A 70,386-nucleotide genomic window follows, 5' to 3' on the forward strand; every position below is an offset into this window, starting at 1 on the left:
TTTTTTTTTTTTTTTTAATAAATAGGACAGGGGGAATGAATGAGAGAAAGAGGGGGAGAGAAAGAAAGAAAACCAAAGGGGAGAAGAGACGGTGAGAAGGGGGGGGAAGAGAGAGAAAAAAAAAAGAACTCCTGGGTCACCTGTATGGAGAAAAAAAAAAAAAAACAACAAAAAAAACAAACAGAGGAGACAGCAAACAACAAAGAGCAACATAATAATAGAGAAAACAAAGCACCATCACAATAAACTAGCTAGTCATAGATATCAATATTTACTAAATAATAAACGATATTGTGCAGCACGCAAGATAGACAGCGCACAGTGTGCTTTGAGGCAGCAGCCAAGAAAGCTTTAGTCCGCGTCTGTGAATACCCATGTGTGCATACCTGTGTGGATCAGCATGCTTGCATTCCAAAGGTTTCTCCATGTAATGATCTGCTAGGGAGTGTGGGGGGGCCACAGCCCCGTCCTCCAGGGTGTGAAGCGGGTATGGAGGAGATCAAAACTCCAGACATCCAGAGGCCCCCAGAACACAAGAGACCAAGGAAGACCAACAGAGGGGCAGCCGCGCCACTGTTCCAGTAAGAGCCGAGGAGAGTCCCAGATGAGGGCTCGCCCAGCAGCCGCGGAGCAGAAGTCAGGGGGAGTTGCAGTGACGCGCCCGTGAGCTCCGCCGGCCCCCAGCTGTGCCTGAGTGACCGAGCCCCAGGCCGAGAGGCCGGGGGCACCCCACCTCCAAAGGGGGCCCGAGCTAGCCCCAGGCCCCAGGCCCCGACAAGCGGCCGCCAAGGAGTGAGCCGGTGTGTACCCGGACGCCCACCCCCAGACACAAAGAACCACCAACACACCGACACCTGAGGGGGTCCGCCACCGGCAGGGGAAGTGGTGGTGGGTGGAGATAGGCCTCCAAACCTTGGAGGGCCTGAGGTGTCCCCAGAGAGGTGGCGTCTGACACCCAACCTGACATATAGACACAGACATACAGGCACACACAGACACAAACATCCATTCCCACCCTCATGCTCTCATATGCACTCACTCCACACTCAACCAACGTGGAGACAGACATAAAGAGACGCTGTACACACAATCACACTCCCCAAGCGTACTCTACAAACCGGGTCTAGGTACCCTTGCCCCTGGAGGGGGGAATTGCACCCAGACCCAGGTGGTGTTACCCTTTTCCCTGCGGTGGGGAGAGGCAGACCACCCCGACTCCGCAGCAGCAGGGAGGCCCCACACCCCAGACCGCAGTCGGACGGCCAACTCCTCCTACTAGCCCTCCCGCTCCAGCAGGCCGCAGAGAATGGGGGTGGGAGAAGACTCCAAACCTCCCTTTTTAATGATTTCTTTATCAGTAGTTTGCACTCGCTTCCCCTAAAAGAATCTGTTAAAATGTTTCTGTATAAAGGACCTTAAGAGAGACCCTAACTGACAGTGAGGAAGTTAATGTGTTTATTGTGGTGGAGCAAGACAGTTGGCCACCAGTGCAGACAATACACTATATAAAGAAAAGAGAAAAGCTGCTGTCACAAATGCTCCCTATTTTAAGTCAACAGCCTGCAGCCAAAACGTTTAATATATTATGGCTAATGCTAATACTGCAAACCCCTCAGAAAGCAAATTATTGTCTAAGGAAAACTTGGCGTTTTTCCATCACTCCATGAAGTGATGTTGAGACGTTCTATGCTGCTGAAGTAGAGATGTATTTGCAGGTATCACAGTAGGTCCAGCGTTCAAAACTCTGGTCAGATGACACTGAGGCTTTCTTATGTAGATATAAATGGAGGTGTGCCTTGAAATGGACACAAAAAAATTTGGAAACCACTGATTGTAACTAGCCTGTACAGCCTCACGCAGCCATTACCATAGCTGATTTAATGAGTGCCATCTTTTTGCACAAAGCTGCTGCTTGCCTTACATGCAGTTCATGACTCTGTGCAAGCTGGTCCTTGTTTAGTAACAGAAAGCAGACGAGAGCCTCAAAGGAACGGCTGCCATTAGGAGACCCATAATGCCAGAAGACCTCTGAAGACTTTATAACAAATGAATAGCATCTCTTTAGCCTCTGGATGGTCCCCCTGAGGTCCAGGGAGCTCTGACTGACTGACCTCAGCCCTGCCAACTGACACTTGGCTTCATTGTGTTCAATATATGGCATCAACATTAGCAGTTAGGCTGCTGAGTTCTGTTTGCTTGCATTATTCTGTATTGTTTTCCATGTCTGTGCTCAGTGTGAATAAACCAAATTTCTCCTGCTGCAATGATTCAAACTTCTATATCATACTTTGTCTAGTTTATAGGAATTTCTTGCTTCAAAACGTAAGACCCCATAAAACAACATTCACCAAAAAAACAACCCTGTTATATACTGTACTAATAATCAGAGCAACATACATCAGCTTAAAGATTCACTGTTATTTCCCAAACCACAAAATCACTTCAGGTTTCTCAATTATAATTCTGAGCACGCAACAGATGTAAAGCACGAGGAATGCAATCGGATTCTTCTGTGCTCCAGCGATTATTCCCTCTTTGATCAATAGGTTCATAAAGTGCAATATAATATTTGGGCCCATGTTCAGTTGGCAACATTCAGCATGGTGTAATCAATGTGGTTGTGACTGACAAACGAACAGTCTGTGATCATTTGGCCAGAAAATAACAAAATAATAGAAAGATTATCAAAATGTGACCATTGTTACATCCTCCCTAACAAAAAAATAGCTTCAAGGGCCAAATTGCCATTAATGTCAATATACGGGCTACAAGTAGGGGTGACGTGGGCCGCAAGTGGCCCCCGGGCCACGAGTTTGAGACCCCTGATGTAGATGGAAGTGCGTCATCTGTGATATGTCACAGTAACACCAATCCTACATCTATATCTAGTGCATAAGTCCACCTACTTTTTTCATCAGCAGTCTCTTGTCTAAACTCCAAAGCTTTTTGGCTACAGAGGTGCCAAAGACATGACATATCTTTAAAAAGATATGTTTTAACTGGCTTTTAAAAGAGACCACAGAGTCCATCGATCTCCAAAGGAAGGAACTGTCTGTTTTCTCCTTGCCAAGAAATTTCTTAATCAGTATTTGAACAAAACATCAGAACAACATCTAAAGGAAATAAGTGCAAAGTTGGTTGTGATCTGCCAAGACACAAATTGTCAGATTCCCTCAGAATTTCAGGATTCACATGAAATTTAACAATTATCTTATAATCTACAGTTTTTGTACTCATTTACAAGTGACCGATGTGTAAGTCATCTCTTTCCTATTGAGCGTTGTGTGTTCAGTCAACCTGTGCTTTTGTCTTTTTGTCATTTCCAAAACGACACATAAACCAGACACACAAAGTTTTCAGCAGTGTGTACTGAAAATACATATTTGCCAAGTGTGCATTAGTGTGCAATACATACCACAGGTTTCATGATCCACAAGTGGCTGTCCTGGGGTGCGGTGCCTGCCTTGCAGTGGTCAACTGATCTTCACGCACACGCACATGTGCCTCATCACCATACTTAAGGCCTGGTTGGAGTGGTGTTCCTCGCTGGAGCGTTGTACTCACTAGGGTTAGTGTAGCCCGGCTTAGTCTCTTGTTGAGCTCCCTGTGTTCCTGAGTGTTTCTCTGACGTCTTTCTCCATCTCCCTTTTATAGACCTTCCTGGACCCGGACCTGTCTTCCCTGGACCCTTCCCAGTTGAGCGTGAGTGAAAGTGAGCACATTGTTGGAGTGGATGGTGTGGAATCTGGATTTGGACTGTACATAGTGGTCGTTATAAATAAACCCACTTGTTTGATTGCACAGTTCAGAGTCCAGTGCCAGCAAATGTGACAACAGGAACTTACTCAGAGCACATTTTCAAATGAATTCAATTCAGTTTTATTTATATAGCTCAAAATCACAACAGCAGCCATCTCAATGCACTTGCTGTAAGTTAAAGACCCTTAAGGATTCAGGAGAAAACCCCAACAGTCAAGCGGCCCCATATGAGCAAGCCCACGGAGAGGAAAAAGTCCCTTAATCAAAATTTATAGGAAGAAATCTCCAGCAGAACCAGGCCCAGGGAGGGGCAGCCATCTGCTCGGGTGGGAAGGGAAAGAGGAAAGCACGAGAGCGTGGGGAGACGAGACAAAATACAAACTAAGTATATAAGGGTATGTAAATACTTGGGGAGAATTACATGGAACTTACTGAAAAATACAAACGCAAGATCAAACAGCAATGCAAAATCTAAAATCATTTCAAGTTTGAGTAGATGACTAGATGAAGAGTCCCGTCCCAAAGTAAAGCCTTTCACGATCTAGCATCATGGTAGAAATGTTTATATAAAAATGGTTGGTTCAAACCTATCCATTTCAAAAAGAAAAGATCAGCGATCTACATAATTTTGGCACTTGACCACATTACTCGGTGTTTCTCTGGGATAATTGGCACTGTTATGCTATTTTTAAGTCATATTACAAGGCTTTCCTAAGACGTATGTTGAAAAACTTTCATTCACGGGCAAATAGCCTATACGAATTTGCATTTTGCTGACCCTGGAAAACCCCATTTTCTTCAAAAGTATCCTACAGGCACTGAAAATAATTGTCTTAATTTCTCCTAATTTACTCTCGGTCCCACTGGAAATGAACATTTACAGGTCATTTTCAACCTGCCTCTGAGCATTCTGGCACACAGTCACGGCACAGTTGCTGGTCTTCATGAGTTCAGGGGGATTCTTAGAAAGAAAAGAAGACATTCATTATGATAATCTCCGTCATTGCTCATGTCGATCTCTGAGTTTCACAGCTGCAGGATGATGATGTGTGGCTGGTCATTATATCTGAAGCAGAAGCACAGACTGAGGCATGAAAAAAGGTGCACCTGAGAATAATTCATCAAACTCGGGACCTGCTTTGCACTCTTTGAAAAGTCTTTGCACATTTCAGCTGGAAAATCTTTTCAAATATACTTTTCATTCCTTCATAACCCCCCCTTCTTCAACTCACACTAGGAGTCCTTGAAAGCTTTAATTCTTTCCTGAATATCTGGAGCTAATTTAAGACAGAAATGAAGGAATACGATTAGAAACACCATAAAATTTGCCACACATCTTGGCAAAACGATAGACCGGCAGTGACATTTCCCTTTGCCATGATTAATGAGTCATTTGCACAGCTTTTCTGATACGCATTCCAGGTGACCCCCATGCTGACATGAAAAAGATAACTTCTGGAAAGTCTCCCAGTTTTTTTTTCTCTGTGCTTCTTCATGTCTTTTTTTTCTGTATTCACAGGCTTTAAGATATGTTTGACGATAAAACATCCACTCACGCATCTGCGTGCCATCTTGACCTGAACCTCATGTTTTTGTAGTTTGGCGTTAGCCTAAATGAAATATTTGAGGTGTATCAGTTTTAAGCAAACATGAATCCCTTCCAGCATATGGTCTCACTAACCAGAACATGACTTTGCGTATGCATCCACTTACATGAGTATTATTCTTTCTACATTTGACTTTACTGTGTGTCTCCTGAGCAGAGCCGATGCATTATCCAGGCACATTTTAGGGTGTTTGCCAACAGCAGGCCTGAATTAGTGCACTCTTGGCCCTAATTCCTCTTGTTCATAAATCAGATTTTCTAATTAGAGCCCTCGACTGCTTTTTGGGGAATTAGAAACTTGAGGTTGGGCAAATAATTTTTTACAATGCCACGTAGGCTTTTTCACACTGTTGTCTAATATTTTAATTGACTGAAGATCCAGTGGACTAAAGTGGCCTTACTCGCGTTAAATAGTCAGTTTTACAGGTTTACAGCATCACCGTATGACTTCATGCCCTTGCTTCTCCACTCAAGAGGCTCAACCAATGTGCACTGAGCTCAGTCTTTAGGGACTGACAGCGCCAGACAGATGTGGCCAAAATCCAAATGCATACTAACCACAGGCGGCAAGACTTTAATTCTCCTACGAGCCAAGGTTAAAGGCATACTTGATGTTTTCAAATTCAGCAGATTATTCGTCTCTGCCAGGAACTTGTCACATTAGAGGGGAAGGTTGCCGTTTTGTTTCCCTAAAATGGCTTTCAAACGTGATTAGAATTCCCTATTGAAACCAGAAGGCAGAACCAACTAGAAACATACAGGGGTGCTGTAGAGAAGCAGAAATGGTTTTCTCCACGTTGCTGGAAGTGAAACATTCACCTGACGTATACTGAGCCCCATATTGAACGAATTTGCAAAAACGTGAGTCATTGTCATTATCTGGCCAGCTACCCACTGGACAATTCCTGGCCACTTTATAACAAAGTCAAGCTTGCTTTGAGCTTGAGTTAAACAAAGGACCCAACACAGCCAGACCACCCAAAACAGTCATGAGTAACAGTATAGTTGGCCAAAGCAGCCAGTTTATGTTCTGCGCCTTCGCTGTTGTGTAGAGACTCTTGATTGATGCCACATTTTTAATTTACCTGGGTTTGTCTTTGTAATCAAAATTACAGTGTGAGGGATAAATGCCAGAACTCTAAAACAAGCCTCCAACTCTGGGGTGCTTTACCATACCCCCTCTCATAAACACACACATGGTTCTACTTAATCTCTCTCTTCATTCTGGGACCTGAAAAGCCTCTTGATTAGAGTAAATGGAATATGTTTGATGGTGTGCCTTTTGAAGAGCAATCCGAATGAAATGTTAAATAATTTATCACACAGTTGTATTCGAACTGGCTTCAAAACATTTTTCGCTCATTGAAAATCCAACATTTTTAATCACACAAATAACTCGATTCCATCCACTGCTTGATCAGATAAAAATAAACTGAATCCATTCAGAGCAATGCTTCCCAGCGAAGCTAAAATGCAAAATGTTACTGGCTCACAGTATATTTTTGAATAGCTTAAGTTCCAATAAGGAGCTCATTCTGAGAGCCGCTGGCTAAATTTTAATGCAGTATAAACAAGTGTGGTAGTTTTGCCTTGGCATTATATCTCACCATTATCAGGTCTCCAAACAGGCTTTCAGCTCTTTCATAATAAAAGTCTTTGCGTGCATGGACTAAATTGTTCCCTCTGGAATGATTTTAATTGTGAAATACTAATAAAATATGATAATAACACTCCTAATAATTATACTCTTCCTGTTTTTTATTGTGTGCTTTAGACAAATTTTCCTGGTAGATTCCATAACTTGTGGCAAACAAAAAAACTGCTTACTGTCTTATTAATAATATTAAAGAAGAAGCTTCCATTTATTTTTATCTCAAACATATTTTGGTGTATGATTTCTATATTTTTACTGGACAAATCCTGTGAACATTTATCACATTTGGTATAAAATGTGTGAATTGTGTAAACTGACCCTAAATGTCGAGATCATAAAGTGATCATTATTCTTCTTCAGTGTGTTGAGATTTTAGTAAACATTAGGTTCTGGCCAAAGAAATGTCCTCAAAGAGCCGTTCACACATAGGCGTGCCGAGCTAACAAGGTCACACTGAGGTCACGGGTTTTACTCCTTACAGATCTCCAGAATACTCCCGTGTATGTTACCTTCTTACCTTTCCTATTTATCAGCGTGCGTGTTTCCCCTCAAGCAAGGTCAAAGGTGAACATATAGCAGCAGGTGACCAAAACATCCTTGTAAGGCAAGGAGCTCAACAGCAGTGTTGCAATAACAGTGGATTATCAGAGTAAGCTTGTGTTGTGCACAAAACCTTCCGGAAATGTCTCTACAAGTTTGAGAACACAAATTATACCGTTAGCTACAAGGCATCCAACTAACTGATCTCCAGCTAGAGCATTTATCCTATGGTATGGTTAAAGAATTGAAAAAAAACATGGAAGGAAAATATGCTTTCACATCTGGGTCAATATTTGACTATTTAGCTGTGTCCCAAAACCTAGGCTACATCCTCCGGAGGCCGCATTTGAAGGCCGATTACGTCACAGCCAGGCGACGAAGGCTGTCCCAATTTGTCGACTCCTTCAAATGCGGCCGCCAAATGCATTTCCCCGAATTTGAAGGATGGGTCGGGTGTGGTCTTCGTGGCCCACCATATCCCAGAATTCATAGCGTGGCCCAGCCAATTCCAGTTTCCAACAATGGCGACTGCTGCTAAGTTTTAATATTACTCTTATTAATCTTTCTGGGTCACAAAATAAACTTTTAACATATTTTCAGGCGAGAAAGTAGCCGTGTAAACTTCAAATATCTGCTTGGTTTATCAAGACATTGCATATTTGCCAAAGTGCTCCGACGTTTTTGGAGATGTCTGTTACCCACCCGCTCGGGGGGGTTCAATGGTCACTCGAACCGGCGAGAGCAGCAGACTCCCGGCTTCATCGTTTTCAGACACCCACTGTCTTTCGCTACTCAGGGTAAACATGATATATAAGTCACTCAAATAACTTAAAATGTAATTTTTGGCTTTTTTCTGTTTTATTTGTCATTGCTGCGATTCCAAACGGGCCGATAGTCGATTCCAGGCCGTCCCGGTTACTGCTTATTTGCGCGTTGAAATCTCCGCCCACGATCAGCAAATCATGACGCGGGGAGTTATATTGCATTGTACGAGATCTAACTGGGGCTCGTGGTGGCCGCGGTGTTCCAATCCGAGACAAAAATGGACGTGTCCTCCTTACTGCAACTGAACAAGACCAACGATGGGTCGAACACTTCCGCGATACTCTGAACCAACCTGAGCCACCCCAACGGTTCGAGGCCGAAGACCCGGCACCTTCCATGGATCTTCTTCCTGTCGATATCGGACAAATCAGCATCACTGAAGTCAAGACAGCGATCCGACTCCTCAAGAGTGGAAAGGCCGCAGGCCTGGACGAAATCCTCGCCGAAATGCTGAAGCATGGCAGACCCCATCTTGAAGCCGCCCTTACAAGACTCCTAAACGCCTGCTGGTCAACATCACATGTACCCGATGATTGGACAAAAGGCACCATCATCAAACTTCCAAAAAAAGGTGATTTGGGTGACTGTAACAACTGGCGGGGCATCACGTTGCTGTCGGTACCCGGGAAAGTGTTTTGCCTCGCTCTTTTGAATCGGCTACGACACGCTGTGAACGAACGATTGCGAGAAGAGCAGGCTGGGTTTCGGAGTGGCCGGTCATGCGTCGAGCAAATCTTCACCCTCCGCATGATCATTGAACAAACATTGGAATACCAAAGGAAGATTTCTATTAATTTCATTGACTTTGAGAAGGCTTTTGACAGCGTCCACCGGCCGACTCTATGGGCTATCCTACGCCACTATGGAGTCCCTCAGCAGTTTGTAGATGCCTTTCGTTGTCTCTACTCCAACTCCCGTTGCTGCATCCGGATGGATGACGGCTGCACAGATTTCTTCAAGATCAATACTGGCGTCCGACAAGGATGTGTGCTATCCCCTTTCCTCTTCCTGTTGGTAATTGACTTCATCATGCGACGATCAGTTGACCAAGCTGGCATCGGTGTGCCCTGGCACGAAGCGCGTAATCTCACTGACTTGGACTTCGCAGATGACATTGCCCTGCTGGGCTCGACTCAGGAAGACCTCCAAAAGTTGACCGCGGCCCTGCAGAGGGAGGCGACGAAAGTTGGATTAAGAATCAGCGCCAAAAAAACCAAGGTACTCCGAGTTGGCTATGCACGTGCCCGCATTCCTGTCATGATCAACCAACAACGTGCTGAAGAGGTGGAGAATTTTACATACCTTGGCAGCATCATCTCGAATGACGGGGTCTCTGATCGGGATGTCAACGCCAGAGTAGGGAAGGCAGTTGGTGTCCTGCGACGTCTCCAACCTATTTGGAACTCGACCTCCCTGAATGTAAGGGTCAAGATCAGACTACTGAACTCTATCGTCTTCCCTACTGCACTTTACGGTAGTGAAACCTGGCGCTCAACAAGTGCAATTATTCAACACCTGAACGTGCTTCAACAACGTGGCCTGCGGCGAATCCTGAGAATTTCCTACCGGGACCGAATAACAAATGAGGAGGTCCTACGAAGAGCAGGCACCCGCCCATTAGCCGATGTTGTTGCAGAAAGGCGCTTCCGCTTTGCGGGCCATATTTTACGCCTACCCCCTCATCGCCCAGCTAAGATTGCCATGACATGGCGTCCACGCACTGGCAAGCGAAAGCAAGGCCGACCAAAGACCACATGGCGTCGAACATTTATGGACGATCTGAGAACTGTCGACATTGCCTGGGACGAAGCTGAAGCAGTCGCTGCTGACCGACATCGATGGAGATCACTAGCTGCCCGATGCGCCGCCCGGCGTAGGAGGAACTAAGTCTAAGTAAGTCTGTTTTATTTGTTCCGGAGTAAATCGGTTTGGCTGAGATTGAAGTTATTAGATTATATTAGATTAAATAAAACTTTATTAATCCATCGGGTGGGTTCCTCGGGGATTTTCACACAGCTGAATAAACATCAAACAGAAAACTGATTAAACAGAAGTGTGAGACGGTCGAGAATTTACGCCACTGTCCTGTTATATTTTAGATAGCAAGGAGCAGACGGCTGAGTTTATTAAACTCCACCGAGACAGCGGTGACGCAAATCTGAAGGCTAGACTGTCCCATTTCACATCCTCGCACTTCTGGCCTTCCCAGTCTTCGAAGGACCCGGCCCACGTAGACCGTGAAGGCCGGGTCCTTCGAAGGATGCAGCCTACGTTTTGGGACACAGCTTTTGTCTATTATCTGGAACTTTTATGCAAAGTAGCCTAGGTGTGCTGATTCACAGACACTTCCTCCAGCTCTTTCCTGAAGGCTCTCAAAGAATATGACATATCTTCACTGCAAGTACTGGTTTCCAACCACTGGGACCCTATAGAGGTAACCCGATGGTATTCTTTTTAAATGAGGCACGGTGGCTCATTGGTTAGTGCTGTCACTTCACAGCAACAAGGTTTGAACCTGCAGCCCAGTTGGGGTTTTTCCTGTGTGAACATTGCATTTCCTGTACCTGTGTGGGTTCTCTACACTCACCTAAATCTTCACCACGGCAGAGTTTTAGGGTATCCAAATCACTGCAAACACGTCCTCGATCCACCTGTGAGCCCACTGATCCTGTCTGCCATCACTCATGGACAAGAACCCTTTTCTACAAAGCACATGCAGAGGGGATATTTCTGGCAGTTTTGCTAGCGTGGTCCATTGTACCACAGACAAGGAAGTAAAATGTGGTTCAATAACTGCATTTCAGAAAGCTAGCTTTAACTTTTTGGTGGGTGTGTAGTTCAGATTTAGTTCAGCGGGGCAGCAAAGATTGAATGATATTTTCACATAACTACTTTGACAGTGAGTTTTGGCTAATGATGCTGCACCCACATCATCAACATGACTGTCACAAACGTGGCATGCAGTTTACCTCAGCCACACTTAGCTGAATCATTCGAATAGTTTTCCATGAGCAGAGGTCAGCTGTGGCTCTGTCATCACTATTGTTTGCACACTGATCCGCTTTCTGCTGCAGTCAGCAGACCTCCTCAGAGATGAGCATTAATGAGGCTCGTTGGGCCTTTCCTTGTACCCATTCACATTCAATGTGTACATTCAGATTGTGTACAAAGCACTTCTCTGAGGCTTCTTTAAAAATGCTTGTGGTGTGCTATCCATCTGACTCAGCACTTGCCGCAAAAACAAAAAAAATATGCTGCTGATCAGACAAAAGACGCCACATAAAAAAAGCCAATGGGCTCTTCACCCTAATTACTTACAGAGACACTGAGCCCTTTACCAGTTTACATTTTTTTCACAGATCGTGGGTTAACCCTTCTTTGGTGAATTACAAAAAGAAAACAAAGGAACATAAAGTAACAGCTAGTAAAGTTAGTGGCTCAGCATCAAGGTCTTGCAGCAGTGGCCACTGAAGCAGAAATAATTGTTTGCAGAAATAAAACAAAGTATATTAGCAGGAACTGGTAAACTTGGCAAATATAATATTTGTATACCAAGTAATAGCAACATCAGAGAAAAGGAACACAAAAAGCTTGAGAAATACTAAGGGCAGAGAGAGGAGCTCGACATGTGGAGGGTGAAGGCAACAGTGGTCCCGATACTTTTTGAGAACTTGAAACAGTGATCCCTAAACTGGGCACGTGACTCCAGCAGATTCCAGGAAGAAGATCTCTGTAGAGGACCTGAACTTGAAGGGTGAAGACGGCACACATGGGTGAGTGGGAATTTAGAGATAGATGGATGGATGGATGGATGGATGGATGGATGGATGGATAGATAGATAGTAGGGGTGCAACAATACTCGTATCGATATTGAACTGTTCGATACAGTGCTTTCGGTTCGGTACGCATATGTATCGAACAATACAAAATTTTTGATTTATTTTATCAACTTTCCTTCTGACGATGCTGTCTGTGTTGAGCGCTCAGTGGATCTGCGCTCGATAGTGCAGCCTAGGCAGAGTAGTCGAACGCAGACTCACTGAGCGCAGGGCAAGCTAGCAGACAGAAGTTAAGCTCTCCTTGCAACATGGCAAATTGAACCTCCCCCACCCTCATTCAGATCTGGCGTTTGGAACTATTTTGGTTTTCATGTGAGGTATGACCCTGAAGGTAAGCACGTCATGGACTAAAGTAAAACAGTATGTTGGATGTGCCACGCAATGCTCAATTACATGGGTGGGAACTAGTGTGTTAGCGCAGTTAGCTCGTTAACGTGTTGGCCGTCCAGCCCCACGCACGGGCGATCCGCGGTAGCTCGTTAACGTCATTTCAACGAGATTAACGCTGACAGCACTAGTGGGAACACAACGAATATGACTGCACATTTACTCCGACATCATCCTAGTGCAAAGACAAGTGGAAGCAGACAAAAACAACAAGCACGCATGCTACAAACTTTACCCGAGTCGTTTAGACAGCCGTTAGCACATGATTCTCCTTATGGGGACCTGATATGTTTAATAATATGCTGCTGAGAATATAGCCCAGAAGAAGCGTATAGTATACAGGGAGTGCGGAATCATTAGGCAAGTTGTATTTTTGAGGAATAAGTTTATTATTGAACAACAACCATGTTCTCAATGAACCCAAAAAACTAATTAATATCAAAGCTGAATGTTTTTGGACGTAGTTTTTAGTTTGTTTTTAGTTTTAGCTATTTTAGGGGGATATCTGTGTGTGCAGGTGACTATTACTGTACATAATTATTAGGCAACTTAACAAAAAACAAATATATACCCATTTCAATTATTTATTTTTACCAGTGAAACCAATATAACATCTCCACATTCACAAATATACATTTCTGACATTCAAAAACAAAACAAAAACAAATCAGCGACCAATATAGTCACCTTTCTCTGCAAGGACACTCAAAAGCCTGCCATCCATGGATTCTGTCAGTGTTTTGATCTGTTCACCATCAACATTGCGTGCAGCAGCAACCACAGCCTCCCAGACACTGTTCAGAGAGGTGTACTGTTTTCCCTCCTTGTAAATCTCACATTTGATGATGGACCACAGGTTCTCAATGGGGTTCAGATCAGGTGAACAAGGAGGCCATGTCATTAGTTTTTCTTCTTTTATACCCTTTCTTGCCAGCCACGTTGTGGAGTACTTGGACGCGTGTGATGGAGCATTGTCCTGCATGAAAATCATGTTTTTCTTGAACGATGCAGACTTCTTCCTGTACCGCTGCTTGAAGAAGGTGTCTTCCAGGAACTGGCAGTAGGACTGGGAGTTGAGCTTGACTCCATCCTCAACCCGAAAAGGCCCCACAAGCTCATCTTTGATGATACCAGCCCAAACCAGTACTCCACCTCCACCTTGCTGGCGTCTGAGTCGGACTGGAGCTCTCTGCCCTTTACCAATCCAGCCACGGGCCCATCCATCTGGCCCATCAAGACTCACTCTCATTTCATCAGTCCATAAAACCTTAGAAAAACCAGTCTTGAGATATTTCTTGGCCCAGTCTTGACGTTTCAGCTTGTGTGTCTTGTTCAGTGGTGGTCGTCTTTCAGCCTTTCTTACCTTGGCCATGTCTCTGAGTATTGCACACCTTGTGCTTTTGGGCACTCCAGTGATGTTGCAGCTCTGAAATATGGCCAAACTGGTGGCAAGGGGCATCTTGGCAGCTGCACGCTTGACTTTTCTCAGTTCATGGGCAGTTATTTTGCACCTTGGTTTTTCCACACGCTTCTTGCGACCCTGTTGACTATTTTGAATGAAACGCTTGATTGTTCGATGATCACGCTTCAGAAGCTTTGCAATTTTGAGACTGCTGCATCCCTCTGCAAGATATCTCACTATTTTTGACTTTTCTGAGCCTGTCAAGTCCTTCTTTTGACCCATTTTGCCAAAGGAAAGGACGTTGCCTAATAATTATGCACACCTGATATAGGGTGTTGATGTCATTAGACCACACCCCTTCTCATTACAGAGATGCACATCACCTAATATGCTTAATTGGTAGTAGGCTTTCGAGCCTATACAGCTTGGAGTAAGACAACATGCATGAAGAGGATGATGTGGACAAAATACTCATTTGCCTAATAATTCTGCACTCCCTGAAGCTTTTAGTTTGGAAAGAGCCATTTCTCTGTAATAAACTCTCTTTTCCAAAGATGGGTGATTCCTCAATCAGATACAGGGCTCGCAGGGTTCCAGTCGGGCTACCAAAATCTATCTCTGCCCTGCCCGCCAGCCTATCGTAGGAAGGAAAAATATATGTCAATGCTTTTGCATTCTTTCGGAAATGTAGCTGGGTAATTATGTCATTGGCATCGGTGAGCCCCTGTCAATATGTGACATATTGAAATCGCGTTTGAATTTGTGCTTGTTTTTTGCTTTCACTTTGCAACTGTGAACTGTATATAGAGAGCGACAGCACTGATTGGTGAGTGATGATAATTTGTGCACCAATTCCTCTGACATCATCTTATCAATCGTTAGCTTACTATGCAAACATGACAAGTGAAATCTCCCGCAGCAAGCTTAAACATGTGAGAGGTTGATCGAGCAGAGAATCGCTGAGTGTTATGTGAGTGCCTGTGTAAAAGCAGCAGGATATATATTTTAGTTCTGCTGAGCCAAATAAGACAGGTCAGGGTGAAGAAGTGACAGCCAAAGAAAAGCTTACCACAAAACGGAAAAGTTATGACAAATCAGACTATAAGGCAAAAAGAAAGTGCAGCTTTATGGTTTTATGGACAAAAGAATTTCTGTGGCTGCAATACGACAAGCTAGATAACCAGGACTGCACGTAAGTGGTCCGCAGGTGCGCATTTGCTGTCAAAATAAAAAACGTGCACAAGATAAGAAGTTGCAACGCGTGTTTGCATACATAAGATTTTCTGGAGGAGGACAGACATTTGTTTAGAACTCTTAAAGATGTCGAAGAAGCTCCTTTAAGCAATACTGTGATGTTCCTCCACCTCCAAAGAAATGTCAGGAGTCCGAACCACAAAAGAAGCGCGTATTCTCAGAAAAGTGGTTGCAGGAGGTGAGCTGGCTTCAAACAAATGATGAACGCACAGAGATGTGGTGCGGAATGTGCCGTGAAAATCCCACTCTAGCGGACAAAAACAGTGCTTTTTATATGGACGCAAACGCGCATTGCAACTTCTTATCTGGTGCGCTCTTTTATTTTGACAGCAAATGCGCACATGCAGACCACTTATGTGCACCGGTGTAAATAACATAATGTTCTGCCGGGTGTGTTGTTGGTTTTCCCTCGATTTCTGAGTCGACAAGCGCCTTTGTTACTGGGACCAGTCATTTTAAGAAAGGCCCCCATTAGCGCTTTACTAGTCCCTAAGGACCCCAAAGCGCTTTACATATCCAGTCATCCACCCATTCACGCACACATTTACACACTGGTGATGGCAAGCTACATTGTAGCCACAGCCACCCTGGGGCGCACTGACAGAGGCGAGGCTGCCGAACACTGGCGCCACCATTAGAACCCATGAGAAATGCAAGAAATGCATTATTGCTCAGTCTGCAATATCTTTCCCAGAACAAACACCAATTGCAAATAACATACTAAAAATAAACCTGAGAAATCTGTTTAGAACAGTGTACTACGTTGCAAAGAGTGAACTACCACTGGCAAAATTTAGCAGTCTTTGCAAACTTCAAAAAGCAAATGCAAATTACTCGTGACTTCAGTGGAAATTTCAAATTCAGGATCTGACACAGACTGATTCATGTCCTACACAGTTCTTACAAGTTCATAGAAATTTCTGTTCAATTAGAACCAAGTATTTGAGTTGATGATTGTAATTTTTATACAATGTTGTAATTTGTGTTTCAACAATTTTTTGATTAATGTTTTGTTTCCGTTACAATATTATACATTAATGTATAATATTGTAAAGGAAACAAAACGGGAAACAAAACATCAATCAAAAAATTGCTCTCTTTTTTATTCGGGCTACTTAAACTTATTTTGGGCTACAAAAAACTGAAGAGTCCCTGCCCAAAGGGCTACCAGGGATTTTGAAATTTTGCGAGCCCTGATATTTATAATTTTAATAAATGACAAATTAAAAAGGCATGAACATTTTTTTTGTATCGAAAAACACCGTGACACCAAAGTATCGAACCGAACCGAACCGTGAATTTTGTGTATCGTTGCACCCCTAATAGATAGATAGATAGATAGATAGCAACATGGTTCCTGGTCTAATCCCCCAGGTTTGCTGGTGCCCCTGCATGTCCAATTTGTATGTTTTCCCTGTGCCTGTGTGGCTTTTATCTATACTCCATCTATCCAAAGACATAATTGTTATTCTAAACTCTTGATTCTAAACTGGCCTCAGTGTATGGTTGTCTCAATGTGATGGTCTGGCACCTGTTCAGGTGTACTCGGCTTCTTGCAAAGAAGTGGGAGGTCCTTGCCCTCCCACAATCCCAAATCGAATAGGTGTTTAAAAAAATTTATAGTTTTGAAAGTCTATGGTAACATTTACTTTAATGTAAAGCAATTAACACAATAAAGGTAAAGTAACTTAACTGCCTTATTTTGAAGTGTAGCCCATGTCTTTCCACGTCTTTCCAAAAATGTTGTTCTTTCCAAATTTCCTGATTTATCTCTTGTAGAGGTCTATCTATCAGCTTACTCAAATACAAGAAAACTGTATGTATACACTGTTACTTTTGTTTTCTCTTTTAGATCTGACCTTATACTATAACATATAACGGCAACTAACCCACAACTAAGTTGCACTATGTTAACTAGGGATGAGAGCCAAAACAAAAGCAAGTGGTCGTGTAAGGAGCAGTGGTTTGGACGCAACTTGTGAATGTAAGTCATGTGACAATATGCCCTTCATCTAATCACCTCAGAATTCCTGTTGTGGAAGTTTCTGTTCTTCCATAAAAGTGAACATCACGGAGTTTGTACCATATAAACTGCTTTAAAGACTGAGTCCATTAATCCACGGTGTTAAATTGTAATATAACACAGGCCTCACAAATTCTAAGATAGATTTTTCCAAATAAAAAGCTTAATTTGATAGAAACTTTTCCAACCAAACAGCCGTTTGATAAGGAGTCTGAATCAATTAAAGTCATGAAAACTCCAACTAGATATTACTATAAACCCAGGCAAGAGGCAGCTGGGGAGAGAAATAAATATTTCCATTGGCTCTCCGGCAGCCATTCCTCTATCTGTTCATATGTAGGTCAGACTTCTCTACTTTTTTTCTTTGACTTATCACTTCTTTCTCAGTAAGTCAAAAAAAAGGAAAGAGGGGGGAAAAAACATCTGAATCAACACCGCCCACAGACCTTTTTCTAGACTAGTCAGACAGCTAGCCATGCATAAGTCATCTTGCCAAAATCACACAATTCAAAATTTCCACCTCGCAACACAGCTGCATTCTTGGACAAGTCACAGAGAATGTGAACAGGTTCACATCAGTGCACGATCAGTGGAAAGTATTCATAGTTGCATGTCTGAAATGGTAAAAGCAAAACAAATGCATGACAAAGTGGTTTATAGACTACACTGAAATGCTACATGGCCGCAAATACCTCATCTTTACAATTACTGCAGCTGCACACATAAGTGAATGGCTTTAATGAGAGATTTGAGCAAAAAGGAAGATGAGAATAAATGTAGGCTATTGTTCATTTTTTCTAGGCCACACTCCAGCTGCTTCTTCTCCTCAGTCTCTTTGAATGCTGACCTCAAAATATGTTTACCACTCTAAGTTTTGTCTCCATTCATTCACACTGACATTGCTGTGAGGAACTAATTACAGCCAGTAATTTTCATTTGACAATCTAAGTGCCAGTGATTAAAGCATTGATAGATTTTTTACAATGTGTGCATTGTAAATATCATGGCAGGTTTAAGAAAAGTCATCTATAAAAATACTTTGAACAGCAAGTGAAAACCTCAAGGGTATAAAAGAAAAAGGGAATGAAACCAAAAGAGAGTCAGTGCTCATAGACTCACATTTTGTGCTCAGATTTACCACAGATATAAAAACATTTACACTTTGGTACAAATAATAGTTTTAGTCTTTTCTAGCTAACAACTGTATTCAGGTTGCTTTATAAGTCACTTATTTAGATTCTGTTATGGAATAAAGTTATCATTCAGGTAACATTCAGGGCAAGCTTTAAGGGCTAGGCTAGGCTGATAGCCTGCTATTAGGCTATCAGCCTAGCCTAGCCTAGCCTTTTGTGTATATATATATATATTAGGGGTGCAACGATACACAAAATTCACGGTTCGGTTCGGTTCGATACTTTTGTGTAACGGTTCGATATTTTTTCGATACAAAAAAAATGTTCATGCCTTTTTAATTTGTCATTTATTAAACTTATAAATATATATTTTAACTCAAAAGTACAGTTTTTAAATTTAATGTTGCTGAAACAAAAGTAATTAAAAAAATTAATATATCTCAGGGCTCTCAAAATTTCAAAATCCCTGGTAGCCCTTCGGGCAGGGACTCTTCAGTTTTTTGTAGCCCAAAATAAATGTAAGTAGCCCGAATAAAAAAGAGAGCAATTTTTTGATTGATGTTTTGTTTCCTTTACAATATTATACATTAAAGTATAATATTGTAACGGAAACAAAACATTAATCAAAAAGTTGTTGAAAAACAAATTACAACATTGTATAAAAATTACTATCATCAACTCAAATACTTGGTTCTAATTGAACAGAAATTTCTATGAACTTGTAAGAACTGTGTAGGACATGAATCAGTCTGTGTCAGATCCTGAATTTGAAATTTCCACTGAAGTCACAGGTAAGAGACAAGTGGAACCAAGATCTAGGCCATTTGCTTTTTGAAGTTTGCAAAGACTGCTAAATTTTGCCAGTGGTGGTTCACTCTTTGCAACATAGTACGCTGTTCTAAACAGATTTCTCAGGTTTATTTTTAGTATGTTATTTGCAATTGGTGTTTGTTCTGGGAAAGATATTGCAGACTGAGCAATAATGCATTTCTTGCATTTCTCATGGGTTCTAATGGGGGCCTTTCTTAAAATGACTGGTCCCAGTAACAAAGGCGCTTGTCGACTCAGAAATCGAGGGAAAACCAACAACACACCCGGCAGAACATTGTGTTATTTACACCGGTGCACATAAGTGGTCTGCATGTGCTCATTCGCTGTCAAAATAAAAGACACGCACCAGATAAGAAGTTGCAATGCGCGTTTTTGTCCGCTAGAGTGGGATTTTCACGGCACATTCCGCACCACATCTCTGTGCGTTCATCATTTGTTTGAAGCCAGCTCACCTCCTGCAACCACTTTTCCGAGAATACGCGCTTCTTTTGTGGTTCGGACTCCTTCTGACATTTGTTTGCAGGTGGAGGAACACCAAAGTAATTGCTTAAGGAGCTTCTTCGACATCTTTAAGAGTTCTAAACAAATGTCTGTCCTCCTCCAGAAAATCGTATGTATGCAAACGCGTTGCAACTTCATATCTTGTGCGTGTTTTTTTTTAAAATTTTGACAGCGAATGCGCACCTGCGGACCACTTATGTGCAGCCCCGGTTATATAGCTCGTCATATTGCATCCACAGAAATTCTTTTGTCCATGAAACCATAAAGCTGCACTTTCTTTTTGCCTTATAGTCTGATTTGTCATAACTTTTCCGTTTTGTGGTAAACTTTTCTTTGGCTGTCACTTCTTCACCCTGACCTGTCTTATTTGGCTCAGCAGAACTAAAATATATATCCTGCTGCTTTTACATACACACACACACGCACACACACACACACATAACGGTCAGCGATTCTCTGCGCGATCAACCTCTCATATGTTTAAGCTTGCTGCGGGAGATTTCACTTGTCATGTTTGCATAGTAAGCTAACGATTGATAAGACGATGTCAGAGGAATTGGTGCACAAATTATCATCACTCACCAATCAGTGCTGTTGCTCTCTATACACAGTTTGCGCGATTGCAAAGTGAAAGCAAAAAACAAGCGCAAATTCAAACGCGATTTTAATATGTCACATATTGACAGTGGCTCACCGATGCCAATGACATAATTACCCAGCTACATTTCCGAAAGAATGCAAAAGCATTGACATATATTTTTCCTTCCTACGATAGTCCGACGGGCAGGGAAGAGATAGATTTTGGTAGCCCGACTGGAAAAATCGCTAGCCCCGGGACGTCGGGCTAGCGATTTTGCAAGCCCTGTATCTGATTGAGGAATCACTCATCTTTGGAAAAGAGAGTTTATTACAGAGAAATGGCTCTTTCCAAAATAAAAGCAATACTATACACTTCTTCTGGGCTATATTCTTAGCAGCATATTGTAGCGGGTCAGGGCTGTTCGGGGTTCTGTTTGTACAGTTATGTTTTGTTTATGTTGCCATAGTGACGGGTGACGCCCTCTCGCTGCGACGGTGTGTCCTTCCGGGGTCAGAGGGCGCCCTGTGTTTTTTTGTTTTTTTTTACTTTATTTAACAAACAATGAGTATACAACATACAGATGAAGTATACAAAACAACAGAACATGAACACAAAAAGCCAAGGGTAAAAGAAAAAGGTAACAATTATAGGAATACACGCAAAAATTCACATACATATATTGTTTTGAGAGCCTTTTTGTTGGTGGAGTCTGATTGATTGTATGTACATTTCCACATGGGCGCCCTGTGTGTTGTTGTTGTTGCTGTGCGGTTTCCGCGCTGTGAGCAGTTAGCTAGCGGCAGTGTTCTTCTGCAGATGTCAATAAACGGCTGTGCTCCCTGGCTAGCTCACGGGAAGCAAGACCAAACGACACCTCCGTCTCCTCCTTGTCTGAGCTCGCCACATTGGTGTCAGAAGTGGGATGATGGTGGCACCCCATGTTCTGACCCGAGTGACTTTTCCCCCGCCGGTCGTGACCGGCCGGTGCGTCAAAAGAAGGCGCCTGGACATTTGCAGGACTTTGTGTGGGGTAATGGGGTCGTCGGGGACGACTGACCCCTTAGGTGGGGGCTATGTAGCGGGTCAGGGCTGTTCGGGGTTCTGTTTGTACGGTTATGTTTTGTTTATGTTGCCATAGTGACAGGTGACGCCCTCTGGCTGCGACGGTGTGTCCTTCCGGGGTCAGAGGGTGCCCTGTGTGTTGTTGTTGTTGTTGCTGTGCGGTTGCCGCGCTGTGAGCAGTTAGCTAGCGGCAGTGTTCTTCTGCAGATGTCAATAAACGGCTGTACTCCCTGGCTAGCTCGCGGGAAGCAAGACCAAACGACACCTCCGTCTCCTCCTTGTCTGAGCTCGCCACAATATTAAACATATCAGGTCCCCATAAGGAGAATCATGTGCTAACGGCTGTCTAAATGACTCGGGTAAAGTTTGTAGCATGCATTCTTGTTATTTTTGTCTGCTTCCACTTGTCTTTGCACTAGGATGATGTCGGCATAAATGTGCAGTCATATTCGTTGTGTTCCCACTAGTGCTGTCAGCGTTAATCTCGTTGAAATGACGTTAACGCCACAACACGGCAAATCTCCGTTAACGAGCTACCCCTGATCCCCCCGTGCGTGGGGCTAGACGGCCAACACATTAACGAGCTAACTGCGCTAACACACTAGTTCCCACCCATGTAATTGACCATTGCGTGGCACATCCAACATACTGTTTTACTTTAGTCCATGACGCGCTTACCTTCAGGGTCATACGTCACATGAAAACCAAAATAATTCCAAACGCCAGATCTGAATGAGGGTGGGGGAGGTTCAATTTGGCATGTTGCAAGGAGAGCTTAACTTCTGTCTCGCTAGCTTGCCCTGCGCTCTTCCTTCTGGCAATGCTGTCTGTGTTGAACGCTCAGTGGATCTGCGCTTGACAGTGCAACCTAGGCGGAGTAGTTGAACGGAGATCCACTGAGCGCTCAACACAGACAGCATCGTCAGAAGGAAAGTTGATAAAATAAATTACAAATTTTGTATTGTTCGATACATATGCGTACCTAACCGAAATCACTGTATCGAATGGTTCAATATCGATACGAGTATCGTTGCACCCCTAATATATATATATATATATATATATATATATATATATATATATACTTTTTTTGTATATTTTTTGTATATTACCATCCATCTTCTGTGTGTCCAATTCAAGGTCACAGGAGCATATCTCAGCTGTTATACAGCAAGAGGCACGGTACATCCTGGACAAGCTAGGCTAACACAGAGACAGACAAACATTCACACCTACAGCCAGTTTATTGTCACATGATCTCATCTCGTTTATGTCTTTGGACTGTGGGAGGAAGCCAGAAGCCGGCGCAGGGAGAACAGAACTCCACTCAGAGAGGCCCCTTGCAGCACTAGTTAACAGGTATCCTGGGCAATGCACCCACAGAGTCCGTGGAAGCACCTTTGTGAATAAGCTTACTAGCTTGCTTAGAAGCCAGAGGCAGTTGACTAATATTCACCTTCCCTAAAAATTAAAGCAAGATGACTTTGGCTATGTCCACCTTTTTACAGTCTATTGTGAAAAGCGGACGTCTTTCACCAACCGAATGAAGACTGATATTGACATTATATATCTACAGAGTTGAGAAAAGAAAAACAAAGCATCAGTTACAACGGTAATGACTTTATTTTTGGAATAAATACACTAGTCTCAAAGACCATTACAAATGCCTGTGTAAAAAAAAAAAGATTTTTTAAAAAAAGAGTATTTACATTATTTTTTGCACAGAGCTGAATAAATGTATACATAGTATACAGTACAGCCTGTGTTAGTCATTGGTTTCTTTTGCTGTACAAAGTGCAAAAGCGGATTTAAAAACAAACAAACAAAAAAACAGCCAACTAACATGAGACTTACCCTGTAGTCGGATGTTGGACTGGTGAATGTGACCCCTTCAAATAAAACAGAACATAATGGATTACAGGATTCCGAGTCTGTCGACAGAACAGCTTGGCTCAGGCTGTGAGGCCATAAGAAGATGGGGATCCAGGAAAACACATTCTGTCTGTGATTGTGTTATTGTTATATTGATAATAAATTAGCTGTGCTAACTGTGCCGGACGAGCATGACTTAACAGGCTTCACGACTGGCTGAACACTATGAACTACGAATAATGTTGCTGAGGTCAAATGAAGGAAGTGATCACGAGAGAGAGGATCTCAATGCAGTCTGTGTGTATTTGCGTGTTTATAGTATCTGGCTAGGCCGCTATCTTAGGTCAGTGTTTCCTGGCCTGTGTTGTTTAGTCAGTGTGACTTCATATTCAACCTTAAATTGAAACATGATGTGTACAACGAAGGTGATCTCTGTTCATGTTTTGAAGAAATCCTGGCTACATGATAATCGTATGTTTTGCATCTTTAACTCCTAAAACGTCGCAGTAATAGCAGTCTTGATTGACTGCAGGAGTTAACTACCAAACTGTAAACGGGTGGTGGTAGGAATAAACAGTGCCACATAAGTATTCACACAGCAATGAAAATGATATCAGTTTCATTTCAGAATCAGTTGGAAGATTTTAAAATTCCTTGTGATTCAAAAAAAAAAAAAGATGGCCGATAAAACATAAACATGCGTGAGATATTTTGAAACTATGTTTTAGTCAAACTGTTATTCATACATGTCACTCTTGGTATAGTTGCTATTTGAAAAATGACTGGAGTCGTTTTGTAAACTACCCACAGCTTTCACTAATCTGCAGCCTGCACAGTTAAAGTATTATGACATGAAATGGGTTCCAGACTCAAAAGGTAAACTAGATTGATTGCTTGCAAATGGACATTCTGTATCTGCTGACAGTACAAGGAATTCAACTAAATTTTATTTGACCTTGATTATCTTGTATTGCCATAAAACGTACTCCTGAATAATGCTTAAACAAAGTGGCAGTGAAAGATAACTTTCAGCATTCATCTTCCAGGTTTGAGTGTTGATATTCTTCCAAGCAGGTGTCCATCATCCTCTAACAGCCCAAGTGGAAAAATCCATGTCTGACAGATAGAAAAGATACTTGCAGATGGAATCAATTCACCCTTTTAAAACAGAAAAAAAACACTTGTGTCGCTTATAGGTTTAAGTTACTAGCAAGGCGTCATGTTACAGAAATCCAGCTCCTGTGGTTTACGAACGCCAGTGCAGTGATCTCTTGTGAGAAGATGCCCAGTTTGGCTTTGGCAGTGCAGTGGTCGTCTCTTGAAGCCCTTCCCGCAGGTTATGGAGCACGGTGACCACTGGCCAATATACCACTCAGGACATGGCCCTTCACAAACCCTGGTGGCTGGAGGTCTGTGCGAAGAGTCACAGTTCCACCCTGGCTTCCCGTCTGGTTTCAAACACTGCACCATCCTCCTCTGGATCCCACGGCCGCAGGAAACGGAGCAATCATCCCAGCCTGTGGTAACCCACTTGTCCAGAATGGGCTCCTCCTTTTTGTAAGACATCTTTAGGGTATCTGTGTCTTTCTCCTTGACACTATCGTCACCCAGGACACTGTTTTGAGAGTTTACCCTCTCATTCTTCTTCAGAGTCTTGTCTTCCTTGACCTGACGGGCGAGGTAGAAGGAGTAGCGGATGCGAGGAGGTGTCAACTTGCCTGCACACAGGACCTCCACCGTCAGGGCTTCTCCCAAGGGCTTCATGGCCTGTATGGTCTCGGAGAGGCCGACTGTGCCACTGTAGCGCAGCAAGCTTCCCTTTACAAAGATGTCCTTCTCGCCAGTTGACACTATGTAGTTCCCATTGAGCAGGTAATGGCTGTCACTGTTCTTCACGGCCAAGTAGTTATCATCACTGACCATTCCCTTGTAGCCTCGCTGGCGGATGTCTATATTGGCTGCACCCACTGGCAACATGACAACGAAGTTGTAGCCATGCCTGCAAGCCAAAACATTTTAGAGTCAGTGGGGGCTTGTAATAATGGAGCGAAAATGATAAAGTTATGTTGAAGTGAGTGGGGGAAAAAGAATGACCTAAGCAACGCTTTGTAGAGCCCGTCCCATGATGACATAGTGATACTCACACAGGCTTTGTGAAGAGTCCAGACACTTTCTTGCAGCCCTTGTTGTCACCTCCACAGATTCCACAATTATCAAACTTTTTAGTGGAGCCAATTTTGCTGTCACAGCCGGTCTTAATGCACTTCCCCTGGACACACACTCCCGTGGAATCTGGTGAACATGGAGTCCCATCAACAACCTTGGATGTAAAAACACACGAAGCGTTAGCTTCTGCATTCACATCAAAAAACTGTTACAAATGAGTTCACTTGTTCCTTTTATACTGGGACAATGAACTACAGGGAGTGCAGAATTATTAGGCAAATGAGTATTTTGTCCACATCATCCTCTTCATGCATGTTGTCTTACTCCAAGCTGTATAGGCTCGAAAGCCTACTACCAATTAAGCATATTAGGTGATGTGCATCTCTGTAATGAGAAGGGGTGTGGTCTAATGACATCAACACCCTATACCAGGTGTGCATAATTATTAGGCAACGTCCTTTCCTTTGGAAAAATGGGTCAAAAGAAGGACTTGACGGGCTCAGAAAAGTCAAAAATAGTGAGATATCTTGCAGAGGGATGCAGCAGTCTCAAAATTGCAAAGCTTCTGAAGCGTGATCATCGAACAATCAAGCGTTTCATTCAAAATAGTCAACAGGGTCGCAAGAAGCGTGTGGAAAAACCAAGGTGCAAAATAACTGCCCATGAACTGAGAAAAGTCAAGCGTGCAGCTGCCAAGATGCCACTTGCCACCAGTTCGGCCATATTTCAGAGCTGCAACATCACTGGAGCGCCCAAAAGCACAAGGTGTGCAATACTCAGAGACATGGCCAAGGTAAGAAAGGCTGAAAGACGACCACCACTGAACAAGACACACAAGCTGAAACTTCAAGACTGGGCCAAGACATATCTCAAGACTGGTTTTTCTAAGGTTTTATGGACTGATGAAATGAGAGTGAGTCTTGATGGGCCAGATGGATGGGCCCGTGGCTGGATTGGTAAAGGGCAGAGAGCTCCAGTCCGACTCAGACGCCAGCAAGGTGGAGGTGGAGTACTGGTTTGGGCTGGTATCATCAAAGATGAGCTTGTGGGGCCTTTTCAGGTTGAGGATGGAGTCAAGCTCAACTCCCAGTCCTACTGCCAGTTTCTGGAAGACACCTTCTTCAAGCAGCGGTACAGGAAGAAGTCTGCATCGTTCAAGAAAAACATGATTTTCATGCAGGACAATGCTCCATCACACGCGTCCAAGTACTCCACAGCGTGGCTGGCAAGAAAGGGTATAAAAGAAGAAAAACTAATGACATGGCCTCCTTGTTCACCTGATCTGAACCCCATTGAGAACCTGTGGTCCATCATCAAATGTGAGATTTACAAGGAGGGAAAACAGTACACCTCTCTGAACAGTGTCTGGGAGGCTGTGGTTGCTGCTGCACGCAATGTTGATGGTGAACAGATCAAAACACTGACAGAATCCATGGATGGCAGGCTTTTGAGTGTCCTTGCAAAGAAAGGTGGCTATATTGGTCACTGATTTGTTTTTGTTTTGTTTTTGAATGTCAGAAATGTATATTTGTGAATGTGGAGATGTTATATTGGTTTCACTGGTAAAAATAAATAATTGAAATGGGTATATATTTGTTTTTTGTTAAGTTGCCTAATAATTATGCACAGTAATAGTCACCTGCACACACAGATATCCCCCTAAAATAGCTAAAACTAAAAACTAACGAAAAACTACTTCCAAAAACATTCAGCTTTGATATTAATGAGTTTTTTGGGTTCATTGAGAACATGGTTGTTGTTCAATAATAAAATTATTCCTCAAAAATACAACTTGCTTAATGATTCCGCACTCCCTGTATTTGTTATATCAGGTAAACTACCTACATGACTTCGTAAGCGTACACAGAATGTCATAGTATAGTGCATGTTTTGAGATCAGCCCTATTTCCAGTGTGTATGCAAATGTGATATAGAAAAAGTGTGCAAGGTTTTTTCATCCTTAACTATTAACTTCAGCGCATTTTTTAAACTAAATTCTACATAAAGCCTGCTGCCGGCTAACTTTTAAAGCTGTGAGTCAGTGGTTAAAACATCCAGCTGACCTGTGCTGAGCTGATCTACGTGTCCCCTGAGTTCTCCCTATCTGCTCCTTCTCAGCTGATTTGATGGACTGAAGTGCGAACTCTGTCTCTCTGCTGCAAAAGCTCACTCTACGCCCTGCTATCTGAAAAAGATAAACTGTCCTCCTCCTCCTCTTCTTCATTCTTTCCCCTGCTCTGTTCAGAGACCAGAGGCAGCTGGATGACATATATTCTCTTTGCTATCGCTGCCTCTAAAAATAAAAGGATTTTAAGTGCTAATGTATTTTGACTTTTGACTGATCGTCAATCAGATTTTCTGTCTCTCGAGTGCACCTTATTCTTACCTTTGATTCCAGGACGTTGAAGTAGCCCGTACCATTAGCCCTGCAGATTAGTTTGCACCTGTCACTGAGGGACACTCCAGAGTACTTTGGTATCCACACCACTGAGTGGCTGATACGGTTACTGCTGAATCTCTGGCCGCTACTCTCACACTGCTCTTCACGGTATGTCTTACCTACACAGAGAAGGAGGGACGACATACAAGGTGAGAGGTGGGATTGCTCTAGCATAAATACGTAACTGGATATACTTGTCTGTGTTGAGAGATTTGTACCTGTGTCAGGGCAGCTGTTCAGGTTGCAAGAGCGGTATTTGACCCGAACTCCTTGGCAGTATTTACCCCCATTTGATGGAACTGGGTTGTTACACTCTCTTTTTGACAGCTGGACACCACCACCACATGTGCGTGAACAGGTACTGAACAGTCCCCACTTGCCCCAGCGGCCGTCCACCTGAAAATAAGAATGCATAAATAAAAATGCAAATAAATACTATTATTATTCATATCCTCATAAAGGTATGTCCTGACAGAAAGAACTGCTTGAATCTTACCTTCAAGTTGTGAAGCTGCTTGTCAGTGCAGACCCCTCGGTCGCAGACCTGTCCGTCCCCACACTGAGTGCCATCTGCCCAGGGAAAGTGCCGAGTCATACACACTAAATGTCCGCTGGACTTTCCAGTGCACCACAAACGACTGCATGGCGGCTGCATGAAGGGACAAGGCTTAGAGCCTTCACCAAAGGCGAGCTCACACTGGCGTTCGAGCTTGTAGGATGATCCTGGCAGCGTGTCAGGTAGGACTAGCGGTTTCTGAGGCTGGTCGAGCAAACAATCACCTAAGAAGAGGGAGATTCAATAAGCCACACAACGACGCAGTATGACCTTCTTCTTCTGTGGAGACTTTATGACACACAGGTATAAAAGATGCAACCAAAATACACAAATGCACGAAAAACACAATGAAAAACAATGTGTTTATGCTTATTCTCAAATATTTATATGGTCCTCTTCATTAAATGTGTGCTTTTTCTGCATGTTGTGTTGTGGTGGGTGGGATTGTGGGTGGGCACAGGAAGCAGTCATTGCCCTTGTGATTTGGCCTTTGATGCAGTATATGCAATGTATGCCACACACACAGAAACATGCATGAGCACACCACACACAGTCATCCCCACCCCAGTCCCTTCCTCAAACTCCCCCTAAAAACCCACAAGCCTCTCCTCTTATTTTCCATCCCAGCCTTGTTGCATGACTTGCAGTTAGACTAGAATATTGATAAAAAGGATATGAAGCTAGATAGTGCTGCAAAAGTCAAAGGCATCAAAAGCTACAAATACATACCTTTCTGGGAACAGACTAATATTAGGAAGAGTTTGGCAAGTAGGTGCAAAATGGAATCACGAAAGGCCAACATGAGTGGATGAAAAAGGTTTCCAGGAGAAGTTTTTTTATCCCCCAGAAACATGCAGAACTTCGCACTCTTATGGGGAATTTTCACATACAAACACATTAATCTGCGCTTGGAAAAACTGGGTTCCCCCACTTGAACTGTTGAGTATGCCATTCATGTTGTGGTGAATTCGCAGCACATTATAAGCGAACTGCGGTGCGGTGGTAACAGTCCCACAGATGTAGCAGAAAAACACACTGATTATCAGATAAGGCAATGCTGTACAAACAAATCACTCTACACCAAATAAGCTCAACCTCATCTCTTCCTTCCTAGTCTCTCTCCATAGAGCAATCATAGAAACAATAGCTGGTGGTGTGTGTGTGTTTAAACAGGTTACAAATAGGTCTGGACACAGCGCTGAATGAAAATTACCACAAGCATGTGGCAACATGCTTTTTCCACCCCACTGCTTTTTGAAGTTTAGATTTTATGACAGATGGCCAGGAGAAACCAGGTTACGATGCTGTCACAGAAATCACTCCCTGATATTCCTCTAAACTAGTACTTTTGTCCACAGATTATTTCCAAAATGAATAGAGAGAAGCAACAAACAAAAAATGTCTATTTGGAGTAAACCTGCATGGGAAACATTGTGCAGATACACTTAGTGGTCCAAACCGCTGTGGTGACTCTCCCCAGACAAAAAGGCCTGTAATTTGGGACAGATGTGGGGGCAGTTTTAAAATAAAAGTTTAGAATTGCTCCAAGGCCAAGTGCTGTGGTCTGTCCTGTTTGGCAAACAATCTGCATCCAAATGAATGAATTTCTTCTTGGCTATTGCAAGCCTGTTTTTTTAAGAGAGGTTTGGCAGATGTGAGAAATCAAGCATAGGTGGATATTGAAATGAATCCATTCTCTCGCTTGCATTTATCCAAAAAATGATTTCAGTAATGTTTGGAATCAGGGCTTGCTCTTCAAAAACAAAAGCACGGTTGTCATTTGAACAAAACACAGCTGTGTGACCAACACAGTGAGGACAATGCCTTGCTATATGTTTGTAAGTCATTACTGCTTCAAGATTGTTTACAACTATCTATCCAACTCTGGCTTTCGACCTTTTCAAGCATGCTATGAGGCTGCTTTCAGGCTGGAAACACTGAGGTCAGAGGTCAAGAGTACTCACCATGCCCGCCGTCCAGAAATTCAGTGATGATTGCGGCACTGCAGGGGGACCAGGGGCTGGTACGGTTGATCTGAATAAGTGTGGGTGACATCATGTGGTTCTCCTGCATTTTTCCGAACAGGTCCTCACAGGATCTCACATTGTCATGTGGCATGTTGAACACATGCCCTGTGGAGAGGGAGTGAGATCTCAGATGTCTTTCATGAGTGCACAGACTGTGATTATGCATATACACTTTCAGGGACACTGAGATATTAATGTGGACTGAATGAAGGATGACGTCGACGGAGCATACCGAGCTCATGAGCAGTGGTGAAAGCTGAAGGAAGGCCGTCGTCTTCGATTACAGAGCAGCTCCTCTTGGGGTCGCACATGGTGCCAACATCTGCCATGCCAAGTGTGTCACAGGTGGAGGCGCCGCAGAGGTCCTGGATGAAAAAAGACATTAGCATGATTACATCTGAAACAATGACAGCTAAAGGCAAAGTCAAACATGGGCTTGCATCCATCCTTCCTCTTAACCAAAGTCTGAATCACAATGGTGCTCAAGGCTAGCCAAGCTAAGTTTGTCTCTCTATGACACAGAGACACAAAGAGAGTTACAATATTTGTCTTCATTTATCGTTTTAGTCACTTCTGGGTAGTGGGTACTATTTATAAATTTACCGCTGACATATTAACACCCTTTTCATTGAGTTAAAAACTCATTAACATACTTTAGCTGCCTATTTTACACAACAAGGAGTAAGTGTTGTTTAAGGTCAACATATTTGTGTTTTTAGCTGCTTTTTTGGCAACTTTGTTCGGTACACTAGAAAAAAAATGATGCCCAAAATGCTGACCTTAACTAATTGAATTACATGTAATTTTTCCATGTGATTTTGCTACATAAGTAAAATGTAAAACATTTAATTTAATGGACTCTGATCAAATGGAAGCACATTTTTCATAATGATTAATTATTTCAATAGGTAAACTTTTTATTTTATATATTTCAGTTTCATTTTATTCAAGATTATTGCTTCATGATTGTAATTGTGTCACTTGTTATTGGTCTTTGATGTGTGATACTGAGAAACAAAATGGGCTGCAGTGGATTAACGGTAAATCAAAGTGGTAACAACTGTGTGCCAAACATTTAAACAGCACAGCGGCCTAAGACACTCCACTTTGTTTTGATAATGGCATTTGATGTATTTTTAAGATAACATAAAATCCAGTTGTAGCTAAATTAGACAATGATTTCTGTCGATGATCACAGAATGGCTCCCACTGAGTTATTTGCAGTGTTATGGGAAAGTGTGACAAAGCTAAATAAAGGTTATTCACACAAGATGGCTCAAGAGTTGGCAGTTTGTCTTGTAATCGGAAGGTTGCCGGTTCGAGTCCCGGCTCCGATAGCCTTGGTCGTTGTGTCCTTGGGCAAGACACTTCACCTGTTGCCTACTGGTGGTGGTCAGAGGAGAGGGTCTGGTGGTGCCAGTGTCTGGTAGCCTCGCCTCTGTCAGTGCGCCCCAGGGCAGCCGTGGCTACAATGTAGCTTGCCATCACCAGTGTGTGAATGGGTGGATGACTGAAAGTAGTGTAAAGCGCTTTGGGGTCCATAGGGACTAAGTAAAGCGCTATACAAATACAGGCCATTTACCAAGACATTTATTTTCAAGTGATCAGCGTGACCTCAGACAGTTTGGGTTATGAATCTGTTATTGGTCTGCATTTTTCTTTCTCAGAGATTGAAGTTTGTTTGAAACTGGACTGCAGCTTATCCTCATTCTTGCCCTGTCTGGCTTTTTTGTGGTGATGTCACCTTGTTCCCAGACGTCGACAATTAACTTGTCTGAGTGCGATGCTATTAGGCCGGTTGAAATCATGTCCAGTTTATGAAAGTACAATTATTAAATTATCCTTTATGTTGTCTTGATGTCATCGCAGCAAGATCTTCGTTTAAGAAATTGGGAAATTATTCAGTCGTGTCAAGCACTGCTTTCCACCACCCAGTCTTTAAATCTTTTTAGTGGGAAACAGTGTTTAGAGCACACCTTCTCCTATGAGGTAATTTAAATAACCCCAACCATAACATTTCCATGCCAGAGCAGAGTTTCCAGATGACCTATTTCTCTACCACAGGTTTTAAAATCCAGTCTTAGCGAGTATGCATTTGGAGCTGAACCTCCTAATCACAGGACAACTTCGGCAGTAACCGCTGCAAAGAACCACCCATCTGCCTGTTCCCTAAACAGCACTGTCCCTACATACCCCAAAACACAGAAAACCAGTGGTGGTCAGCTGTTACAGATAAAACACCAGCTGAGTCTCCTGCAGCCCCTGCAATCCTCAGCCGTGCTTAATGTAACCATTAAACATGGGGCCAAGTGAAGACCTCGAGTGCTATGACAAATCATTCCTAGAATAAACCACAAAACCACAATTGTACACCAGTGCAAATCTAATCCAGATGTCCTCATGTGCTTGGAGGACATCTGAAAGTTTGGGCCATTTCAGTAAAAAAAAATAGAAGAACTGCAAGATGAACAGGGGAGAAGAAACACCCAAGTCAATGAGTTTGTTGTTTGCTATGACCTACTTCCCACATCTGTCATCTGTCTTTGCAATTTTGGTGTTCCTGCGAATTAACAAAAAGAATAGAAAAACAATACTTACCTCAGCGGACTAAAATTCCCATTTTGTTTTGTGTACAGATTTTATTGCTTTTAAATCCCGTCCAGCCTGTTACCTGTTTGTGCTTTGGAAACAATATTCAAAAAGCTTTGAAAAAGGTGCATCTCAGAGTTTTATAGGTCTGATGCAGTATCCTGGACCGAGTTTATGACATCTGGACATTCTTTGGTGAGCTCTTTTCTTTCTCAGCCCATTATCTATCATGTAAGAAAAGGCTGTGAGCTAAAGTACAGTCACCTCCTCTCTCCCCGGGGGAACTTGCATTCTAGCAGATTTATGGTCAGATTTTATCTTTTGGCTGCTCTCCTACAATAAACATTCTGTGCAACTTAGCGCACTTTGCGGCATTCTTTGCACAAAAATCACGCTGACTATACTGTTTCGGGACAACCGCAGTTGCCTCCGGACAACACAGAGTTGGTCTTCATAAAACCTACAAAATTACACAATGGGCTGGTGTTAAGTGGAGAATGAATGGGCTTTGAAATATCTGTTAAAAACTGTAGTAAACAAAGGAAAATACTACTCACTAATTGGACAGACTTAAAGTCATTGTGTCATGATGTAGCAGAATTGTTAGCAGACATGTCAGCAGAATCCTTGAGTTTAAGAGGGGAGACCGTTTAGGCCTAAACTGAGAAGAAAATAAAAAAGGAAAAAATATATGTCAATCTAATTGCAGTGAACAAAGCCTGACAGGTTTAACTACAATCTCATGATCAGTAAAGGCCTCTCATGCAGTACACCGGACCTTGAAATATTTAGAGCTTGTTAGGTACATGTTTGCAAACCCCACTATTTTATTTATTGCTTCAGGAAACAGTGATTGTGCTAATAGATTCAATATGAAACTGACTGTAAAAGGTCAGTGAAGGCCTGTATCCTCTAGATTCCTGGTGTTGAGCATGAGTTTGATTGGGTGGTACTGTAAAGAAAGTTTTATGCACCACAAGCCACTGTTTAGACTTTTCATTTGTACACTATGTTAGCATTCGCTCATAAACTCCATGTTTTGTTTTGTATACACTTTATATGTGATATTACACCAGGAATCTGTTGTTCAACACACAATGGTTAGAGGTGAGATTCCTTTGTTCAACCTGCTGTGTTAAAAGGAGGCTTTTTTCTGAATCCCTGCACTTGTTACACCTCACTAAACCTTTGATTGCTTGATGCCTGTCTTTTTGCTTTATATAGTAAATTACATCCTTGTGACTCTCCAAGCTGACTTGGGTCGTGTCAAGTGGCTGCAGAGTTTATAACATCAGCTTTAAACTGATGTTTAAAGCTGATGTTTAAAGCTGAATGTTACATTCTTGTAACATTCTTGTTTTTGGAACACTTTTATGGAAAATGCTGACCATCTTAAGCTGTCGATATCTATTCAGCTAGGACATACTGTAAAAACTTGTGCAGAACCACCGTGGCAAAAGAAATGGAGGAAGCATGTGACAGACTGAAGAATTGCCAGGGAAAGATGCAGTCCAGCTGCTGATGTGGAGGAGTTTGTTTCAACATAAAGCGAACAGGTGAGTCCAAAACATGCAGGCCTGTAACTCTGACATCCACAAAGGACCCCACCGCCACCACCCTCAGTCCCTCCATCCCATCCCTTCAGGGGCCTGTTTAATGAGGAGCAGGCAGCTGCAGCAGAATGGGAACAGCTGAGAAAAATAACACATCCACACAGTACATCCCCAAGGGCACTGACGCTCATTATATTCAGTAAATTTGCAGGTATAACAAGCAATAGTTCACTTATCATTATGTACTACTAAGGCTGACAGAATACTATGTTACCATTGGCTCTTTTAACTCTGATAGCACAGGTTTTAAGACGACCTTGTGACTGCAAGCTAAAAACTTTCACTGTAACTAAATCAGTTGGGCTGACTTGTCAGCTTTATTGCAAGTTTTCACAGTGGTAATGGAAGCGCATACATCACACTGACCAATGAATGTGAGCAATGACTTCATCTCTGACCTTGTGTCATCTTGCAAATATTTGGGAGTGCAGGGAGAAGTCAGAGGTGGTTTGCAAGTCTATAAAACTGCCCTCTAAGGATCTATGACGAGCAATCAAGTCTGGTGCTCTGTTCAGCTCTGTGTGACCCAGCCTTGGTGTCAAAGCTGTGATGCTATTGGTGGACTGCCTGCATGCTCCCTGAGTTCACGAGAGGCGGAGAGTGTTTTCAGAGCAAATCAAAAACGCGTCAACTGGAGTTTTACTTATCACAAAGTTATAAGAGTACATTGCACATTTTCCTTCTCAAGATCAGAGGTTGCTTTACAGTATGTCACTCATTAAGGTGACACAATGCATGTGCGAAAAACAAACATTTACGTTTTCTGTGCGTAATTGCGCTTACAGAACATATCCCGCTCTGGTTTTACCCCAAACATGTGTAACATGAACGATACTAAAAGTTCTCTTTACCTGTCTGGTGAAAAGAATAGCTGTGTCCCAGTACTCGGGATGCTTGTCGTTGTTTTTGTTCATCTTTTTTTGCCAAGTGCAAAAGTTCCGCAGCGTCATGGCTGCGTTCCCGGACACCTTGGGTCCTTTGTCCTCCTCGGATATAATCATGATCTTCACAACTGTAATGCTGATGGAGTTGAGGATGCTGGGATGCTTGTACAGCTTCGCTGCCACTGCCATCAGTGTCAAGAGGTAGTGCTTTAAGTCATCTCCGTGGAATTTCGCCATGGACTCGTCCGCCACAACAAGCGTCTCCACGTATCTGGGGACTGAGGCGAACCTTTTGGCTCTCCCCATCCTATTCAGCATCGTTTCTGTCACATTGCTGTGGTCCGCCAGTCGCTTGTATTTCTCCAAGGACTGCGCAGCCTGGAGGCTTATGTCGCTGTCCACTGCGCACCTGGAGGTAGAGCTGGGCTTCAGGTTGTTGCTGGCTCTGCGCCGGACGATGTGCGCGCTCTCTGCGCTTCTGGTGTCATTTTGTACCGGGCTGATAAAATATTCCCAGCCGTGGAAGCCAAATGCACCTTGCACACCTTTGCAGAGACTGAGAGCGGCATAAGAGTACTGATCAGCGTTCACATATCCAGAATAAAAACACCGGGTCAGGTCAGTGGTGACATCGGTATCGGAGAGCCACAGTGCGCCTTGGTTAGAGATGGAAGGGGCAATGAAATTAGAGTCTCGCTGTAAATCGATCACTAATTCCTGCTTGAAAGCTTTAATCTTTAGGACATATTTTCTATTAAGGAAATCCACGTCGTTATCAGAATCCGTCCTTTCATCGCTATTCATTCTAATCGGGAAGCAAAGTTCACTCTCCATGCAACGAGCGAGCTTTAAGAGTGAGACCACAAAGTAAAGGAGAAAAGTTGATCTGATAAACATGACGATGTTTGCATTAATCAAAGATTGCAATGACCAACGGGGGGGAAGAAAGAAAATCAGAATGATGAAGAATCTACAAGCTCAGTGGCGGCGGCGAGAGGATCGGGATGAAGAGCATAATCCAAAGCGCTAAAACAGTGCAGGTCGTACAAGTCCACTCAGAGAAAACTCCTCCTGGTCATTCTCCACGTGTGTACTCAGTCGACTGCTGCCTTGTGTGGAGCTTATGCATTTGGTCATGTGTAAAAATATGGAAACACAACCTTTCTTTGCTGGGGGGAAGTCTTTCGAGGCGCTCATTGGATGAGCTTCAGCCTTTTCTTCTTCTTCTTCTTCTTCTTCTTTTTTTTTCTTTTTTTTCTTGCCGCCTCTTAAAACTCATCAAACAGGCCAATCAATAAGTCACAACGTACAAAATATGGTGAATTAGCAGATCTTGCACTTTACACTCAGACTACTGCACATCCACTACTCCATTAAATCTTTAGCTTTTGGTCACATGGAGTGAATAAAAATCTTTAATGCCACATGCATATTCAACAGAAATCCCTGCACTTCATTTGTAGTTCATAAGGCGAATAAGAGCTACAAGTACTGCATGTTTAACGGAACACCGGAGAACGGGCAGCAGGAAAATAACAGGCACGATTAAATAAGGGGTGACACAGGCCACTATCATACTGCAGCTGAAGTTCCTCGGAGGAAGATTATAAGTTGTAAGGATTCAGCATCACTTTTTCTCCATGTTGTGATTAGGTCCGTTTCTGAGAGAATCACATACGACATCTTGTGGACAGAATGATAATAATTCTATAGCAGGGGTCCGAGGGTATTCTTTTAAGACTGCCAGAAAATGTTAGAAAGTAACTACTCTAATTATTTTTACTCAGCTACAGCCTAATTTGATTTAATTTTACTTCTATACAGGTGGATGGGGCTGTTGCTAAATGATACTTCTTTATTATTTCTTTACGGATTAAAATCTTATTTGCAAAAAGTATCAGCATTTGAATTAAAGTTGTTATGTGAGACATATTTTGTACTATTATACATTTTAAATGCATTATACATACCTTACGGAGATCTAATATTAACAGTGCAGCTAAAGTTAATGTACTTCGGTTTTGTTAGTCAAACATAGATAAAAGAAATAAAGCTGAAATTAAAACACAAATCAAATCAAATCAAATCACTTTTATTGTCACATCACATGTGCAGGTACATTGGTACAGCACATGTGAGTGAAATTCTTGTGTGCGAGCTTCACAAGCAACAGAGTTGTGCAAAATACAATAATGTAAACAAGCAAAATACAAGCTACATCTGAAACTAATAAATATATGTACAATATGTAATAGTATATGCATTTCTGGATGTGTATACTAAATATTTTTCTACGTGTGTGTGTGTGTGTGTGTGTGTGTGTGTGTGTGTGTGTGTGTGTGTGTGTGTGTGTGTGTACACATATTTTACAAATTAAATAGAGTAAACAATAAATAAAATGTATAAAATAAATAAAATAAAATATACAGAGTGAGACATGTGCAAAACAGTGGCATTACTGTACAGTATGGAGTGCATAATGTTAAAGTTCCAGTAGTGAAGCTGAGGTGTCTATGACGTGTTCAGCAGTCTGATGGCCTGATGGAAAAAGCTGTCTCTCAGTCTGCTGGTACGGGACCGGATGCTGCAGAACCTCCTTCCTGATGGAAGTAGTCTGAACAGTTTATGGCTGGGGTGACTGGAGTCCTTGATGATCCTCCCCGCTTTCCTCAGGCACCGCTTCCTGTAGATGTCTTGGAGGGAGGGAAGCTCACCTCCAATTATCCGTTCAGAGCACCGCACTACTCGCTGGAGAGCTTTGCAGTTGTAGGCGGTGCTGTTGCCATACCAGGTGGTGATGCATCCAGTGAGGATGCTCTCAATGGCACAGTGATAGAAGGTCCTGAGGATGCGGGGGCTCATGCCGAATCTTTTCAGTCTCCTGAGAAAGAAGAGGCGCTGCTGCGCCTTCTTCACTGTTTTGTTTGTGTGTACTGACCACGTAAGATCCTCAGCCAGATGTACACCAAGGAACCGGAAGCTGCTCACTCTCTCCACAGCAGCGCCGCTGATGGTGATGGGGGTGTGTACTTCTCTGCACCTCCGGAAGTCCACTATCAACTCCTTTTTGTTTTGTGTGTTGTCGTGTAAAAGTCTGTGGAAATCTTCATCTCATCCGTCTGTAGTAGTAAATATGATGATTGTGACTTTATGTGGTCTACTACTAGCTTTGCATCCACAGACAGACTTGGGCCACTTCCCTCAACCATAAGGATTTTTTAAAATATATTTATAATAATTTGTGGTATAAAATTTCTAATATGGCCCCAACGGGGTGAAAAATAGTAATGTTGACTCTGGGAGTTATATCATTTTATTTAACGTTTAGCTTTGTTTGCGACGTGGTTGCTATGAACGCAGCTGCCGTTGCTAGACTGAGGACCCCTGCTTTTAAGTTGTCCACACAGAAGCCGGTCTTGATTTTGGCATTCTATCGTTAAAAACAGTTGAAAACCACGTTTGATGTCAAAATAAGCGGAAAAAAGTCGCATATTTGAATACTGAGTGTATGCAAACGACTTATCACACTTTGTTATATGTTCTGCGTCACTTTTTTGAATTGGCAGCTAAACTGGCAAGCGTCTGTGCTATTCGTTGACACCCTGCACACCGAAAAAAATAACACTACTGAAGAGTAACCTCTGCTACCCGTCATAAGTTGTGAGTTTTAAAGTTAAAAAGTAAAACATTTTACATCCAAGCGTCTATTGTAACAAGAGCAATAATTTACCAATGGTCACAGTTTGAAAGTTACGGGGATTTTTGGGCTCTAACGGAACCAGCTGCCGCCGAAATGAACTCGTATCACGTTTTGTCGCTGGTGGGAGAGGGCTCATTTGGACGGGTTTACAAGGGAAGGAGAAAAGGTAGTGGCATGGTAAGCATCTACAGGAGCACAGTTTAGTTTCCTGTTTGTTTAACGACACTGCTTCACATCGTCTCTTCATCTTTGTCCCATGAGGTGGTGGCTCTTAAGTTCATGCCAAAGCTGGGTCGCTCGGAAAACCAGCTACAAAGTCTCAAAAGGGAAATTGAAATTATGAGGGACCTTCGGCATCCCAATATTGTCCAGCTCTTTGACAGTTTTGAGACTGAAACTGAGGTATTCTCCCATTTTCTCAAAACTCTCAAATAAGTTGCTGTCAACTAATTATCTTTACATAATCCCATGATCATTATAACCCCCTATATATGTTAATGACAGGTTGTGATTGTCACTGAGTACGCAGAGGGCCAGCTGTTCCAGATCCTTGAGGATGATGGAAACTTACCAGAGAGCCAGGTTTTCACTGTTTTTACACAATTGAACCAGATGTGAAGCTTTATTTAATGTTACGTTATTAAACTAGTCTTCCCTTCTTTCAAGGTCCGTGCGATTGCCTGCCAGTTGGTCTCTGCTCTGTACTATTTACATTCCCATCGCATTCTTCACCGTGACATGAAACCCCAAAACATCCTGCTAGAAAAAAGCGGTGTGGTGAAGCTCTGCGACTTTGGGTATGTTGATAGTTGCAAAGAAAAAAGTTTCAATCGTTTCTAAAAGAATAAATGACATGATGCAATCTTGCTGTAGGTTTGCCAGAGCGATGAGCGTCTCCACCTTAGTGCTTACTTCTATCAAGGGAACGCCCCTGTACATGTCCCCTGAGCTGGTGGAGGAGAAACCATATGACCACACTGCTGATCTGTGGTCTTTGGGATGCATCCTTTATGAACTCCACACGGGGGCGCCTCCGTTCTACACCAACTCCATCTTCAAGCTAGTGCAGCTCATTGTGAAAGACCAAGTGAAATGGCCAGACACCATGAGCAGCACTTGCACGGTACAGTAAAGCTACACTTTACTCACCTTGTGTTACATTTAGGTTGAAGCCAACATCTTCAATATGTTGCTAGCTTGAAAATTTTAAGCCTGTAAAAGATTATGTTGCAATTATAAGTCCCTTGAAGGGTTTATTGGAGACAAACCTTACACAAATTGTTTCCTAATGCAAAGTCTTCTATATTATTACTATCCAATGATTTCTTTGCAGAGCTTCCTGAAAGGCTTGTTGACCAAAGACCCCCAGAAACGGTTGTCATGGCCAGACCTCTTGTACCATCCCTTTGTTGCTGATGGTGTTCTAGGTGATTCTTAAAACTCCTGATTTTAGTAGAAAGCTTTCAAATGTTAATGACACATTCTCATGTCTGACATTCATGATTTTATTCCCATGTGATGTGTTTGCAGTTTTGCCAGCCACAAATGTGTCCAGGCCCTTGACGGTCACACCCAGCCCTGACATGCTGGCGTTGAAACTCCAACAAGTGGCAGAGAAGACTGTACCAGCTTCTGCAGAAAGCAGATTGTTGCGAAAGGTCAGGGAACAAACAGAAAACTGTAGTAAGAGGAAACCACCAGGAAAGGACAGTGCCAAAGTAAGTAATCAGTAATTATGATTATTTTATTATTTGTAAACGTTTGTATGGTGAGATCAGCGGAGGGCCCTAAACCTGTTTTGTGTGCACTGACAGAAAAATAAGGATGAAAGGGAAAATGGTGCGATGGCAGCAGCAATGTCCCCTAGAGTGTGCAACCCCATGCCCTCTTGTGGCGATGTTTCTGTTACCTCGGGTCAGCTGGATATGATGGCTGCTAATCAAAGCCTCGGACCGAAGATTCAAGCTAGCTCAACATCAAAGCACAGGTGTTAATGAAGGTTCAAAGTAACGATGAGTTATGCTATCATAAACAAATGTGTTTATAGTTCCTTTCTCTACAGGGGTCAGATAAGCATAGACTACGAACGGGAATTTCCCTGTATAGATATCGGGCCGCGACTTGTGCGGAGATGCAGGGAGGAAAGCCACACCTCACAGCGATTGCAGGTCAGAGACAGCTGCCTTTTCCACTCATTAGAAATTTACATATTATCTGTCAGTAGAGGATCTGCTTTGATAACACGCACAAAAAAAACTTGCTTTCTTAAATTAATATATTAATATATACCTGACACTGAGTCATTTCTTGTTCTTTCAGAATGTAAACAACAAAGAATACTGGGAGAATCTGGCCCAACTGTCCGATCCAAGCAGACAAACGAGAGAGATATTAGATTACAGCATAATTATATCTCAAATTAAATCAAAGATCCAGGAATTTAAAGCTCAGGTAATGTTTCAGCATTTCATTCGGCGTGAATTTTTTCTTCTTCAAAAGAGTTTTGCATCTACTCCTTTTTTTTCTTTGTTTGGGCAGCTAAAAGGGGGCGTGGTAAAAGAAGTTCAGCAGATTCAGCAACCAATGAGGGTTCTACATAATCTGCTAGTGATGGCCGAGGTTGAGAAGTTGAACGACGTCGGCCGTGAACTTGGGCTACCCCGTGTCCTCTTTGGCCTGATCCAGGATACTGTAGAAAGCTCAGATTTCATTAAGGTTGCTACCCTGGATTGAAACAGTGTTTCACAATGAACTGATCCTGCAACAATGTTTCTCACTTCTACTTTGGTACTTTGTCAGCATCAGCAGAGTATCCCCGTCCTTCAAGAAATGATCACAGTGGTCCTGGTCTACTGGGAGAAGAACTGTGCCTGGGTGGAACAGGAACAAAGGTTTGATGAGTCTTTTTTTCCCCTCGCTGAAACTGACTTTGTTCATTTGTGAAATACTCAGTGCATACACACGAGATTCCAACTACAGCAGCTCACCATCTGCTTCTCACGCTTTAGCCTGGAAGAGTTCACAGAGTCCTTCAAAACAATTCTTAGTCAACCAAATCTCAGTCGTCTGGTCGTGAGTACCCACTGACATATTTCAACAGCATCAACCATGTTCAGCATGGTTTACATATAATATCCTGTGTCTGTACCTTTTTGATATGCATTCAGCTGGTCTGTTGTGTGAAACGCTCAATTATCTGTCTTTTAGCCTCTGGCTGCTTGTGTTTTGTCTCTCTTCACACAACACAATGTTGATGTCAAAGTTGATGTGGAGCATCTAGCATCCTTGCTGAAAACTCTGGTCTTGAACCCATGTGAGGTACTGAGCTCATGTAAACCTGGCAGTAATATGAAAGCTTGAAGGGACCTGAAAATGTATGATCCATTTATTTTTCTACATTATCAGCCCCACATTTCTCCACCCTCCGGTTGGGGACTCTGTGATGGCCTGCTGTCTTTGTTCCTAGATGCACTTAATGAGGTCAGACTGCAGATGAAGTTTGGTTAAACATGTATTAGTACAGATATTAGCAACGTATCTGTACTAAATGTCTGTGCTTTCTTGTTTAAACAGCATGAGAATGGCCCTTTGCCCTCGGGTTTAAATGAAGTTTTCTTTCTGAATCTGTGGAAAAAGATCGGTGCTTCCCTAAGAAGTGCAACATCAGACTCTGACTTCTGTTCAGCAAATGGTAATTGTACTCATCCTGTGAAACCCATGATGTCTGAAAACACTTCTAATGAAAAAGCAAACCTTGCTTCTTTATGTGTGTCTGTTACAGGACTGTATTTCTTTCTCTCTGCTTTACTGTTTGCCTTCTGCAAGGATGCATATTCGTGCATTCCTGTGTTTTGTGATGTTGGATCAGAATGTGTGTACGCTCTTGGCCGCCTGCTGGGCACCGAGTGGTTAGTGTTGAGATGTCTTAATTAAACGAAATAATTTGTATTACAAGCCAGCTACAATGCCTGGAGCTAACAATAGCATCTTTTATACCCTACAGTCTTCATTTGTTTGCCAAGGGCAATCCTGGGAGGCCCAGGGTGGATCTGAGTCACAACACTTTATCCACACTGAGCTGCCACTTGTTATGTTTTCCATTCGCCCTGGACCTGCCTCCACGCACCATGTCCACAGTTCTCCAGTTGTACGACAGCTGTGGTATTGTTACAAGCCTCCTGCAGGTTAGGGCCTTATTTTGCTCCAATAAAGACCTCGCCGACAAACATAATTCTCTGATGCAACACAGGATAACTCTTGCACTAGTTTTGTGTCTGGCATGCAGTACTGTACACCTGGATGTGTCTGTACTTTTTTAAGAGCACTGTGTTGTTGTTTGTTGTTGCCTGTTTGATGTATGACGAGTTGTCTGTGTGATTTTATTTTTTATTATTATTTTTTTTGTGCTTTGGCAGGTAATTCAAACCCTTCCTCTTCATCTACTGGAGCTGCCTCTCTCCCTTCTGAGCCGCTTGCTCCTGTGTGATCCCCCCCGCTCAATTGACCACCTCACAAAAGCAACTTCTTGCTTTTTCTTGCCATCCTGGGACGATCAGCTCCCTGCCTCCAGCCGTCAGAGTCCTCCAACCAGAACTGCCTGCTCTCTGCTCCCCGAACTCCTGCAGCTGGAAATTCTGTGGGAAGCTGCTGTGGAGCTCCTCACTCTATTGTCTGGGATAGCCCGTTGTCCCTCCTGCCCACTGCAACTTTATGTAGAAACCTCAGTGCTGCAGCATGCACTGGCTCACTCGTATGAGCAGATCAGGGCTGCCACGTGTAGATTTTTAGGAAATTTGGATCCATTGAGGCCTCTCACACAACACACCCTAAAACCTGACATTTTCAAAGCCATGATAAACTGCCTTAATGATTCCTGCATGCCTGTCCGGCAGGTTGCTTGCCGGTCAGTTGGAAACTGGTTGGGCTATATTGCAGCTGGGCTGCATATGGACAGACCCAGTGAAAAGGGGATACATAGAGGGAGATGGTGCATAGAAAAGCAACAAAATAAACAGACGTACTCAGATATTGAGGCAGCAAGTGATTTGGAAACATTAAGAGAGCAGAGAATGGAGGAGGAAGAAAGAAGGTGGACACATGAAGCCAGGAGGACAGTGGCCATGCTGGTAACTCTAATCTATGATCCTGATGCCCTCACACGTCGTCACTGCTGCGCTGCCCTGGGAAACCTGCTAAATGTTGATGGAGCCATATCCTTGTTGCTGGAGGAAAATGTGCCCAGCTTACTTCTAAGAACTGCATGCACAGATTACCACAGTGCAGTGAGAGAAGCTGCCATAGGATCTTTATACCTGTACAGCCAGCAGGATGCCATGCGTCAGGTAACGAGCAAGTCACAGCATCGCACATGCTCACATTACAATAAAACAATCTCTGTTTGGAGAATTTGGTGCTTTTGAAATAGTTCATTTTTACTTTTTAATTAGAAAAGCAGAAAACAGTTCACACCTCCTGGTATTGAATTTAAAGCTGTGCTCTTACGCCCAGAGCTTGTTCTGTCCTTTAGATAAATTTTGTTCACTGTTTAATCTTTCACAAGTCAGTAACACACTTTGAAACACACATTTATTGATTTATTTAGATTATTGCTCTTCTTTTGCATTCATTCAAAGGTCCTGATGTCTCTTGATGCCAGTAAGAAGCTTGTTCAGGCTTCACAACATGCTCCTCCACAGTGTGACTATCAGCGGCTCATTGGACAGCTGACTGCACCAGAAAAGTCAGCAGCTTAAAAACCTGCTCCCTGTTTAACTTTACAGCAACATATTTGTCTGAAGCCATGTGTTAGTGAACGACCGAGTCCCCGTTTATGAATCAAAATAAAACTGTTTTACTGTTTAACGTCTCGGTTTGTGACAGCAAGCTGTTCTAATTTCACGAGAAAAAGGAAACGATGTAACTTCGTAAAAATCACGGTAGGTTTTCTTTTTCATCGATAAAATTGTCATAACAATAATTCAGTCTGTATAAAAGTGGCGAATGAGGAGTTTCATTCATTTCTGAGTTATGAGTATTTCTGCTGGCACCGCAGCGTGCTGTCGATTTTTGGAAAGCTTTTGTTTAGGTGTAGCGAACATTATTGATGGATTTTAAAAATGTTCCATATGCAGATCAACATGTGAATTTAGAGGCATTCGCATTTCAAAGCCCTTCGAGGTCTTCTAGAAGTCTGTGAATTTGGGCTAAATAAAGTAGAAAACAACGAAGCCGAATTTCCGAGGACTGGACGTCGAAAGCGTTTTTATGTGGTTTTATGTTAAATGTTGTATCGACTAAACTAGAAGAGATCGATACCCATGAAAGTTTTCAGTCCTCTCTGTATAACCGTCTGTCAGCTGTCTGCTCAGCGGGGCAGGGTGAGAAAAGAAGCGCTTGTCAGTGTCTGTCGGGCCCTGACCGGGCTTTACTTTGATTTCCCTTAAAAAAAAAATAAAAATAAAATGAAAACCCCGCGGATTTATTAAATCCAAAAACCAAGCACTTATTTTCACGCTCAGGCCGCAGATTGTACTTCGGATAACGCAGACAAAAAATAAAAATAAATCCCAGTAAAAGCACCAAAAAGAAAAAGCACAGCGGGCCAAGTTGATGATACACTTTATTTTTTTTTAAAAGCAAAAAGATTGACATCAGACGAAGTTAATTTGTATCTATGATAAAATTGCGTTAAAAACACAACGCGCTAAATGTGCTGTTAGTACACACTTTTGGTTTAACCATCGGGATTGATAGTGCACCGCAGGGGGCTAAAAAAAAAAAAAAGAAGCACCAATTAAACCCCATAAATAATTACGATAGTTTCGCTGTTATATTCAAGATTGTCTTAAAATAAATATGCATAGAAAAACAACTATCCTTGGTATAAGCATGGAGCAAATGACAGTAACAATGATTATTTGCTTATATGAAAAAAAGAATTGAGACCTCTTACACCAAAGCTAAAGCTGCAAAAGCTTTAAGAAACAACAAAATTAGGATTTTTTTTCCCAATAATTTTATAGAAAGAAAAGGTTAACACACTCCACTCCCTGAACATACAAAAGTTGTTACAAATTAGTGCAGATCAGCCAGAGGCCTATAAAACTTATTGCTTTAACAAGCAGTTTAGAGAGAGAATTATTTCTGAAACCCTAAATTTTCTATTCCAGAGAGTACATTTATGCAAAGGCATGCAGAGGAAGGCTGTTAGAATGATACTAGTTACAATATTTGTACACATTTGGAAATAAAGAAAAAAACAACAGTTTTATATGAGGAAACCCTGCAAGCTTCAAGTCTGTAATCTCCTCCCATGATTATCTACTGATGTTTGTAGAACTGGCGGATTAACATGTATCCTGAGCTGCAAAACAGATTGTACATTTTGCAAAATGCGAGGGAAGAATATCTTACTGCCACCACATGATAAAATGTTACACATTTAAAAATAATATGAAAAAAAAACAGTTTTGGTCACAGAATGCATAATGCCGACATTATTTGAAGCCATTGCTAAAAGAAAGATAGCAAAGGTTATATTTGTTACATTTAAAGGGATGAAAATTAAACAAATGTAAATACAGAAGACAAAGTAATGTTTCCAACAAAGCTGGCTAAAATACTCTAAACATACAAATAAAATAATTCTGTTATTGACTGAAATAAACTGGAAGCAAATCAAATGTTTTACAGAAAAACAAACAACAAAATACACAATAAAGTTTCACGACTCTTTTGTACGTTAGCCGCTCTTTCTGCAATTGTAAAAGTCAAAGGATATTCAAGGTCAGTTCTAATAATTTTAGTATTAATGCCAATTAGTTTTTGCTGTTGCATAAACGCAGTTGATTTGAAATATTTGTCCACACTGAAATATCAACACCCAATAACGTGATCCAGCGACTGAGCATGAAAATAATTAAAAAAGAAAGAAAAAAAACCCCTCAAACAAACATGAGTTTCTATTGCTGACATCAATTTTAACGTAAGGCTATTACAAATATAAAACCTGCATAATGAGTTACATTACTTCTGAAATTACCTTATTTCAATAGTAGATTCACGAAGTGCGAGAGCTATCGAAAATGATTGTCATCTTAAAGCATTGCTATGCCACAGTGCCGGCTCAAGTGATTCGAGTACGAAAGCGATGGAAGAATTGGATAGTGTTGATTTAAAATGTAAAAAAGATTTCATATTAGCAAAGCATGCTTTTAACCCCTCGCTACAGAAAAAAAAAGAAAAAAAATTAACATTTGATTCAGGACAAACTTAAAGACAGAAAGAGCTGCTGATTCTCCCTGTTACGCTCTCTCTAAGTGTACTCGCAGAAGCTTGGTGTTACGCTGTTGTGTCCTGCTTAAGCCTTTGGCTACGGGCCTTGTAAACTTCAATCAGCAGGTCTTTAACGTACTGGATTTCACGTTCTACGGACTCTGCTTTGTCCCGGAGCTCCCGGTTCCTCCCTTCAAGGCAGTGCAGTTGTTCCTCCAAAGAATCGAGCTCCGCCCTTTTTCGCTGGCGATACCTGCATCGACCAAAAACGAAGACTCTGTGAAAATGTAAACTCGTGAAACTTTGATAACATTGACATTTCATCGAGAAGAATCTCACCTGTGAGCGGCAGTTTTGTTCTGATCTCTTTTCTTTTGTTTGCGCTCCCCGCCTTCACCTGGAATGATGTCCACTTCGTATTTCATTGCACAGTGGTCTTCCTTCAGCCGACATGCTTGTCTGTGCCCCGAAGATTCCAGGTTCAAACTATCCCTAGCCATTAAAAGACACTCTGGGCCCTGATCCTCAAGGAAATTACAGTGTAGATCATGCTGAGCTATCTGTAGACTCTCTGTTTTCACCTGCTCGTTGATGTTGCCCAAGAAGCTATGGTAGGCCTCAGACTGTGATGTTGTTGGAAGATAACAACCTTCGCTGCTCTCGGCTTTCCAAGAAACGGTGGCTTTTGTCACCTCCACACTAGTTTTGATACTGTTCAGCACATCACTGTTACCAGCACCTCCACTGACTTCCCTCATGCTATACATCAACAGATCCTCTTTCTTATGGGGGACCTCCAGTGATCCACCAAAGCCAAATCCACCACCAACAATCTTCCCACCACCTATCACATCTTGAGTGAAACAGCAATTTTTCTCTTCTTTTGGTATAACAGCACATCGTCTGAGCTCAACCGCACTACCCAAGCAGTAGCTTTTCCCTACCAACTGGTCGTCCTCTACACAGCCATAATTACCTGTAAGGGTCACAGCTGAGTTACCTGAGTTACTTCCTTTGGAACTCAACAAACTGCTGTCATAGCCTTCGCTGAACCTCGAACCATCAGGAACTCTTTTCCTACCACACCCACTGGGTCGACTGCAGCTATATGGGGCGTGTCTTGGAATTTTGGAGCGCCCAATGGGCCCGCCACAGATGCTGAGCAAGTCCAGTTCTCCGGTTGCCAAGGTAACAAGAAGTGGGCTGGATTCCGATTGGTTGGATGTAGCGTATGATGCGTATGGCAGCTGAGTGAATGGCGGAGGACCCGCAGGCAGTGGACCCCTGTCGCATTTTCCCAGCCTCGGCCCTTTCTCGGGCAGTGGCTCAGACAGGAAGTAGTCCTCTAGTTGGGCGAGTTCCTCTTGCAGCAGAGAGGTCATGACCTCCAAGTCAGAGGGCACCTGGATATCATTCTGAAGGGGTGAAGGGGGAAGGGAGGCATTAGTAGAGGAGGGAGGGGAAGGAGGGTTTGGGAGGTACGAGGAGAAATCCACTTCTTCCGTCATCCAGTCAGTGTTACCATCACCTATTGAGGAGGGGGGAAAAATTGCATCGGTTACAAGATGTTTGTCGGAAGGAAATAATGCTGCTAAAAAAAATAAAATAAAAAAATAACGTTCATGCAAAAAAAAAAAAAAAATCCATCAGTGCACGAAGCAGTTTCCCAAAATAACAATCAGATTTATAATAATAATAATAAAGGTAAATCAGATTGGGGGGTTTTGCCGATAAAGTTGCAGCGTTTTAATATAACAGACGTAGCTAGTTTATTACTTACTGCTCAAGAAGGACGAATGTGCTGCAGTGCCGAGCCCACCTGAAATGAGGAAAAATATAAAAAAGCGTACACGCTGCAACTCACCAATTAAGTGCTGACTCTCCTCTGACACCTCCCCCCTGCACCCCTGTGATTGGCTGTGGTTAGCCTGTGGGTGAGAGAGAGCGAGGGGGTCTGCCGGGCAGACACGAAGAGTCTTCCAAACAGGCGCTGATGTTGCCATCATTTTGTCTGTTGGTGCTTTGATTCAGTCCAAGTCCAAGCATATGCTGAGAGCAAGCAGGGTCTGAGAGATGGGCCACAGTGAGCAGGTCTGGGTGAGCATAATGAAACCTAGAGGGTAAGCAGAAAGAAAAAAAGGGGGATCAGATATATCTGAGAAAGATACGGCGTACTCAGTCGACTAATGGGGATCATCAGATGGGATTCTGTCTGTGCTGCCCTCTGCAAGTTTCTCTGCATGGTTTTAATGAGAGGCAACAAAGAAAAAATCACTTTCTGGTCCTCACTTAATTCATTTTCACACAAATACACTTTTTCATCTTTTAAACAAAAAGGCTTTACAGTAAATACCAAATACTGAAAAGCAGAAAAGTACATTATTCCCAAAACCAAGCCTCAGATGTGACACAGTGGGTGATAGAAAAGTGGGAGCAGTGTCCTGTGGGCTTTAATCTGGCTCAAAGCAAAATTAACCTGACGTCCTCAAAACACGTGGGACCCAGTGACGCTGTCAAGGGCCCAACTGTTGACAAGAAGCACCACAAGAGCTACCTCTACTCTGTAGGTGAGCTGCCCTGCTGGTCAAAGAGGATGAATGCTGATGAGCTGCTTCCAATCGCATGTTCCTTTTAAAATTAATTACCAATTCTTTTTTTTAATCACTTAAACAGATTGGACTCGATTACAGCAATGAGAGCTAAATTAAACATTGAAAGATTAAACGCTGGAAGTGACAGACGTGATGTATCTCCAGTTAGTGCACAGACTGAAGGCAATACATTTAGAGTAGAGGAAAAATCAATAAAAATCAAACTAAAACTGACCACAAAGCAACCACAATCAGTCAAACTCCATGAGTGATCGTAGTTTAAAAATAAAAAATAAAAAAGAAGAAAAAAGATGTTTGAATTTGTCAAAAAGGTTCATTTAAAGCGACGAAACCAAACAAGATGTAGCCACTTTACACCAAAATGATAACAACAACAACAGCAACAACAAAACAGCTCTATGTACAGCCAGTAGAGAGACTTTCACTTACTCCATTCTTGCAGAAAAAATTGTAGAGCACTTGGGGGTGCGTTGCTAAAGCAAAGCACGACGACTTTTCGGGTCCAACAACTTAACAAAAGATTAAAGAGCCATATTTCAGCTCGGAATATCCTAGACAAGGCAAACAGAGAGAGGTGCTGCTTTGTTGTGGTCGACCTGTAAACTGAGGAGCCGCTTAATTGTGACAAAGCATCACTTCATTCACACCTAGCAACCGACTGCGTCACCGGGGTAAACCAGGCTCCTCCGCGCGTGCAGATCCCTCCGCCCCCTCCCTCCGCGGCTCACCCAAGGACGTCCCACACTCTCGCTGCCCACACTTTTATAAAAGTATTGAGCTACTTTTTTGTTGTTGTTTCTGTAAAAGTAACACAGCTGCTCATTCAGGTGAGTAATGCTATTATTTATAGTAATAAATATATAGATAATAAATATACTAATAAAAAAGAAAATACTAAATTCAAACTGTGCAATTCAAGATACAAGTAACAACTGGTTTAAAAAGGGAATCTGAAAAGTAGCCTTTTAGCTAGACATTGTGCTAGTTTTTAAGCTCTAAAGGGTATAACCTCGTCTTTAAATTAAATAACGAAGTGAGAGGATTTGGTTTACGCGAACGCGATCTGTCGAGAAAACTACAGCTCAGACACTGTACTTTATAATAAGGCGTGCCGCTGTTTTGCTTAAAGCGCTATATGGCTCATAACACACTTTGTTGTTTAGAAGAAGTCTGTTGCATCTCCGTTGCATCAGTGGTCCACGAACAGTACCATTGGCTGCACGGGCTTAGACTGTCGTTCTGTGATTGGCTCAAAACGGCTACTTCTGAAATATGATTGGTCGGTGGTAGGCAAGGCAAAGCACCACCGTGTTGTCATCTTTCTCTCTCCCTCTGTCTGCAGTGCAGACTGTGCACATGTTTCATGTCAACAAACCGGGCGTGGAGGTCGGTGCTGCAGTTTTTGAAAGCAGAGAATATCGTTGACACTTTGTGATACAGTTTAAACAAACTCAGACACTGATACAGCATTCAGCTTGTAATGACTTAATCTGGCCGATTATGTCGCGATAACTAATGAACATGCAGCATATATCATTTATTACATAATTTAAATTAGAAAGTACTTAGAATTACATAATTGCTAGTCACCGTTGTGGATGTAATGTCTCTGTTTTATTCGTTTATTTTAATTTAGCTTGCAACTACTCTATTGTGATTATGTCTCATTTCACTTTTATTTTGTTGACTTGTTCATTTGTCTACCCAAAGCTTCCCAGGTGCAAAATTACACTAAGTCAGTGAATAATGGAAGATAAATTATTCATCCCTTGTGGTTGGCTGTCAGCCTAATACACTTTGCGAATCCTTATTTTTGTGACTAATTTGGTGAGACACAGCTGGTGGAACTAAATGAAGTTACTGGTAATGACTGTCAATTACAGTTATGTTAGGAATAAAGCTTTGTTTTCCTCCTTTCAGCAAATCCCGAAGCTGAGCAAGTGTGCTGTTCTCCTGTTGCTATAGTAATAGCGGACACTGCCCCCTATTTTAGACTTGTTGTCTGGTTGCTGTTGCCATGGGATTTGCATCTCTCTCTTTTTCCCTTTCTCTCTCTCTCTCTCTCCCCCTACTGTTTTCCTTTTACCTCACATTTGTTTTGGCACTCCTAACAACCCAGCCATTCTCCATCCTATTTGCTGAGTTGCATTTCTGTTACTCTATCATTGTACCAAAACCAACAGGTTTATTTCCAGCTTTGCTGAATTAATAAATTGATTTGGCACTATGATTTAGCCTCTAATAGATTTGTCCACAGAGAAGCATGTCTGTGCATTGAGTGAACATCTGAAAGTCGAATCGATCGCACAGAATCACATTATCCAGGATGGCTCCAGGGGAAGTTGTTTTCACACCAAGTGAAACATGTTCTTTGAAAAAGACCAGATGAAATTGAATTTGAGTGAAATGTCCCAAGTCTAATATACGCTGTCCGTCTGTGTCGATCTGATGCCTTTAAAAGGATGGCCCTGTTACAGCGGCGCTATTCAGCAAAACGCCCACCATGTGGTTGTTACCATAGGAGTGGAGCTCTGAGAGATTTGTAGAAAGGCAGCCTGATGCAATCGAGATAAATGTGGTCGTAATGGAGACCAGATTGAGATACTAGTAGCTGGTGAAGTTGGCAGGTCTCCCGGGAAAATCGCTGACTGCTCTCTCTGTCTGTATTAATTGGTCCACTGAGGGATTCCTGTTTGCGCATCATGAGAGAAATCTAAGGTGCTCCTTATGACAGCATGGCTGGATTTCCCTGCAGTCTCCACTATTAAGTACAGTTTCCTCTGTCATTATTTAGGAAGACATGTAAAATGTGTTATTTGCGCAGCAAAACACCTTCATGTCTCCCCCTCCTTCCTCTGGAAAATCTTAACAACCTCAGTATCCATTTGCAAAAACTGGAACAGATAAACTTTCCGACTTGTTAAAACAACACAGGAAAACGAGCCAAAGTAAACAACTCTGGATCAAACTAGACTTCAGATACTCTTGAAATATTTATTGTCGGTTTTTCTATAGCGGGAGTTGGAAGTCCATCACTCGATACCCAAATTCATTGTCTGAATATTGTGGATGAGCAGAGAAGTCAGAAAAGTCAATGCTGCATGCCAAGTGCATGTATGGCACGTTAGTAAGGGTTACACCATCATTTCATCATCATCTCTCTCAGAATTTATTGTCCTCAACTTTTGCCCCTCTTTGAACATACGAAGAAAACATGGAATTCAGTTACGACTTGTGAATGGAAGCCTCTCAGAGGGGATTTGTGGACGTTTCTGTGTGTGTTCAGCCTGCTGATCACTTGAATTTGTTTTTCGGTTTGCCGTGAAAACATGTAATCAAGTCTCAGGAAAGTGACAAGCATAGTATAATTTTTCATTCACGGATGTTTAAAGCAACTTCATTTGCATTCAGCTGTGACAGATAGGAACCAGTCAGTCATAGGGTTCTGTTTATTTGCTATTCCTCAAGGACTTCGTGGTATATTAGAGGTGTTTGATGTAAAGAACTCACTACAGCATCTGCTTTGTCTTCCTGTGGGATCTCACAGCTTTTAGTAGATCACTCATACCTAACTCCAACTTCTGAAAGCATGTTGAATGAAGCCGTGCGTGGCATACAGTGTAAGGTCTGTAAAAGAAAACAGTGCTACAATAACAGCAGGACAACAAAGAAAGTAAACGAATTGTTGCATATCACAGCTTTTTATTCATACTTATTGTCCGTGCATCACTTGTGTTCTCCAGAATTTCAGCTCTTTAAGCAAATGGGTCCCAAGTGGTTCCTCTGTGTCATTTACAGCACTCAGGCTGTGTGATGCTGCGCTGCAGAAACATTTAAAACCCCTGAGGCTCAGCGTCTGTCACCTATGAGTTTTACACAGCCGATAACCATCCAGGCCATATGCTTCGTGCTCATGAAAAAACTTAAACTGTTCACTCATCAGAGCTTAAGTTAACTCGTGCTGAACTTTGAATTCTAATTGTTAGTTTGGTAAGGCATGTTAACACTAGTTTACAATGTTATCTTCCATTGTTTGACTGTTTGTCATGGGGTCTCTGCTTTCTGCAAAGTCACTTTATTTAACAGTATATTTGCAAGCAAACAGTCCTTTACTTTGATGTGGAGCATAAGACAAAGTGTTAAGTGTTAAGCAACATAAAGACAAAAGAAATGCATCCACTCACTGACCACTTTATTAGATGCACTTTACTAGTTGGAACCCCCATTTTTTAAAATTCTTTGTTTCGATTCAACAAGGTGCTGCAAACATATTGACATGACAGCATCACACAGTTTAGCAGTTTTAAGGCTGCACAACCACGATGTTATTCTTCACGTCCCAAAGACGCTCTACTGAACTGAGATCTGGTGGCTGTGAAGGCCATTTGCATACAGTGAACTCATTTTCATGTCCAAGAAACCAGTTTGAGGTTATTTGACATTTTTCATGATATTTTTTCCCCATTCAAAGCATCCATCAGAAGATGCGTATGCTGTGGTCCCAAAAGAATGGCTATGGTCAGCAGCAATACTCTAGTAAGCTGTCGAGTTTAACTCATGCTTACTTGGTACTAAGTTGTCCAAAGTGTGCTTTTACCTCATTACAACACTACAGGCAGCCTAAACTGTTGAAACAGGACATAATGGATCCATGCTAACACATTGTCTACACCAAATTATGACCCTACCCTCTAAATGTGGCAGCAGAAATTACGACTCCTCAGAACAGGCAACACATTTCCAATCTGCTGTTGTCTGATTTTGTCAAAATCCAAATTGTAGCTTCAGTTTTCTGACTGACATCTTTTGCGGTCCCATTTGCTTCAAGGTTTGGCACGTTCATTCAGCGATATTCCTCTGCATATCTCAGTTGTAATAAGTGGTTATTTGAGTGATTCTTGTCTTTCTATTAGCTTGAAGCAGTCAGATTGTGCTCCTCTGCCTTCTTGCTTCAACCAGCCATTTTTACCCAGAGAACTGAGGCTCACTGCATGTTTTCTCTTTTTCAGATGATTCTCTGTAAACCCTAGAGATGGTTAGAGAGATGTTGGAAAATTCCAGTAAATCAGCGGTTTCTGAAATGCTGATACCAGCCCATCAGGCATCAATAATCATACCATGGTCAAAGTCACCTAAATCACATTTTTTCCTCATTGTGATAGTCAGCTGGAACTTCAGCAGGTCGTCTCGGTCATCTCGACATGCCTAAATGCATTGATTTGCATGTAATTGGCTGGTTAAATATGTGGGTTAACATTTAGTTGAGCAAATGAACCTTTAAAGAAAAACAAGTGACCAGCGAGTTTAATTCTGCATCTAAAAATCGGAGCAGCAGCATATTTAATTTATGTCATGTTCCAGGTATGTGCTGATATTTTCCTGTTGATGAAGAGTGATGTAATAGCTTGACTTTCTAAAAAGAATTTTTTTCATACCTGCAATAGCACTAAAGAGCCTGTTTTAAGGTAGTGAAAATACTACTAGAGGTGCAGAACATTTCAAATTAAATTGAATTATTCTTGAAACACCGCTACATTGTATCCAACTTAAACCTGTCAGCTGACCTTAATACGGGAAGTCATGTCACGCAAAGTTTAACTTATTCAGTTTTTCTTACTCACTGCTTAATGGTCATTTTCATCAGTAATATTTCTAAACATTGTTAAAAGTGGTTATGATGCTGATATTTTTTGGCATAATTTAACCGTAACTGTTACAACATGACCAGTTTTTATGGTTTCTTCATTCTGTTTCTACAGTTTCTTCAGTTTTTTCTATTTTTTTCTGCTTTTCTTCATACGATTCTTTCACATCATTATATATCACTTCCTTCTCTTTTTTTTTTTCACCTTATGCATGTCTTTATTCCTTTATTGTACTTTGTCACATTTGGCTTGTAACTCCTGATTTTTCCTCAGCATTTCATGAAGTGCACGCTTTTTATGTGTTTCCATCATCACTTCTCTTTATGCATGTCACCATTTCTCAGAACCTAAACTGTATATCGGTCCATATTTTCTCCAGGTGTTCCTTCTCCTCCTCTGTTTCAGTGTTTTTGTCTTTTGCTTTGTTATAAAATACTCACAGTTCTGTATTTTTCCTCTCGGAGTCTTGGAGAATACTCTGCATTTCTCTCTGTGTTTCTTCCTGTTGTTCCCTCTCTTTCTTTTTTCTGCATTTCAGTGTTACTTTGTAGTGCTTCATCAAACATTACTTGCAACCCTTCTTCTTTTTTTCCCCATGTCTTGGAGCTTACACTGCAGTATTCAGTGTATTTCCTCCTGTTGTTCCTTCTCTTTGTGCATTTCTGTATTCTTTGCAGTGCATTTTTTCAAGCTCCCTCTCTCACCCGCTCCCTTTTTACTGTCTGAGTGTGTCGATTCACTTTTCCCGTTGAGCTTGGCTGGCACACCTGTTTTCAATCAGGAGTTACCTGTGCATAAAAGAACCAGCTCTTCATCAACTCATCACCAGCTTGTTACAGCATGCAGTACAATAGCTAGTCTAGCTCTAGGAAGTCTTGTTGACTATTTTCTCCATCTGCTTTGGATCCCCTCTGGTATTCTCGTCTGCATTCCCTTGTTCAGGGGAACAAACAGTCTCTGTGAAAAGAAAACCTGTCTGCAAGAAAACTCACTTGTGGACACTCGCCTACCTGCCCACTCAAACCTCTTATGTAATAAAACTAGTGAGGCTGGTACCTCTCTCAATGCTTGCTTATGGGTCCAAAAACCTTACCAGTTATGACAGTTATGATAAACGGAACCAAAATCTGTGTCCGTTATGGTGGGAGACGTGTAATGTCTGTTAAATAGGGAAATTCTGATTGAAAGTTGTGGCCACTGTTTTAAAGGAGGGAATGTGGATGGGACTAGATGACCTTCAGCAAATATTTCCTTTAGGGCCTCTGTGGTGTCTCCGAAGTGCAGACACATGACTCATCAGACTAGGCAAGTTTTTTATTTTTATTTTTTTTAACTTCTGTTGTCCAATTTTGATGAGCCTGTGTGAACTAAAGCTTCACTTTCCAGTTCTTAGCTGACAGAAGTGGCACATAGCGTGGTCTTGTGCTGCTAAAACCCATCTGCCTAATTAGTGGTTATTTAAGATACCGTTGCCTAGGGCTGTTCGATATAACGATATATATCGGATGACGACATAAAGACGTCTATCGTTTCATTTTACGCTATCGTTTGTTTCGTGGTGTCGCAAAATAAACTGTTTACGGCAATATTTTTTCATCGTTTTGATGGTCACTGTAGTGGCTATATTAATTTCTTAAAGTTTTCTCTTTCTCTTATATTTTATATAACCACACTACAGACGGACAAGCGCCTGTTTTTATGCGTTGTCGTTAGCAACAAGACGGTAACACCATAGCGTGTCCGCTTGTTTATGTTCCACACAAACCTTTCACAATAAAGCTCAAGATCCTGTTGAGACTTTTCAAAATAACTTGAATCACGTGAAAGAGCAGATTATTTACGGATGAGAAGTAAAAAAAAGAGCCGCCAGGTGCTAAAAAATAAACCTTAGACTTAAACGTTAGAACAGGCTTTTCCCCGCAGCACGCCGTGTAATAAATACTCACTCAATACTCAAAATGTGTAGTTTCATGCATCTGTTAAAACACTCGACTCCAGCTACATGACGCGCACCTGGAAACACTTCACGCAAGTCGAGCTGCCCGAGATTCACAGAATTTACAGAAAATGTTACATTTGTGTGATTTATATCGTTATCGGGACGATGGAATTCTTATATCGGGATATGAGATTTTGGTCATATCGCACAGCCCTACCGTTGCCTTCCTTTCAGATTGAAGCAACCTGGCTATTTTCCTCTGACATCACCTTTCTTCCTCATTCTGATGCTCACTTTAAACTTAAAGCTCTCATGACCATGTCTAAAAGTTTTAATGGATTTAGATGTTGCCATGTGATTGGTTCATCAGATATGTGGGTTAGCAAGCAATTGAAAAGGGTTACCTATGGGTGAATATACAGTTCCTTTTATATCTCAGATTATCAAAAAATCAATGCACATGTAAAGTGTGATTTTATTTAGTTATCAGAACACAAAGAATTATTACCCCACAGTGGGGGTACCGTTGTGATGTGTCTCTGTTTTTGTTGTCCTCATTAGGTCAACATTGGCGCGTTTCCCCTCTGGATATTTTTTACACATTGTGCTGTGCGTACTGTGAAATCTGGAGAGAGAGAAAAAAACAACAACAATGTAATCGAATGCTTTGTATCTATTGTGTAGCCTGTTTTTGAATTAATAACTGTCGGTTTACATCCCCTTCAAAGAAAGCGAAGATGATTTGTTCAAAGCAGTAAACACTGTGAGTGCAACTTTCGCCAGTGTATCAGATGCATTTAGTGAAGGATGCTTTCATGTGTGATGTCTGAGCCTGCGTGTGTGCAGAGGGGGGAGTGTGTTAGGGGTTGGGCAGGAGATTTTTCGCTTTAATCTCCTAAATTAATCCGAACTCACATGTGGATATGAAAACTTATAAATTACAAATGCCTGCGCTGAAGTGTTGTGAAGGATGTGAGAGCGGAGATCTTTGACAGGAGATGCTAAAAAACCTTCCCCCTGAGGTGACAGATGTTTTCATTTCGTCAGATATTTTTGGTTGTCTTGAGACGAGGCTAATATCTCCTATTAATATTGACAAAATCGTGTAAGACCTTTGCTAATTCACAGCGTCGACGCTCTCATTTGTGTGATAAAGGCCTTGGGGAAAAGACCAGTGTGAGCGGGAGAGTGTGGGGAAATCACCCCCTGTTTCATTAATATTTCACCAACAATAAGGCTGGGTGTCACTCTTGCTCGTCACCACGGTAATGAGCGAGCGCTGCCCTCTTAAAGATCTGTTTATTATTCAGCTGGGCACAGCAAAGACTCAGAAGTACTGAATGGCACGATGTGTGAAAATCTCTCCCAAGGTCAGCCAAATGCAAATGGTGTGAATGATATTAGTGAAGCGGCAGAAGTTATTAGTAGGAATCATTGGCTGCATTAAACTGAGGGTGCTCATTTCAGTCGACATCGCTGCACACAACATGTTTTTCACTTTAGACCAAGAAATTAAGAATTAACATTTCAAGTGCTGAATCGAATCAGTACCTGTCAGCAGCAAGGTGTGTTTCCCTGATTACCTGCACATTTGCTGAATATCCCCCTGGTCCCTGGAGTCAATTAATCATACCGCCCTGTCACAGGTTAATAGTAATCTGCACTTGCACCTTTAGAAAATTTGAACACGAGAAGATCCGCTGTGTAGATGTGAGGAATTTTTACTCTTAAGCGCCCACTTTGTGGGAACTTCATGAACATGGTTTTACAGTACGTGATTTGAAATTTCTTAATATTGAATCATGCATGTAAAGTCGCATGTAATTTCCCTTCATGTTTTTTTTTCCTTTTTTCATTTCCATGTCTCCCACCTAGTGCAAAGTGAGCGATATAATTAATTACGCTGCCCCAAAAATACAAACACAAAAAATACGGCTTCAGTGTTTCTTTTGTACTTGATCAGAGTTAACGAGCCAATTTAACTCATTAAACCACCTGATTGTTCTCATGTAAATAGACCCGTTGTAACGTTTTAAAAATGAACACCTTTGTGAATGTAAGCAACAAATTGGGGCGTGCGGGTTTTATTTATAGAAAGCTGGTAATTAACTTGTGTGGGAGACACGCTAATTAAGGAAGAAGTGCTAACTGAATGCATCCAGTTTAGGCAATTTGTCAGCAGCGTAGTGCTTTATGAGGCAAAAAGCAACAAAAGATACATCATATAGTTTTGTTTATTACACGTAGTTTTACAATCCTGTTATATAATTTATGATTCTTATTAAAATCATATTATTAGAATTTAACTTGACATAGTACAGACATATTAAAGCTGTGTTATTAGCCTAAATGAGAAGCTCCTGGAACAATACATAAAGTGGTATTAACACTTGTGTAACAAAAAAAGAACAAATCTTGCACAGCATTACAAGTATTTGGCACCAAATAATATGCGTCTCAATAATATATTTCAGAGTAGCTGCTTGTAAGTTGTTTTTACTGTATAGTTGTTGTTTTGTAATACTGAGAGGCTATTTTGTAATATGAGAAAAGTTAACAAAGGGAAAAAGTACAAATGTATCAAAAAGGTTAGAGTGATAAAACTGCATGCATAGATCGGCTTCAAAGGTGTAAACAGGTTGAGCTTATATAAAGTAAGAATAAAGTATCGTATTGTAAATATTAACAGTACATTTGGTACTCGAATGTGATTGATGTTGCTGAGAAGTCCCTCGTGAATCTACTGGCAGGCTACTCAAAGTGTTTTTTTTTCTTCTACTCACACAGCTAGGTGAAAGATAAATACAACTCTCATAATCACTGAAATGCACCCTTGTCATGAGTGAGCCCTCATCTGCTCAAAGGCATCTGGCCCAAGGTTATTCATCCCTTTAAAAGTCCATCCGTTACACGCTGTCAAGCTGTTTGATTCCAGTCCCGGCTGCGGCAGGGAGCAGCTCAGGTTGGCTCGCAGGTGTCTGGGTGCTCGCTTGGTTTCCGACATCAACCAGATCGCTCACCCAGTGGTCCCTCAGCTCATGAACTGCGTATAGCCCTCTGCACCCGTTACTATGACATCCATCCAGATCCTCATGGCCTCAGGGGACGGGGCCACCATATAGTAAAGCCGGTCATGAGTTTTCACGCAGAAGGTCAAAGATGGAGTGGGGCTCTGTGAAATCAAAGAGGAGGGGGATTTTATCGAGCAAAAACTGAAAGCTGCACCTGTTGCTTTTTCCAGACGTTTTTCAGAACAACAAAAAATATAAAAATGAGTTAAAACAGTTAAAACAAACTCTGGCTGTAGTCTGTTTCAAACAAAAAGTAAACTAAAAGAAAAATGACTTGAGCATGGTGAACCTTTTGTGGGAGAAGTTGAAATAATGACAGAATGACAAAAATATTCCAGTCTTATCTGAACCTTTAGATCCCCTGAAATTTTTAAAAGGCAGATATTTGTTAAATCTGCCTTTTGAAAAGTAAGTTACACAGAAATGTTGCTTTATACTAAAGTTGCAGTCTCTTTTTTAAAGGCAGTATTGCTTGTTAAAATAATGTAACATAATGTAAAGTAATGTATCTAATTTAAAATCTGTACTTAAAAATGATGGCTGCGATTTTAAAAAACACGCCGTATAAAGCGTTGTTCTGGAGTTTAACGCATCACACACAAATCCACCTTTCATGAATTTATACTTGATTATCATGCATGCAAAATATTATAGAGTAATCAATGAAATTCTGAATTGTAAGTAATGGACAAAGGAGTGTTTACCTTAGTGGCGCTGCGTAGGTGATCGTAATAAACCTCTTCAATCGCCTGAAAGTAAATGAGCCCTTTCAGCTTGGTCTCATGCTTGTCTGAGAGAGAGAAAAGGAAAATAAATATATTAAAAGACATTACATTACATCTTGTACTGATGCAAGACCTCTGCCAGCCCAAGCGCCTTACGGCAGAATCAGCCAAGGATACATCGGTGATAATATGAATGGACCGATTGCGTTTATTCTCACCTGAAGACGAGGGCAGACATTCAGTGACAAAATACATTTCACATTTTAATATGTGGTCTATTTTTCATGTTTTAGCCATTCAATCCTAATATAGGAAAGACTAAATATAAATAAAATAAATAACTGGGGTGAGTGTGAGTCCCAGCAGAAACGCGGATGGCTGAAGGATCAAGGAGCATAAAAGCTAAATGATATAGCAACTCATTCAAGCTAAGACTGAACTGTAAAAAAAAAAAAAAAAACTACACTAGTGTGACTTTAAGACTGTCTTCACTCTAAAACGCAGAAATTAATCTGTTGGTAATTTATATTTAAGTTTAACATAGTTTCAGAATGGAGCCCGAAACTGAGAGTTTGTAGCTGTTGCTGATTTTATAAAATTACATAAAACCATAATACACCATAAATACAAAGGTATGGGAAATTCACAGTGTAGATGTACATGTTGATTCCTTGAGTCCTTGGGTTTTATGTTCATGTTTCTCCTTTTTGTTATTATGACGTTTTTGGTACATTTTTCCATCTCACTTGACTTAATAGAACTTAATTCAAAGGCTCAAAGCAATTTATTAGTAAAAGCCAGATATTTTTCAAAGTGTGGGGTTTGTTTGTTGCATTGGATCACCTTACACAGAAATGCCCTTTTCTCTTATCTTAGTCCTATAACTTAAATCTAGATGGAGAAATCAGGCAAAAATGAGGAAAAAGGTGTTTAATGTTTTTTTCCCAGCAACACATAATCCATGAATAGGTATGAGCAGCGCCGTATCAGAGTAAAAGTTAATTAAAAGTGGGAGTCTATTTCAAGCTATGCCTGAAGTCTTTACCATCCTATTAATTTGACTTGTTTTCTTCAGTTGTACTTTCTGGATTGTCTCTGTGTTTTCCTTTTTTTTCCCCCTCCTGGCGAGGTTAAGAATTTTTATAAATCTTAAAAGGAAAGTCTCTTTTGAATACTACATTTGATCCTTCTGTTCAACATTTCCCTTGAAGCAGGTCAGACCTTCTGTCCAGTCCTTTGGATTTGTGTTCTGTACCCACAGGATGGCTTTAAGCGTTTTAAAATCACTAAGTGAAACCTGCATATGAAGCTCATCAGATACAGTTGATGGTTTTTTCTAGTTTGGGGCTAAACTATTCGCCGTTGAGTGTGAAGGAGTTCTTCAAATAAAATCTGCTAAAAGAGTTTCTGGATTCCAGTCTTGTTCAAATAAACAGTGGTCTATTTCATTCAGTCTCTTTCATGCAAACTGGAGTGCCCAACTGAGAACCAAACATCCACCAACAATTAAAAGCGGTCTTTTGAAATGCGTCCGGCACTTCTTCTTGCTTTTCCTTTTCCATAAAGTCAAATCTGCTTAGTAATGAGATAAATGTTTTTGAAATGTGAGTTTCGTTTTATTAGTCACGAACAAGCCAGGAGCTAGCCTCCTCCCCAAGAAAAACACATCCAGAGAAAGTATTGCATCTTATTTCATCACCGTCATCACCATCATCTTCGTCAGGAGTGAGGGGGTGAAAAGGCTAGGCAAGTGAGTGGGGAGAGCGAGAGGAGCAAAGAGAACGGGGTAATGAAAACACACTTGGGTTCTATTTTGAACTTGACTGTAAAATAATGGCTCAAAAACGCTTGTGAATTATTCAGAAAACGAACTGTTCTCAATTCGAATTCAGAGGGCAGTGTGATAGACGCCAATTACAAACTGGCTTCAGTTTCAACGCACAGGAACGAGGCGAAGAACTCCACAAAGGAGCGGCTTTAATTAGCAGTCGCTTGCAGGTGAATCAACACAGAAGTGTTTGGGACACTTTTACACTCATGTGTGCTTCTCAGAGGAGCCTCTGCACTGCTGTGGGGTGAATTGGATAAATCAGGTCAGGGTCTGGTGTACAGTAAGGAACCTTTCTACCAAATAAGGAACAGAGGGGTAGTTTGATCACTTAATGCTGAAAGTTTTTTCCGTGAATGAGGCTAGAGGCTAACTTGACACAATGTGATCCTTCTGCAGAGACAGAGTCATCCTGTTAGTCCTTCATGCTGTGAAGTTTTGTTGGTGATGAAAGCACTGAGTAGTGTTTAACGGAGCTCAGCAGGAGCAAGAAGAAAGGGTGGATGAAAGTTTTTCACTTTAGTTGCTCTTGAAGTGCCATGTGAAGATACTGAAGTGGACTTTGAAAGACAAAGTGTAATTTGATTGGACAGATCCTACAAGCACGCTGTGTCTGCAATTTTAAAAGAAACTGAAAAACTGGAGTCAACAAAAATGTTTTATAAAAAACAAAGTGATGAATAATGGTGCTGTGATCCACTCAGGAGTGACTCCATGCCGTTTTCAAACCTCTAAAACATCTTTTAAAACATCCTGCCAGTTGTAAAAAGAAGCTTAAAAAAGTCATGATTAAACATGTTAATTGTAACAGTGCGTATCAGTGAGGACTGCCTCACGTGTCTCTGTTTCTGTTTTCCATCTTATATGGACAGCAAGACAACTGGAAGACAGTATGAGTGAACAAGAAATCTACCATTGCATGACCAGAAATCATCTTTAAGGGCAGGGATTTAATCAGAAAGTATAAAGCTTAAGAGGGTACGCAGTGACTGGACTGTATCATTGTACCATTATCATGCCAGTACAGCCATTATATATTTTTTAATGGTTTCATGAGTTTGATGGCATACTGAAAGCTGTGTTTTCTATCTCTGTCAGTCACTTTTTTATGTGATGCAATGTCTTGGTGTGTCTCTTTTTATTTCTGCTCTAACAAAGAGCTTGTAAGTTTTAAAATAGTCTTTAACTATACCTCCCCTTTGTGCACTTTTTTCAGTGTTTTCTTTTCTCTGAGCAGTTTTTTATCTTTAAAAGTACCTCGAGGGCGCCTGCATTCACTGCGTGTGTGAAACTGAACGAGCGCACTTGAAGAAAAGCTTCATTATAAATTGGATAGCTGAATTCACACTTAATGGGGCACTAGATCACAGGACAGAGGAGCTTCAAAAGTCCACTTTGCCAACTCTGAGCTGGAAATACCGGTGTACTTTAATGCTATAATATACTGCAACACAAAGAGATGTTAGTTTTCAAACATTTCTGTGATTTTTAAAATCATATCTAGAGAGTGATGATGGTTTCGTCTGACTCTTTATCTTGAATACATGTGCTCTGTTCGCAGACCTCTCTTCCAAAAGACTTAAATAACTGAGGCTCGGCTTTCTTGCGATGTTATTCAATAATTAAATAAAATAAAATTAACCATTGTTTGAGGGAAAACCTCTCCTCGTTCAGTCCTCACCCACGTAATAACAGAAGTTCCTCTTGAGACGGTCAAAAACGAACCAGCGTTTCTTCCAGGATTTGATTTTGCCGCCCATCTTCACCAAGTGGCCCTTGCACATTTTTTCAGTGAGGATGACAAAGGGGCAGGTGTCTATGTTGTGGCCGCATGACTCCACATGGGCACGCAGGTCAAACTCCTCCTTGCGGTTCGGCAGGTAGCGCGTCATTGGACGGGCCTGTAAAGAAAACATAGACACTGCGTCAGTGCTGCTTTTGAAAATTCTGGAAATAATCAGCAGAATTGCTTTCTGTGACTCAAGACTTCATGAGATAACTGGAAGATTTTCTTTCGAAGCTGTGAGGAAACAAGATCCTACTTTTTGAATACACGTGCTTACTGGTAATTTGCTTACTAATCAATATTTTAGTAACTTATTTTTACTCAATGATCATCTCTCATATGGACTATTGTTTGACGTCCTGGTCACTTGCTTGTCCAACAACACTTAAAACTATTGAAAACATTTATAAAAGAAGTTTAAAACTACTTGACAAAAAACCGACTTCCCACCACCACTGTCATGTGTTAAAAAAACATAAATTACTGAACTTCAATAACTTAGTGAAACTTAAAAGAGTGTGTTTAATATATAAAGTCTTACACTCCCTTGCTCCACCACCACTAAAGCAGTTCATTAGGCATAAAGAAAGCTCAGACAGGACCACTCGAGCTTCAATCCGAGGAGACTTGTTTATACCCCACAGACGGACAGCATTTGGGCAGAACGTCCTCTCTGTCAAGGGAGGCCATCTGTGGAACAGTCTTCCTCAACCCATTAGAGAATGCTCTACACTCAATTTGTTTAAGGCAAAGGTTAAAAACTGGTTATGGACAAATCAAGTGTGTGATCATGTATGAGTTGTATAGTTTTAATGTTTTATTTGGGAACAGAATGGTGTGTATGTGTAAGTTTGGTGATGGAGTTTTTATTATGAATGAATGATGAATTTTTATGAATTATTATGTCTATTTTTTATGCTTAAGGACAACAGATGGAAATTAGCCCTTGGCTATAATCTGGTATGTTTACATTCATGTAATTTTTTTTTTACATTTATGTTCATTAACATGCACTGTCCTAAATAAATAAATAAACTAGTAATATTAAGAGTGAGGCCATACTACATTTTTGTTGTTCCTGAATTCAGATCAAACTAAACGTCATTGTGAATTAAACCTGCAGCTTATCTGATTTTTATAACCACAATCCTAAAACAATACAGTGTGATATTAAATACTGTTATCATTAAAGGTCTTTTGGAAGGGAACTTGTTTAATTCCAAGTGAAGATTTGTGTGTGGAAATTTGTGATATTGGGCTTTATAAATAAATCAAACTTAAATGTGTTCAGACACATAGTTGGCTCTTTGCACATCCAGAAGACTCAAGGCAACATTAGCATTCATTTGGCACCATGATCGTCCGCCTGGCAAATCCACTACTTACCTTTTTTTTTTTAGCTGTCTACCAACTCCTAAAGAAATATCTGGCTGCTTAGCTGCTAAATCGCCCACTGGATGGATGCTACCATTGTCTGACAGTAACATTTTGCACTGAGGAAGTAGTGTACAGTCTGAAACAGCTGTTTCATGCATGCAAATTTGATGCTGATAGGCAGGCCGGGTGATAACTGTTTGTAGTTTGGCTTTTAATCGGTTTTTCTTTTAAAAATAGTCATTACAGGAGCTAGATCAAAGCCTGCAACTCACAACAGCCTGATCTTGATGTGTTTCTCATCGAGTCTGCTGTGACGGACGCCGATAAACACTGATAATCAGCCGGGATTAAAGCTTGAATTATGTGTATATCATTCTCACACCACCTCCAATAATAACTTTCCCTCTGTTCTTCCACTCTCTCTCTCTCTCCACCCTCCCCTCCATTGTTTCCCCTGTCTCTCCCTTCCTTGACAATCTTTGATCTTCATATATACCCAGCCTCTCTTTAGTGTCTCGTCTCTCATCCTTTCCCCCAAGTCTCCTAACCCCTCCTCTCCTCCCCTCTCGTCTCCTCTCCTCTCTTTTCTTCCCGCCGCCCGTCTCCTCCTTCTGTTCCACTGACCTGGGAGAACTGCTTCTCTCTCATCTTCACCTCCTCCTCCACCAGCCTCTGCCTGTGGGCCGTCTCGTCCTGAAGCCTCCTCTCGGCCTCCTCTCGCCTCCTCCGCTCCTCCTCTAACATCTGCCGCCGAGCCTGCACCTCCCTCTCCTGGGAGCGTCGGGGCAGGAGAAAGAGACGCAGATGGAGAGAAGAGAAGAAAAAATAATGGGGAAAAGGGAGACGGGGAGAATATGTTAATGGTAGGCAAATATTGCAATACAAAGAAAATGACTGTCAGAAGATGCTCGTGAGAATTCAAGTCCCAATCCAGGGTTTTGTAAAATATATCCCTTAAGTCTGTGTATGGAAAAGTAAGCTTTGCTGATGTAAAATGATCCTTTGCAGCTTTCAGAAACTTACATATGGGTCTACTTTATTTCCACATGAGGAAATAATACAAAGGTAAACACAATAATTACAACTTCATTTCACCACATCTGAAGTTCACCGATCACTTTGATCACTTTGATCAGGTTTTTATCTGCTGAGCGAGAGCCACACGAGAGGTTTTGCAATAGCTCAAAGTTGGAATGTGTCGACTCTCAGTGGAACTGGAATATTTGGCGATTGCAGTCATTTATTTATTTTACAAAATCTGTGATCGGTGATATCATAAGAACTGTACTTTTTTTTTTAAACTATTTTAATTTAGTGTAAGATGCGATTCTTTTTTGATACAATATGTCAGAGCTGACTGTGTAATTATTTTGCATCAACGTTGTTTTGATTATTCAGGATTCTATTGTGATATTCAGAATTTTGGTATGGCTTTAATGACTGATCACAAAGGCTGCAGTTTACTATCCGCGTCCTCCAGCCTGCAGCTGCTAGGAAGTGACTCCAGAGAAAAATTTCTCCTGATATATTGTGTTTGTGTGTAATAGGCAAAAGGAACATGGCTTGTAGTGTAAACAGGACTAGAAAAATCTTCATATAAATGTAGTCATTTTATCCATACAGCACTGGACTGACTCCAGCTATAACCAGGAATTATTATGTTTCCCTGGCTGTAAAGTCATGTTTCAATAGTTGTCACAAACACTAATTACTGTTACTTTCATACTGCAGATAGATTACATGCTCATAGCTAAAAATAGCATAAATACACTTCACTTGTGCAGTGTTTATTATGCCAGAGAGGAGGTGATTGCTTCAGGTCTGTCAGCTGAAACAAGGGCTGCAAATACTGATACTGTTGTCATTAATTTCATCAGCTGCCAATTATTTTCTTATCAGTTAATCATTTTGTTTACGCAGTAATTGAACATAATAACATTTTTTTTAAACTGATGTAATTTCCAGCAGCTAAGAAGACAGACACAGACACAGATTTTTTTGTTTTTGTTTTTGAGCAACAGTGTAAGCAAGATTATTGGAGCTATAAAGACAACTAAACTAAAAAAAAACTGGGTGTATGGGAAAACTAACAATCTTGTTTAATAAAAAAAAAAACGAACTAGACCGTTAGACAGTAAAAACAGTATAACTGAATTGAAAAAAAATTATCTGGAAACAAAAAATATATAAACAATATAAAAATGTAAAAACTATAATAACTCCCGCATATGTGAATTAAGGATTTTTAGTTTTAAAAAATGGCAAAAACAGCTGATTATTTAAACCAATATTACCTACGATTAATGGATGTGACTGTTTGTTCCAGCTTTTGAAATAAAGAGGATTCCGATGTTCAGCCATGTTAAAAATGGAGCCTTTTTTTTTATGTCAGAACTAAAAGTTGGGAACTCACTCTGTTCTCAATCAGTCTGGCTTTCTCCTGCTGCGCTTCCTTCAGCATCTTTTCCATCTCTTCTATCCTCTGGGCCTCTAAGCCACAGGCGCTACAAGACACAGAATAAAGGAGCATTTGATGACAAAAAGCAAAAAGCAAACAGACATGCGTGGAAACAAACACTGGAAACAGCAGGAGAGCCAGACACAGTCATTAACATCAGTAAACTTCACAAAATAACTGGAAACTAGAGCTGGCTGGTATAGCAACAGTCAGTGTACCTAGGAGACACGTGAGCAGGCGTGTAAGAAAACATGTTGTCACGGGAACAAAGCAGCAGTGACCCTTCTCCTGAGAGACAGGGCAGACTTGAGTGTTCCCATGGAAACAGAGCCAGCCTCTCACCTTTCTGGGGTACAGGCGGAGTTGCCGGTGGAGACGCTGGTCTCCATGCTGTCTGAGCTTTCCAGACTCAGGGTGTCATACGCCTGGTTGCCACTGGGTGGCAGCTGGTGATGCAAGATGGCGTGATGGACTGTGGGAGATGTATCTGTGCAGGCAGAGAGGACACAGAGTAAAGTGTGACAGACTTACACCACCCTCTACTGCTGGTGACAGGTCATTGCTACTTTTAGATGAAAATCGCATCCAGACAGCAAGGACACAGAAAAACACAGCCCCACCATAAACTGTAGTCAAAGATGGACATAGCAACTGTGACATCACCTACTGGTTTGTGAAGAGCTGTTCTGAAGCAATTTAAACGCTATGGCCTTCATCAGTTTTCTCTAATTGTTTGTTTTATTTAGAGAAAAATTTAAATGCCTGTATGAGAAGGTGTAATTCTAGGTTATCAGTTAGCACATTAAGGCGCGTACAAACAATTTATGGGCGCCCGCAAAACAATAAGGGAGTTTTTACACCTTCATGGTTAATTGCTTTGCAACCTTTGGATGTACCTTGCTGCATCCCGGAATACAGCAAACGTGGCTACGGGACGTTTTGTAGCTCAGAATTGCAGTGCACACCTTGTAGTCTTTATCATGACAGTGGACACACAAGCTGAGACTATGCATGGACTGATGGACTCTGTTACCTCTGCTCGGCAAAGCCAACTGCCTCCTGGAGTCCATCTCCAGTGGGTTTGACATCTCTCTCAGCGCTAAGTGCAACCCCTAAGAAACACATAAAAAGGATCAGGTGGAGTAGACTTTACAGTTTACTGATTACAGTTCAGCTGTGTGAAACTGACCTTTGTGGAAGCATTTTTCTCCTGTGTAGCACCACTGGAGTGTGGCAACAACGTGGTGCTTCTGTTTGATGAAACCTGTCCAACTTCACCTTCTGATTTGGACTTTGACAGCTGAGAAAGGAAAAACCGCTTACTCAATAAGTTCATAAATGTAGAATGCTTTGATTTCAGTTTAGCATTTTGTGACCTGCAGTTGAACAAGATGTTGATTTTCATGGTGTACTTTGTGTTTTGTGTT

At 41.7% G+C, this 70,386-nt stretch overlaps 4 protein-coding genes and 1 long non-coding RNA gene across 9 annotated transcripts in view; 1 reads left to right on the forward strand and 4 right to left on the reverse strand.

The window, feature by feature from the left end:
* LOC308387253 overlaps positions 1-1,606 on the reverse strand; it is a 2,976-nt gene extending 1,370 nt beyond the window's left edge. The window contains exons 1-2 of the long non-coding RNA XR_013969910.1: positions 387-1,606; positions 1-140 (exon numbers count right to left, since the gene is read on the reverse strand). The exon at positions 1-140 is cut by the window's left edge and continues 919 nt beyond it. This is a non-coding gene — a long non-coding RNA (uncharacterized lncRNA). The remainder of the gene's footprint in view (positions 141-386) is intronic.
* A 21,405-nt stretch (positions 1,607-23,011) lies between these two features.
* adamts15a (ADAM metallopeptidase with thrombospondin type 1 motif, 15a) lies at positions 23,012-36,646 on the reverse strand. Its single transcript, XM_080867116.1, has 8 exons — positions 35,512-36,646; positions 30,691-30,823; positions 30,396-30,563; positions 28,372-28,655; positions 28,094-28,271; positions 27,822-27,994; positions 25,414-25,589; positions 23,012-25,268 (listed from the first exon to the last, which is right to left on the reverse strand). The coding sequence occupies exons 1-8, from the start codon at positions 36,439-36,441 to the stop codon at positions 24,476-24,478; spliced, it is 2,835 nt and encodes a 944-aa protein (XP_080723242.1). The 5' UTR covers positions 36,442-36,646; the 3' UTR covers positions 23,012-24,475.
* Positions 36,647-37,654: 1,008 nt separating this feature from the next.
* stk36 (serine/threonine kinase 36 (fused homolog, Drosophila)) lies at positions 37,655-45,570 on the forward strand. Of its 3 annotated transcripts, XM_080867292.1 has the most exons (20): positions 37,657-39,421; positions 39,506-39,646; positions 39,749-39,826; positions 39,911-40,041; positions 40,118-40,367; positions 40,578-40,671; positions 40,775-40,962; positions 41,059-41,231; positions 41,307-41,412; positions 41,564-41,695; positions 41,783-41,959; positions 42,044-42,135; positions 42,253-42,316; positions 42,452-42,562; positions 42,650-42,724; positions 42,818-42,935; positions 43,026-43,152; positions 43,248-43,428; positions 43,660-44,586; positions 44,878-45,563. In XM_080867292.1, exons 1-20 carry the CDS (start codon positions 39,338-39,340, stop codon positions 44,995-44,997), a joined length of 3,369 nt encoding a protein of 1,122 aa, XP_080723418.1. In that variant the 5' UTR covers positions 37,657-39,337; the 3' UTR covers positions 44,998-45,563. The 3 variants fall into 3 exon arrangements, with proteins under 3 accessions (XP_080723419.1, XP_080723417.1, XP_080723418.1); XM_080867293.1 differs by having other exon boundaries at positions 37,655-39,410; positions 42,818-43,152; positions 44,878-45,570; XM_080867291.1 differs by having other exon boundaries at positions 37,656-39,421; positions 42,818-43,152; positions 44,878-45,568.
* A 354-nt stretch (positions 45,571-45,924) lies between these two features.
* atf5a (activating transcription factor 5a) lies at positions 45,925-50,770 on the reverse strand. 2 transcript variants are annotated; one of them, XM_080866875.1, is made up of 4 exons: positions 50,560-50,770; positions 49,299-49,631; positions 47,858-49,046; positions 45,925-47,771 (listed from the first exon to the last, which is right to left on the reverse strand). In XM_080866875.1, exons 2-4 carry the CDS (start codon positions 49,522-49,524, stop codon positions 47,585-47,587), a joined length of 1,602 nt encoding a protein of 533 aa, XP_080723001.1. In that variant the 5' UTR covers positions 49,525-49,631; positions 50,560-50,770; the 3' UTR covers positions 45,925-47,584. The 2 variants fall into 2 exon arrangements, with proteins under 2 accessions (XP_080723001.1, XP_080723002.1); XM_080866876.1 differs by having other exon boundaries at positions 45,926-47,771; positions 49,383-49,631.
* Positions 50,771-59,930: 9,160 nt separating this feature from the next.
* The window catches only part of phldb1a (pleckstrin homology-like domain, family B, member 1a), a 31,304-nt gene continuing 20,848 nt past the window's right edge, over positions 59,931-70,386 (reverse strand). For both annotated transcript variants that reach the window (XM_080866270.1, XM_080866271.1), the window contains 8 exons: positions 70,149-70,259; positions 69,993-70,071; positions 69,302-69,446; positions 68,915-69,005; positions 67,126-67,272; positions 65,020-65,239; positions 61,490-61,575; positions 59,931-60,886 (listed from right to left, as the gene is read on the reverse strand). In XM_080866270.1, the coding sequence (XP_080722396.1) occupies positions 60,746-60,886; positions 61,490-61,575; positions 65,020-65,239; positions 67,126-67,272; positions 68,915-69,005; positions 69,302-69,446; positions 69,993-70,071; positions 70,149-70,259 (1,020 nt within the window). In that variant the 3' untranslated portion in view covers positions 59,931-60,745. The remainder of the gene's footprint in view (positions 60,887-61,489; positions 61,576-65,019; positions 65,240-67,125; positions 67,273-68,914; positions 69,006-69,301; positions 69,447-69,992; positions 70,072-70,148; positions 70,260-70,386) is intronic.

This window comes from Rhamphochromis sp. 'chilingali' (genome assembly GCF_963969265.1).
Source record: "Rhamphochromis sp. 'chilingali' genome assembly, chromosome: 19".
In the NCBI taxonomy this organism is placed as follows: Eukaryota; Metazoa; Chordata; class Actinopteri; order Cichliformes; family Cichlidae; genus Rhamphochromis; species Rhamphochromis sp. 'chilingali'.

Bases quoted from the DNA above. Each gene is read 5' to 3' on its own strand.
- adamts15a (XM_080867116.1), bottom strand. From the start codon at position 36,441: ATGTTTATCAGATCAACTTTTCTCCTTTACTTTGTGGTCTCACTCTTA. The intron at 30,564-30,690 runs GTATGCTCCGTC...CCCTCTCCACAG, and splicing joins CACCACTGCTCATGAGCTCG to GGCATGTGTTCAACATGCCA. The intron at 28,656-30,395 runs GTGAGTACTCTT...CCCTCTTCTTAG, and splicing joins ATTTCTGGACGGCGGGCATG to GTGATTGTTTGCTCGACCAG.
- stk36 (XM_080867291.1), top strand. From the start codon at position 39,338: ATGAACTCGTATCACGTTTTGTCGCTGGTGGGAGAGGGCTCATTTGGA. The intron at 42,317-42,451 runs GTGAGTACCCAC...TCTGTCTTTTAG, and splicing joins CAAATCTCAGTCGTCTGGTC to CCTCTGGCTGCTTGTGTTTT. The intron at 42,563-42,649 runs GTACTGAGCTCA...CTACATTATCAG, and splicing joins TGGTCTTGAACCCATGTGAG to CCCCACATTTCTCCACCCTC.
- atf5a (XM_080866875.1), bottom strand. From the start codon at position 49,524: ATGATGGCAACATCAGCGCCTGTTTGGAAGACTCTTCGTGTCTGCCCG. The intron at 49,047-49,298 runs GTAAGTAATAAA...CCTCCTCAATAG, and splicing joins ACATTCGTCCTTCTTGAGCA to GTGATGGTAACACTGACTGG. The intron at 47,772-47,857 runs GTGAGATTCTTC...TGGTCGATGCAG, and splicing joins AACAAAACTGCCGCTCACAG to GTATCGCCAGCGAAAAAGGG.